The sequence below is a fragment of the Balaenoptera musculus genome, chromosome X, assembly GCF_009873245.2.
Source record: "Balaenoptera musculus isolate JJ_BM4_2016_0621 chromosome X, mBalMus1.pri.v3, whole genome shotgun sequence".
Classification (NCBI taxonomy): domain Eukaryota; kingdom Metazoa; phylum Chordata; class Mammalia; order Artiodactyla; family Balaenopteridae; genus Balaenoptera; species Balaenoptera musculus.
This window is the reverse complement of record NC_045806.1, coordinates 8,771,238-8,843,326: the sequence shown is the minus strand read 5'-3', so window position 1 is coordinate 8,843,326 and position 72,089 is coordinate 8,771,238. Positions and strand designations below refer to the sequence as shown.

Below are 72,089 nucleotides of genomic sequence, written 5' to 3'. Positions count from 1 at the left end.
TAGGAAATCTGGCCGAGAATTAGGACAAATGAGGACATGATGTGTGCATTCTGGCTTCCCCCAGAAGTTGACCTGTGGTCAAGAATGTAAGTACAAGTTGTTTATTTGGGAGGAGCTCCAGGAAGCAGTGGCAGGGAGTGATAAAATGAGACAGGGGAGGGAAAGAAGGCAACAGAAGGGGTGTTAACGAGCAAGTCAGCCCTGCAGCTCAATCCAGCTGGGCAACTGGGGGAGACAGAGGAGAACAGAGGTCAGCCAACCTTTCCTGTAAAGGGCAGAGAGTAAATATTTTAGGCTCTGGGAGCCATGGAGCATCTGTCGCAATGACTAAATTCTGCCATTGTAGAAAAAATGCAGCCAGGGACAATACATAAACGAGTGGGTATGGCTGTGTTCCAATACAACATTATTTACAAAACCGGGCAGCCAACCCTAGAGGCAGCTGTAGTTTGTCAACCCCTTGCTACAGGATAGTGTTTCTCAAACTCCTGTGGCGAAGGACTAATTTTTTAAAAATGTCCAATCCATTGCAAAACAAGACTTTTGTAAATGCCACAAAAATGAATCACTGAAAAAATGAAATTTAAAAAACAGGCATACAAAGTACAGTCTTTTTTAATTATTAGAATCAAAAGACACAGAATATCCTGGTCCAGTTGCTTTAAACGTTTCTAAATGCTCACTCTGAAGTTCTGCACCTAACTTATCACAGACAGGTCAGGCCCTTGATCTCAGCCAAGGCCATCACCACAGTTCACAGCACCGCTTGTCTCTCACCAGGTAAGGAGGCTGGGACTGTTATCCACTGACACTGCCCATCGTTATCAAGGGCTGATACCCGACACACTGACTCCTGGTCCTTCTGGCCTGTCTGGCAAATGAACCAAGCACATTTCTGCAGTCTAAGAAGGAGGGGAGGCACACGGGCTCCTGGTAAGAAGCTGAAGGCATGTATTGGAATGGTGAGAACCAAGAGGTCATGGGCAGACCACTGTCAGCGTCGCTTCAGTGTGATAGAATAGAAAGATCATGGGCTTGGAAGGCAAAGGAATTGAGATAAAAGTCCTGATTCTGCCACTTAACTTCTCTGTTTCTACATTTACTTGTCTGAAAAATGAGTATAATATGGTGAGGGTTGGGTTGAGCTTTGGGGTTTTTTTAAAAGACTTTATTTTTTTAGAGTAGTTTCAGGTTCACAGCAAAACTGAGAGTAAAGTACAAAGAATTCCCATATACTTCCTACCCCACACATGCATAGCCTTCCCGGTTATCAACATCCCTACAAGAGTGATACATTTGTTGCAATGGATGAACGGACATGGACACATCATAATTACCCAGAGTTCAGAGAGTTCACTCTTAGTGTTGTACATTCTGTGGGTTTTGACAAATGTATAATGATATGTATCTATCATTGTAGTATCATACAAAGTAATTTCACTGCCCGAAAAATCCTCTGTGCCCTGCCTGCTCATCCCTCCCTCCCCTCAACCCCTGGCAACCACTGCTTTTTTCACTGTCTCCATAGTTTTGCCTTTTCCAGAAGGTCGTATAGTTGTAATCATACATTATATAGCCTTTTCAGATTGGTTACTATCACTTAGTAATATGCATTTAAGGTGTCTCCATGGCTTTTCATGGCTTGATAGCTCACTTTTTTTTAGCACTGAATATTCTACCATCTGGATGCACCACTGTTTATTTACCCATTCACCTTCTGAAGGACATCTTGGTTGCTTCCAAGTTTTGGCAATTATGAATAAAGCTGCTATAAACATCTGTGTGCAGGTTTTTGTGTAGACGTAAGTTTTCAACTTCTTTGGATAAATACCAAGGAACGCAATTGCTGAACCGTATAGTAAGAGCGCATTTAGTTTTGTAAGAAACCACCAAACTGTCTTCCAAAGTGGCTGTACCTTTGCATTCCCACCAACAGTGAATGAGAGTTCCTGTTGCTCCACATCCTTGTCAGCATTTGGTATTTTGGCCATTCTAACAGGTATGTAGTGATATCTCATTTTTGTTTTAGTTTGTATGTCCCTGATGATATATGATATGGAGTACCTTTTCATATGCTTACTTGCCATCTGTACGTGTTCTTTGGTGAAGCGTCCGTTAAAGTCTTTGGCCCATTTTTTATTTTTATTTTTTAATTAAATAATTTATTTTATTTATTTTTGGCTGCGTTAGGTCTTCGTTGCTGTGCGCGGGCTTTCTCTGCGGTGCGCGGGCTTCTCACTGCGGTGGCTTCTCTCTGTGCAGAGCACAGGCTCTAGGGCACGAGGGCTTCAGTAGTTGTGGCACACGGGCTCAGTAGCTGTGGCTCGTGGGCTCTAGAGCTCAGGCTCAGTAGTTATGGCGCACGGGCTTAGTTGCTCCACGGCATGTGGGATCTTCCCGGACCAGGGCTCGAACCCATGTCTCCCACATTGGCAGGTGGATTCTTAACCACTGTGCCACCAGGGAAGCCGTGGCCCATTTTTTAAAGGGTTGTTTATTTTCTGATTGTTGAGTTTTAAGAGTTCTTTGTATATTTTAGATAACAGTCCTTTATCAGATGTGTCTTTTGCAAATATTTTCTCATTTTGAGTTGAGTTTTAAATGGCCTGATAAGAAGCCCTAGCATATACATTTGGAGCACATTAACAAGAACTCAGTAATAACTACCTCCCCATAAAATCTCAAAATTATATAAAAAGTTAGAGCTAGAAGAAATCTGACAGACTGTCTCCCATGAACCCTTATTTTTCTCCCTTGTCCTCCATTTTACATCATTCAATTGCACTCACCCACCTAGTTTAGGTGTAGTGAAGGTGGTGAATATGAGTCAGAAAGGAGATGGGGCTGCAGCAGGAGCCTTGGAGAATGAAAGGGATGTTAATAAGACAGGGAGAGGGAGGAGGAAATTGAAATAGTAAATGTTTATTAAGCACCTATTATATTCTAGGTTCCATGGGGTATACATGTAAGAATAGTAAACTGCCCTTATTCTTAAAGAATTTATGGTTTAATGAGGGTGGATAATAAAATCATGAGATGAATGTGATATTCATTGATTGTCTACTACATGCCAGGGATCTCGCTAGATTCTTTGTATACATTAGCTATAATCCAGTTAACAACCCGGCAAAGATGCTGTTAACCTCATTTTAAAGAGGAAACGGACACACAAGGAGGGTGTGTGACTCATTCCAAGCCACACAGCTAGTGAGTAACAGAGCTGAGATTCAAGCCCAGGGCTGTCTGATTCCAACGCTCACACTCTTCATACATCAAGCTGTTGAGAAGAGCTCCTAAGACAAATCACAGATAATTTCACTGTGAGAAGTGCAACCTGGACTGAGAAAAGAATACACAAAGACTCATAAAATGGAAAACGATCCATATGGAAGATACAAAAGAAATGGCTTCACTATAATTGAAGTTTGTGAAAAATGGAAATAGGAAAAGTAGGGTCACATGATTGAGGGCTTTGACTGTAAGTCTAAGTAAGCGTTTTGAAGGTGTTTGCCAAGGCAGTGGACACCAGATACTCAATGAGATTTTTCTAGGAGCTGGAAACAATAAATTAAGATTCATCTAAAGTGGATATATGTATACGTATAACTGATTCACTTTGCTGTACACCTGAAAGTAACACAACATTGTAAATCAACTATGTTCCAATAAAAAAAATTTTTTAACATAAAAATAAAAAGATTCATCTGAAAAAAATCAATTAAAAAATTAAACAAAAGTGCAATAAGGCCTGACACTAATATAATGTTATATGTCAATTATACCTCAATAAACAATTAAAATTTAAAAATAATTTTTAAAAGTATGTACTCTTTAAAAGAAGTGCAATAAGGGAGAAGAGTAGTCCTCACAGGAACTTATATGTTTTAAAAAGCAACAAGAATTCAAACAGTGTGAAACTGGCTCAAGAACAGACAAAAATCAATCAGTAGAAGACAATCAGAAAATGAGCGTTTTTATATAAAATTGAATATTTAACAAAGAAAGCATTATAAAACAACAGAAAAGAAAAAATCATTTAGCATTTGCTGTTGAAAAAACAAATTAGGAAAAAAAGGCACTCTTACCTTATGCCATATATCAAGTTAAATTTCAAGTGGATTTAAGAGTTTTTTTAAAAGTTAAATATAGAAAAGATTTAATTTCTGGTAGAATATGCTCCAAAAATAATAAAACTTAAAAAAGGAAAATGCAGAAAGCTCTTCTCACATCTAAAGTTCAAAAGAGGGTATGGTTAAGGAATGACAGTACTTCAGCTCCATGGAATGACAGATGGCCATTCAAATAATTATAAAACTAAGGCAACACTAAAAAAATATTTAGGCCTGATGTAACTGTGAAGAATATGGTGCATTACTTTTATATTTTTGCTGTAACAAATCACCACAAATTTAGCTGGTTAAAATAACACATATTTATTATCTTACAATTTGGGAGGTTAGAAGTTCGACATCGGTCTTACTGAGCTAAAATCAAGGAGTCCTCAAGGCGGCATTCTTTTCTAAAAACTGTACTGGAGAATCCATTTCCTTGCCTTTTGCAACCTCTAGAGGGCACCCACATTCCTTGGGCGGTGGCCCTTTCCTCCATCTTCAAAGTCAGCAGAGGCCAATTGAGTCCTCACGTCACCACACTGACTTGCTTCCAGAGTCACATTTCCCTCTGAGTCGTCTTCTTCCTCTCTCTTCCATTTTTAAGGACCCTTGTGATTACATTGGGCCCACCCAGATAATCCAGGATATTCTCCCAATTTAAGATCAGCAATAAGCAACATTTGTTCCACCTGCAATGTTAATTTCCAAGGTTTCATGTAACCTAACAAAGTACCAGGTTCAGGGGATTAGGACATGGACATCTTTGAGGGGCTATTATTCTGTCTATAACATATGGTTTTCAACAGATGGAGAAAATATATAAAAATATAACTATGTATTAGGCCGTCGGGATAGTAAGTGAATATTTTCTATGCTATTTTCCAAACGTTTTACATTGCTATATTACTTCTACAATCTTTTGCAGACAAAACCCTACACAGCACATGCACATCACCATCATCATTTTTCTGGGTATTAAAATACAATTCTGGAGCCTTCCTGTAACAGTGCCACGCAGAGAGGTCAGAGCTAGCCCAGGAAGGGAGTTGAGGGGAGTGAGTGGGTCACCACCGCCTTGAGAGAAGTGGGAAAGTGGGCAGATATTTAAGCATTCACCCTCTTTACGTTTTTGAAAACTAATATTCCAGAGCAGAGTCAAGTAGTATTTCCCTTCAGGGGCATAGAGGGGAGTATTCAAAGGAAGACAGCTCACATTGGGGCACGGGAGTGCAGGTCAGGGATGACAGGCATGATGCTGAATCAACCAGACAGTCAAAGGGGGCAGAGACAGATCTAAAGGCTGCCGTCACCTCCAACAAGTCTGGACCAGGAAAAACAACTTCTCGTGGCCATCTGACCCTCGCTACTCACAGTTCATGGTCTGCAGACCCACTGTGCGCTTATCACCTGGCATCATATTAAAATGCAGACTCTGAGATAGGAGGTCTGCAATGGGCCTGAGAATCTACAAGAGTCTGCATTTTTAGCAAACTCCCAGGTGATGCTGATACTGCTGGCCCGTAGAGTCATCCGGGAACTTGCAAGGAAAGCAAATATTCATGTCCCATCTCCGACCTACAGAATCAGGAACTCCGGGGGTGAGACCACCAATCTGCTCTTTTTCAAGCCCTCCAGGTGATTCAAGTTGGAGAATCACTGGTATCCAGGACCTTAAGGCTTCTCTAAAAATCCCACCCCAATCCCCATTCCCACAGCATCTAGAAAGGGGTCCTAGGACAGACCACTACTAGGTCACATGACCAAAGTGTGACCACAGAGCAAGAGGGGACAAATGAACCTCTTCCTCTCCTCCTGAGAGTCACTTGCGGGTCGGAGAAGCAGTTTCAGGCAGCAGCTGCCCTCTAAAGCACGCACACACACTGCTGTGTCACTGCAGTGTCGGTTAAAGCAGTTGCAAGAGAGCTCAAGTGGGAGAGGGTTGTGCCGTTGCCTACGCACTTCTGCAGAGCATGGGGCGTGTTCATGACACTGTGTCACTTGTGTGAAGCAATCAATCTTGGGTGTTTTAGCTGAAAAGGGCTTGGAGCCATTGATTGATAAGCAGTGGTCCTCCAGCAGGGCCTAATGCCCCAGGGCAGCTGCTCACACTTTAATGTGCATGAATCCTGGGGGAGCTTGTAGAATTGCAGATTCTGCTTCAGCAGGTCTGGGGTGGCGCCTGAGAGTCTGCGTTGCAAATATGCTCCCAGGTGATATTGATCCTGCTGGACCCTGGATCACATTTGAGTAGCAAGGCACTACGAAACCTCCGATTTCCAGTCTACCTGGCGTCCAGAAAGATACCTTGGTATAAGGTGACCAACAGTTCTGTTTTGCTTGGGATTGAGTGGGTTGCCAGGATGCAGGACTTTCAGGGCTAAAACCAGGAAAGTTCTACACAAACCAGGATGAACTGGTCATCCTATTTAGAAGCCTATGTCAGGACTGACATTTATTAGAAAAAAACAATGGAGGGACTTCCATGGCGGTCCAGTGGTTAAGACTCCGCGCTTCCGCTGCAGGGGGCAGGGGTTTGATCCCTGGTCAGGGAACTAAGATCCCCGCAGGCCGCACGGTGCGGCCAAAAAGAAAAAAAAAGAAAAAAGAAAAAACAATGGAAATCCTTGTCTACTCTACTCCCAACTAATCTCTAATTGATCACAACTTTTCTAACTGAGCCTAAACTTGGCCCCAGGATTCTTCTTTACACTGAATTCCAGCAATCACTACCAATCCATTGGCACTAGCAAAGGAAATGAAACCTATTTCCAACTGAAGTTGGAACTAAGAATCAAAAAAAAACCCAAAAAACATGCTGCATTGCTTCTTGCTCTCTCCACGGAAATGACAGGCACGATGATGACAATGAGGATGATGATTCCAACTCAGCAAAGATTGGTGTGTGTTAGGGAGGCCATTTTTCATGTTTGTGTAGCAGTAATTATAAGTGAGAATAACCCATTCAGATCCCAATGATTAATTATAAACACAGCTTGGTGTAATGGAAAAAACCGTTATCTAGGAAAGTTTAGGTTGGGGTCCAAACGAATGACATAACTGCCATGAGCCTGTGTCGCCCTGGGTGAAATGGGAGAACCACACTGACCTTACACTTATGACTAATGTTTGGGTCAAGTGCTGAGCACATGCTTACATTCAGCAAGCCTGTATTCCATTTCCTTCTTTCCCTTCTTCCTTTACCAGCAGATTCATTCCCCTAGTTACAGACGTATCAAAATGAGCATTCGTGCCAGGAGGAATGAAGCCTGACTGCTGGATGAAACACTGCAGACACCCTATGGAAGATCAGAGCACAGAGATCCTTGAAGTCAGCCTCTGCAGGGCTGAATCCTGCTTGAACTCAGCTGTTACCATTGCTTTCACTGAGCCCCAAGTCTCAAAAAAGAGCATGGCCTGAAACTTTCTCCAGCCATGTTCACCATCAGCACTGTATTAGTTATCTATTGCTCTCTAACAAATTACCCTAAAACTTAGTGTCTTGAAACACCACACATTCATTAGCCCATGGTTTCTGTTGGTGAGGGATCTGGGCACAGCTTAACTGAGTCCTCTGCTTCAGGGTCTCTCACAGGGCTGCGATCAAGGTGTAAGTCTCATCTGAAGGACTGATGAGGAAGAATCCACTTCCAAGCTCACTCAGGTGGTTGTTGGCAAGATTCACTTCCTCAAGCGTTGTTAGACTAAGAGCCTCAGGTCCTCACGGGCAGTTGACTAGAGGCTATCCTCAGTTCCTTACCATGCTGGCCTCTCCAGTTTGCTTCATCAAAGCCAGCCCATGAGTGTGGAAAAAAGGGAACCCTCTTACACTGTTGGGAATGTAAATTGGTGCAGCTACTATGGAAAACAGTATGGAGGTTCCTTAAAAAATTAAAAATAGAACTACCATATGATCCAGCAATCCCACTCCTGGGCATATATCCAGACAAAACTATAATTCAAAAAAATACCTGCAACCCTATGTTCACAGCAGCACTATTCACAATAGCCAAGACATGGAAACAACCTAAATGTCCATCGACAGATGAATGAATAAAGAAGATGTGGTATATATACACAATGGAATACTACTCAGCCATAAAAAAGAATGAAATAATGCCATCTGCAGCAACATGGATGGACCTAGAGATTATCATACCGAGTGAAGTAAATCAGACAGAGAAAGACAAATACCATATGATATCACTTAAATGTGGAATCTAAAATATGACACAAATGAACCTATCTATGAAACAGGCTCACAGACATAGAGAACAGACTTGTGGTTGCCAAGGGGGAGGGGGATGGGAGAGGGATGGAGTGGGAGTTTGGGGTTAGCAGATGCAAACTATTATATATAGGATGGATAAACAACAACGTCCTACTGTAGAGCACAGGGAACTATATTCAATATCCTGTGATAAACCATAATGGAAAAGAATATGAAAAAGAACGTATATACATATGTATAACTGAATCACTTTGTTGTACAGCAGAAATTAACAAAACATTGTAAATCAACTATACTTCAATACAATAAAATGTTTACAAAGCCAGCCCATGAGATGAGTCAGAGAGAGTGTGTGAATATTTTGTCTTTTATAACCAGAAGAGACATCCAATTACTTTTGCTGTATCCTATTGATTAGAAGCATATGACTAGGTCCAGCCTGCACTCAAGATGAGATTCCACAAGGGCATGAATACTGGAATCATTGGGGCTATCTTAGAGATCACCTCCCACAAGCAGCCCTTACTGAAATCACTGATTTCAAACCAGCACGAGGAATTTTGTGAAGCAACCACAGAATTGTTTCCATTCCTGCTTCTAGAAATGAAAGCACAACAACATTTCCTCCATCGCACTATTTAAGGAATAAAAATAAAAGATGATGTGTACTTTATTTGTTGCCATGGTGCAGTATCAAGACAATAAGGTTGTTAGGGGCACAACCATAAAAAAGTCACAGTCAATGTCTAGTTTTGGAAAAATTGAGTAAGTTGGCGTTTTGTTCATGGACCATCCATGAAAATTGGTGTCAGAAGAGCTACTCCTCTTAGTTGTTCCATAGTCCTCCCTGACTTCCCAAACTTTACTAAGAACTCAACTCCTCTGAAAATGTTCAAAGGTTAACCCTTTCCAGCTCCAAACCTTTTATTTATCGAATAACTTCAAATAACTCATGAATAATGCTCCATATATGTCAAGAGTCAACTATGTAGCTTGAGAATTCTTTCTCCCCATGAGTGTAAAATATTTTAATATTACGGATCATGTCAACCCAAATCACAGGCACTGAAAATAAAAATAGAGCTGGAAAGGATCTTAGCAGTGATCTGTTTAGTAGTTCTCAATCTTGACTGCATATTTGGAATCACCATGGTGGGGACTTCTTAAAATCCTTATGCCCAGAGCACACCCCAAAACAGTTGTATGAGAATCTCTGGGGATGAGACTCAGGAATCAGGAAGCTCCCCAGCGCCAGAGCCAAGGGTTAGAACCACTGCTCTATCCTATAATGGAAAATGGATGTCCAGAGAGGTAAAGTGACTCTCCTAAGATTACATGGCTAAATAGTAGCAGAACCACCAGCAGTGTGTTTTCTTTAGAGCTGGGAATGATAGACTGAATTCTATGCTGGGTATAATCCGAAGGAGTGGTCCCCAAACTTGGCTGCCTAATAGAGACATTGAAGTCTTTTAAAATATATAGACTCCTGTCCTCACCCCAACAGAGATACTGATTTAAATCTTTATGAAGTGCTCCAGGTGATTCTACCATGTAGTCAAGGTTGAGCACTTCTGATCTAAAATTTGAGCATATAGCATACAACATATCTGCTCATCTTTCTTAACCACAGACCACAAAGTAGGAGGATGAGACTCCTGCATGTCTAAGGTGCTTTATCAGAATGAAGTCATGACTATAAGCTCTTAATGCCTAGAAGGAGAATGTAGAATAGACATAATATATTTAAACTATCCAAAAATTATAGGAATTTTTCTGTGAAGAATGATAAAGATTTCCAACAACATGCTTCATTGTTTAAAGCTTCAATACCTGAAGAAAATATAACACTGATCATATAAAAATCAATCTCCAAGGCATGACATAAAGGAGTTTGTGATACAAATATTACTTCAAGTATGAGGTATTCAAAGGTGATGGAAAAAACCAGGTATGTTCTTAGGAGCCTTGAGTGAGTCAGTGTGAGAAGGAGTTATTTAGGAGTAAGTGAAGATGTGAAGATGCCCAGATAGGGGTTCAACCAAGGAAAATGTATTAGGTATCTACTGCTACATAACAAATTACCCGAAAAATTAGCAGTTTAAGACAACAAACATTTATTACCTTGCAGTTTCTGTGGGTAAAAACCTAGGGAGCAACTTAGGGGACTGGTTCTGGTTCAGAGTCTCTCATGAGACTGCAGTCATGGTATTGGCTGGGCTACAATCATCTGAAAGCTTGACTGGGGCTGAAGGATCTGCTTCCAAAATGGCTCATATGGTGGACAGGTTGATGCTGGCCATTGGCAGGAAGCCTCAGTTCCTTGCTACGTGGACCTGTTCATAGGTTGCTTGGATGCCCTTATGACATGACAGCTGGCTTTCTCCACAGTGAGTGATCCAAGTGTGAGCAAGGGGAAAGCCACAATGCCTTTTATGATGTAGTCTCAGAAGTCATGTATTATCACTTCCACCTTACATGATTTATTAGAAGCAAGACATTTAGTGAATGCCACACTTGAGGGGAGAGGAATTAGTCTCTACTTTCTGAAGAACGAGTCAAAGAATTTGTGGACATATTTTAAAACATCACATAAGGCAAGAGAGAATAGACAATGACCACAGCAGGCTTGCTGGTAGACCTAAGACAAACTTCATTTTCTGTATAAAGCTGATGACAAGCAATACAAACTATTCCCCTTTTGACAACTGCCAAGAGGTCCAGCTATAACCCTTTAGAACAGGCTAGAGCAGCCTCTGGCAGGAAATGAGGGATTATCTGAGATTTTTAGGAACACTTTCACTCTACAAATATCTATCCACCTGTTTCCTGAAGGCTGGAATTGTTTTAATATTGAGGCAAAAGCCACATTTGGAGAGAAGAGACAACAAAGAAAATGACAATTGAAATAAACACCAATACAGCTGAAGATGGAAATGTTTACTAACCAATTGGTGGGGAGTCTCAGATCACAGACTTAACCTTGCCATGTAGGGGGAGGATGACAGATTCCAAGAGAATTAGGAGAAAGGACTGTAAAATGTGAAATAAAATGGAGTCACCTATGTCAAGGGGTTTTAAAATGGAGCTGGGAGGCCATTAAGGAGGTGACCCTTATGCACGTCCTCACCAGCGGGAACCATGAACTTCTGAACTGGGCCAAACCACGAATACTCCAAGGACTCTGCATGAACACCTGCAACTTGTCACATTAACGAACTTTTACCTCCCTCTAGTAACAGCTTTAGTATTCAACCATGTTTAGCCAAGACTAGCTTCTGCCTCCAACTTGAAAATTACAAAATTCTTTGTAATGCAAACCTCTCTTCTTTGCCTTTAAAAGCCCCTGACTTTTACTCCCTAGCAGGACACTGTTTGGGAAGCTACCCAAATCTGTGTGCCCCAAATCGCATTCTTTGATCCAAATAAACATTTTTTGCTTGATTAAACTATAATTCAAAAAAATACCTGCAACCCTATGTTCATAGCAGCACTATTCACAATAGCCAAGACATGGAAACAACCTAAATGTCCATCGACAGATGAATGAATAAAGAAGATGTGGTATATATACACAATGGAATACTACTCAGCCATAAAAAAGAATGAAATAATGCCATTTGCAGCAACATGGATGGACCTAGAGATTACCATACTAAGTGAAGTAAGACAGACAGAGAAAGACAAATACCATATGATATCACTTATATGTGGAATCTAAAATATGACACAAATGAACCTGTCTATGAAACAGACTCACAGACATAGAGAACAGACTCATGTACTGAGTCCCCCTTGTACTTCTACTCTCTGACTTCCTCTTCTGCTGCTCTACTGTTTCTTGACTGTTCCTCCTTTGTTTCTTCACTGTTCCTCCTTTGTTTCTTCATTCCCTCCCTTCCCTGATTAGCAACTGTTCCAGTCTGCCCTTTGGAACTCAGGGAAGGTCAAGGAGGCTGAAGCCTCTTTCCTGCAAATAAGAAATGGGGGTGGGGAGGAGGACACGGAAAGAATCTGTACCAGGGAGGGCCCCACAGGGTCCTGCTCCATTTCAATATTGCTTATAAACTTCCTAAGATTTCAAGCTAAAATCACAAGTTTAAATCAATAATTCAAATACATATTTTGAATTGGTATCACAAAGCTGATTGGTCATTTTAATAGGATAAATTCTCTCAAATGTTAAAAACACCTTAAATAGCAAATAGGTATAGGTTATTCTTAACCACAAAAATAGTAATGCTATAGTTTTGATTCTCTTAAAATTTTTTTCTAAATTCTAACTTTTCTTTGGATTAAAGGATGTCTATCCACTAAGGAAACATAACTGTTTCCTTAAGCATTAAGCATCTTAATGTTTTCATTCAAGCAATTATGGCATCCTCCAAGAATGTTGGGTTACCTCTCTGGGTGATGTTTAGGCTTGTCTTCTAGTTCCCTGAAAAGAGGCCCATGCCTCAGACCCTATGAATAGATGCTCATACACAACCCTCAAGGGACACACTGAAGGCTCTTTATAGCTGACACATTAATGCTTTCCACATGGGGTGGTCTCACAGCTCAATTCCATGTAATCTGAATCTTCAGTTCACCAATGAAAGCCTGGAACCTCTTCCCCAAATCTAAATGATGAGGTTTTGAATATATTTGGCTCATGAAGATACTGAATACTTTCTCCTCCAGCTCCAGAGGCCTGAGTGAACTCTACAGTCTTTTCATATCCCGACTATCTAGTAAAGTCACAGTACTATAGTTATTAAAATAACTTGTAAATGGAAAATGGATTGTGAGGGCAAATTGAGAAGCAGGAGGAAGGGTTAGGAAAGTATCTCAGTGGCCCACAGGAGACATGATAGTGGCCAGGACCAGAGTGACGTAACCGAGCAGGAGGCTATGGGGCCTTCCCAGGACAGACCCTCCCCACATGTCCTCTGCCTGCCTCTTCTCTGTCGAAAAGCTGTAGTCTCCCAGGCCTCCCCCGACTCATACAAGCCTGGCTCAAAAATTAACGATTGTATTGCTTTTGGAAAATTGGGCTTTATTATAAAATATTTTTGTTCCAAATGACTTACTAGTCAAGAATCTGCTAAATATTATCGTGATGGTTAAATCTGATGTGTCAACTTATCTAGGCTATGGTTGGTTGGTTGATCAAATACTAGTCTAGTTAAGGTATTTTGTAGATGTGATTAACATCTATGATCAGCTGTCTTTAAGTAAAGGGAATTACTCTCCATAATGTGGGTGGGCCTTATCCAATCAGCTGAAGGCCTTAAAAGCAATAACTGAGGTTTCCCCGAGGAGGAGGAATTCTGCCTTAAGACTGCAACAGAGAAGTTTTGCCCGAGTTTCTAGCTTGCTGGCCTACCTTACACATCCAACTACCGTCTGAGTTGCCAGCCTGCCAGCCTGCCCCTACAGATTTCAGAGTTGGCAGCCCCACAATCACATGGGCCAATTCCTTAAAATAAATCTCTTCAATGTATGTTATATAGGTATGTATGTATAATGTACATACACACACATACATATACATACACATATATCCTATTGGTTCTGTTTCTCTAGAGTTAGAGAGACTGATACAGTTAATTATTCACATATTTCATGTAGATAAAAATTAATAAGAAAACTACATTTAATGATCAAGAAATGATCCTTGGGGCTCCTCTAATTATGTATACTACCTCAGGTAAATCAGAGGTGTTTCAAACTTTTGATGCATGGAAGAAGGAGGAAGGGAGGAAGGAATTTCTACTTGCAAACTGAACTGCTCTGGAGTTTCTGCTTGGAAATAGAGATGAAGGTTGTACCAGCTGGCCTTGCTGCTGATAAAGACCATCCTCAGTACCTCTTGGAGGGCTCACCATGTGCCACTTGTAAAAGAAAGGGGATGATGGGTTGTTCTGCACAGAAGCTGAGGAAAGAGATTTCTAGAGACAATATGGCATTGATAAGAAATTATTTCAAATTGCGAAATGCATCTGTGTAAAAGAAAAGTACGGAAAAACCTGCACATTCTTTTGTTAGCAAAACTGAATTCAGCTAGATAATCTTTCCCATATTATTACAAAGCGAGTTTACATTAATTAGCAAGCTCTCCCAATAGAATGAAAGGCAGCTGATTTTCTAAATCACTTGCTTACTAATACATGATTGCAATTTAATAGGCCGCTATGAATAACTTATTTTTAGGACATATGTTTTGCATGCCATTATTTTCACAAAGAGATGTTTTGCCATATAAGTTGTTTTTCATATCCCTGACAGATTTGTATATAAGTAGAAAATGATATAAATACCTTCATAGGATCATAGGCCTAAATGTGAAGGCAAAACCCATAATATTTCTTGAGGTAATCACAGGAAAATATCTTCTTGACCTTGAAGTAAGCAAAGATGTCTCTAAACAGGACCCAAAAGGCACTAACCATAAAATAAAAAGTGATAAACCACACTTCATCAAAATTAAAAATTTCTGCTCACCAAAATACACCATCAAGAAAACTCACAGACTATGATCAGATTTGCAATAATCCATGACAAAGTACACAAATCCAGATGCTAAAGAGAACTGCTACAAATCAATAATAAAAAGACAACTAAAATTTTTAAACGGGACTTGAAAATACACTTTGCAAAAGAAGATTATAGATGACCAATAAGCACCTGAAAAGATACTCAGCATCACCAGTCATCAGGAAATGCAAATTACAACCACAGTGAGATACTACGATACATACTATAAACCTAGTAAGATAGTTTAAATGAAAAGATTAGCATGAACAAGTGGTAGCTAGGGTATGGAGCAACAGTAATTCTCAGACATTGTTGGCGGGGGTATAAAATGGTATGATATAGTTTGAAAAGAGTTTGACACTTTCTTATATAGTTTCCGTACTCTTAATTCTGGTATTACACTCCTAGGTAGTCACCCAGGGGAAATGAAAACATATGTCTACAGAAAGACTTGTATGTAAATGTTCATAGGAACTTGATTCATAGTAGACAAGAACTGGAAACACCCAAATTTCCATCAACAAGTGAGTGGATAATCAAATTGTGATGTTATATTACTCAGCAACAAAAAGGAAGAAGTACTGATACATGCAACATGAACGACTCTCAAAATCAGCATGTTGCGTGAATGAAGTCAGATGGAGAAAGAGTACATATTGCATGGTTCTTTTTATATCCATTTCTAGAACAATCAAAACATCTATAGTGAAAAATTCAAATAGTAGTGGCTTGGGGTTGGGAGTGGAAGAGGTAGAGGGAGTTTTGACTGGAAGGGGACATGAGGGAACCTTCTGGGGAGACAGAAATGTTCCATATCTTGACTGAGGCGATGGGTACATGGATGTATTCCTCTGTTAAAACTCCCTGAACTGCGCACTTAAGATCTTTGCATTTTACTGCCTATACGTTATGCCTCAACAGAATTTTCTTCTTCGTGGGTAATATACATTGCTGTTTCCATGCTTTCCCCATTCATAAGAAATTTTCCAGATCTCTACAGGACAGTCAAAATTTTAGAAAGTAAGTTAGATTGTTTTCAAAAGCTCCAAAGAGAGCAATAGCCTAAGAAATTACAGCAATTACTCTAACATGGTTTTTACTAATGTTTAGCTTCTATAAAAGAGGCAGAATGAAATGATAATAACTGACTCCTTTGCTCTACGCTTCTGTGGGCCATAACATCATGGACAGTATGCAGGCACGAGGTCACATAAGGAAGAGCAAATAGCATCCCTCCTTTGCAGCCCACCTGTCCTCATCAATGTGCCACTGGCTCCGTACGTCATGGCATCTTATGTCTGTGTTCTATTGTGACAGCTGTGTGGATCTCAGGAGTCTGCTGTGGGGCTCTGTGTCCAGGTGGCCGTGGTCCCCTCTGAAAATGTTGTTGGCTCTGTGGCCACCTAAGCCTCCTCAGTGACCCCCTCAGGCAATCCGAGCAAGCCCTCTAGTCTTCCAGCAGCACATGGGTGCTCTCCATGACTTAAAAAAGACTCATATTTTCAGTCCCCTCTCCTTGCCACTATGGTGTATGTCTATGAAATGGGACTGGAGGACAATTCGAGAGCATGCAAGGGGCTGTTTTCACAATGGTTTCTCCATTCTGCCTTGTCCCAAACCTCTGATTTTATCCCTACTGGGCTCTGAACTGTGAAGTCTTGACCTCTGCCTAGTTCACCTCTAAGCCTTTGGTCCTGCTGTTTGAGGGGAACTTCAAGGAGTCTGGCTCTTAGCTGCTTCCCTATTGGCTTGGACCTTAATAGACCACCTGGCTCTCAGCATCCCATGTTCCTGCAGATTCCAAATCCTGGTCCAGGTACAGGGCCAACCACAGATCCAGGTACGGGGTCATCACTTCACTATCATTGGTCACTGCGACGGTCCAGCCACCGCAGGGGTCTTCCAGGTCCCCACGGAGAGGGGTAAGGGACTGAATAGCACCGTGAGTATGGGGTCAGAAGGACCAAGACAACTGATGGTTGCAAGGCACTTTATTTAGAATCTACTGAATCTTATATAGACAGAAGAGGAGCTCATTATTAGACAATGAACCCATAGAATTGCTTATCGTCTCAGTTCAGTCACTATCATGGACGTCAACAAGTTTACAACAACTATCCTTGAACATTATCTTCCCTTAACCAGGCTCACACACAGCCCCCAGCCATAAGGAACAACCAGGACTCTCAGGTCCCTGAGGTCTCCTGGCTTGAGATAGCTTTGCTGATCTCTTTTACATTCCTCAGGCCTGGAACAAAGAGTGCATTCCAAGGTAAGGGCTTTGCTTTTTGTGAGAGACATACTGTCTCCTCCAGGAGTTACCTCCGGCTAAGATTGCATGCTTCCCACAGGTCACTCTGAATGGAGGTTGAGAAATGGTTGCAAGTGGTAATCTGTTGATGAGGAAGCTTCTATGCGAGAACAGTTTAAAGAACTCAAAGGTTAGCAGGTTTACATTATCCCAAATTTACCAATCAGTTTTCCCTATTTTGTAAATGTAGTTGAAAAAATTCCTACCTTATGTAAAACTTTGGGCAAGCAGTTCAAATTGGAATTTTGACATACTGAAATCTTTTTCTCAGTTTGGTGTTTTGAGGTGTACATCTGAATGGGAATTTTCTTTAAAATGCTGTAATGATGCATACACATATCCAAATTTATGGGATACTAATACATTTTCATACATAAAGGACTGGATTGAGAAAATGACGAGTTTTTCTGTTATCTGAGAAAAGTATTTTCTTTCAGATCCATGTATTGACCCTGAGCGAACTTACTGTCTAAAAGAGGCTTTGTTTTGGTCTTCCTCCCAGCTATCTGAGTGTAGGAACTAACTTTAGTTTATAGCAAAACCCAAGTAGCACATCTTTATAGACTGAAATGAAGAGTTTCTGCAAAATTAAGTATGCATCACACTTGAAAACACTGAGGTCAAAGAGAAACTTAGACCCTCTAAGGAAACTCTTTTGTCCTAGGCTGAAATGCAACAGACTGAAGTTCAATTTAGAAGGCTGGAACTATCATCTATTATTTTTTACCCTGGCCACTGCACTGTTAAAATGGAAGATGCGGCTAATCAATTACAGCAGCTGAGGTGGAATATTGCATAGCTTGTAATCTTTGAAGCTTAAAAGAAAATCCGTTTACAAAAATTCGGAGATACATCAAAATGACAAGGGGAATAAAAGTGCCTTCATTTTCAATTAACACCAGCCAGAGTTTTAGAAAGCTATAACATCCTCATTCCCCTTTTTCTTTACCTCTTCTAACATCTTCCAATTTGATCATCACCACGTCGTGGAAACAGAATTGATGGGATGCTTACAAAACAGATGTTTTCAAGGGATGCTAATAATATATTTAAACTGAAGATCTACCTTTCCAAGAGGACATAAATTACAAGTGACAGAATACAGGGTACACAAGGATGCATTAAAATGTATACCACAGAGCAGACAAAATCACAGCAGATATTGTCTAGTCGGTATTTATTGAACACTCACTATATGATAGAAAGTTCCCAAATTTCTCCTGAAGAATTAATAATCTTTCACTCTGTCAAAGTATGGACTATCTGTTTAGAAGATGACTCAAAAAGAAAAGTATAATAATTCACCGTACTCAGAACCAACAGGGGAAGAAGCAATAATATTCAGGATACTATCGTCTTATGACTAAATGAAGGAAGAATCATACATGTGAGTGTGTATATATGTATATATATACTCGTACACAAACATCATAATGATGAAGTGCTTTTCCTTAACTTCATTACAACTGAACTAGGCTTGTGCCTTCTGATGGCGAGTGTTTTCAAAAGGGAACTCTATTAGTGGTACGGAGGTCCGATTGTTGTTGATACTTTGTTCTTCCCGTTTCTTTCTTTCTTTGCTTCTCTGCCTGAATGTAACTTTCTCATACCAAATACAGATTTTTTTACCTCTAACTTCACCCAGCACAGAGCAGTGAGACTATTCTGGTAGTGCATCCTCAGTTTCTCTATCACCACTCTCTAAGTCAGTGGTTCTCCACCAGGGGTGACTCTGCACCCCTAGGGTCTTGGGCAACGTCTGGACATATTTTGGATTGACACAACTGGGGAAGGGATGCTACAATGCATAAGCCAGCACCCCCACGACAAAGAACGATCCAATCCAAAATGTCACTCGTGCTGAGACTGAGAAATCCTGCTCCAGAGTTAGGTATAACCAGGCCTACTATGTGACTGGCTCACTGCTAAGCAATTTTATTGTAGGGTTTCAGATGCAGAAGGTTAAATTAATCAAACTCCCTGGTTTGTGGCACATTTTCATCATTGGACTCTACAAGGCCTGATTTTCTTTTATTTATTCTCTATCCCCATTCCCCCACTCTACCACTCTAGTGTATTTGACGTGTATCTTTTATTTGTGTATGACCTTGTATATTGCATGTAGGGGTGTGTTTGTGTATATGTGTTTGACGTTACATGCATGGCATTGGGCTCTAAACCCACAGCATTCTCTTTCTGACTTTTTTTTCACACAGCGCTGTTTTCGAGATCTACCCACGTTGCTGTGTGCAAATCCAGTACGTATGCTCCTTCTCATTGCTAAGAGCTATTCCAGAGTATGCTTTCCCCACAGTTGACTAATAACCTCCCACACTCCCACCACTATAAATGTCATGATGAACACCTTCATAAATGTTCCTTCTGTATCTGTGTGAGAATTTCCCTGAGATATATATCCAGGAGAGAGGCTACTCAGTGCTATTTCAGATATTATCACAAATGGTCTTCAAAGCAATGCTGTGAGATAATAGGCATCATTGTTTTCTACTGTAGAGAAGGAACAACAGAAATGTCCAGGGATTACATAAATTGCCCAAGGTTACTCAGCAGAGCTAGGATTTGAACCTCTATTTTCTGAAGCTCACACCTCACTTTCTCCTTAGAAGCCTCCAGATGTAGAAGAGAATGAAGTCCAGAGCAGAAGCGGCACTGACAGAAGGGTGACATGGAGGGACAAGCATGAGTCTGTACTCACAAAATACTCTAGAATCTTCTACCCTTCCCCAGATGAGGTATCTTCCTCTCCAGCCTCTTATTATTCCCAGGATCTTCAGGAGCAAACCTCACAGGGACAGCTGAACCCATCACAGGGAGGATGAGGAGGACCTGATGGCCTGAGTTTCAAGCCAAAGGACGCCTCGCAAAAAAACCCCCAAACCTCTCCTGGTGTTGCAATGTCTTCCCCATTCATTCTTTCATTCATTTTCAATATTAATCAATCATCATTTCCACTTATCTTCCAGTTGAATCATGTTTCGAGAAGTCAAAACTGGATTTGGCTGTGACTCTTTGGACCAGGTAAGCATAACGAAAGGAGGAGGAGGCTAGTGAAACAGGCCAGGCTCGGGATCCAGATTCCCAGGCCTGGGTCCAAGTGTTATTGAACCACTGAGCAACTGTGAGCAGCTCAGCTTCTCTGAGTCTCACTGAACTGCCCTGGGAAAGAGGTGAGGTTTAAGATTTTGTTCCAATGCACCTTCAGGGTCAGTGAGGGTCCCTCAAGAGCCCTTCGGAATGGCAGAGTGTTTGGGAATCAGAGCTCCAGCACTCGCCCACTTCGACCAATTTTACATACAGTCGTCCCTCGGTATCCACAGGGGATTGGTTCCAAGATCCTCCTTGGATACCAAAATCCGAGGATGCTCAAGTCCCTTATATAAAATGGTATGGTATCTGCCTATAACCTACACACATACTCCTGTATACCTACTTAAAATCAGCTCTAGATTACTTATAATACCTAACGCAATGTAAATGCTATGTAAATAGGTATAAATACAATGTAATGTAATAGCTGTCAGTGCGTGGCAAATTCAAGTTTTCCTTTTGGGAACTTTTTGGACGTTATTTTTCCGAATATTTTCAACCCATGGTTGGTTGAATTCGCTGACGCAGAACCAAGGATGTGGAGGGCCAGCTGTACTGACGTTGCATATAATAACGCATCTTTTTACCACAAAGGGTTCCAGCACTAATAAAAGATTTTGAAAAACGACTGATCACAGTGACTTTCAAACTCTGCTCAGTGCCAGATACTCTCTGCTTCTATAACAAATCCCCCTTCTCTTGACCCCAAAGCTCTGGCTTCCCTTAACTTCCCCTTCTCCTAGAAAACGAAGAAACTAAAGGAAGAATCGTGTTAGAAGGGCCAGGCAACATTCTCCATTCGACACAATAAGCCTGGGATCCAGGGCCCACAGTATGTCTAGAGGCCCACACAAATTATTTGCATTTTCATTTCTTTTAAAATCACAAGGGGGGACTTCCCTGTTGGCACAGTGGATAAGACTCTACACTCCCAAGGCAGGGGGCCCAGATTCGATCCCTGGTCAGGGAACTAGATCCTACAATGCATGCTGCAACTAAGAGTTCATATGCCACAACTAAAAGGAGCCCGCACGTCACAACTAAGGAGCCCCCATGCTGCAATTAAGACCCAGTGCAACCAAATAAATAAATAAATATTTTTTAAAAAAATCAGAAGAAAAAAAGAGTATAATAATAACGTATATATAAAAATGACTCCAGCCTGGATTAGATTTGCCTTTACGCCAAAACAGTAGTAAATAGTAGTAGTAATAAATAGTAGTAAAAGATAATTTTTAATACTTTTTGGTGGAAGATGGGGCCCACGAAGGCATCATGGGCCCTGGCAGTGGGAGATACATGACCTCTGGGAGGCAGATCTGGGTTCAGATCCCTGCCTTTCCCTTCTTGGCTGCCTGTTATTTATCTGTGTGTCTCAGGCTTTTGTCAGCTCAACGGGGACCCAGATCCCCCCGAGCTGTTGTTGGGAGGCGTGAGTGAGGACGTGCGCAGGAGTTACATCCGCGCCCGTCCTCCTCCTCACGCATCCTCTTGGCACAAGCCTCTAGCCAGATCACACAGGCACACGTTTTAGGAAGCACTTAGCCAAGATTCGCTCCTTGACCTCGCCTCTAAATTTCTAAAATCTCCTGCCAGATAATTCAGCCCTGCTTTGTTCTCTCTGTGAGGGATTAAACAGAAATCATAGAATGGTCTTAGAATTACCCCCTGCTTCTCCGTGGAAAAAAATCCCAGTTTTGACAGAAATAAGCTGATGTAAACGCAGGAGCCACGGCCTGGACCTCACCCTTTCTCATTTTTATCCCCCAGAGCTGAGAAGTAGCCAGACCTGACAATAGAAATAGAAATGAACAGAATGCATGGCTTGATTGACATGAAAGATCTGTCCCTGGAAAGGTGCGCCTTTCAGAAACACACGAAAACTTTTAAACTTCGAGGTGAGTATTTGCTGTTTTAATTTAAAAATAAAATAACGTTAGCAAAACCACTCCAAATTAAGAGCACACTAAAAATCAAGTGGAACTGATGGGATGCTTTAAAGCCATGGAGGTAGAATGAAGAACTCTGTGCCTGAAAGTGAACTAGAATTCATTTTGGAAACTGTGCACAATATATATGTGTGTGTGTGTGTGTGTGTGTGTAGAGAGAGACAATAGTCATGCACACACACACACACACACACACACACAAAACTAGTTAAAAGGAAATTAGGGGACAAGAGTGACCCAGGAGCCCACCTCCAAACCCCAGCTGGATCACCTGGACTGAAACCGGGCTGGGGTCACGCGTCATGTGAGAAAGATGCTTCCAGCCCTTCCCCAGTGAAAGGGGCCTCACCTGAACACACCTTGCCCTAGGCCCATTGCTCCCTTTCTGAGACAGAAGGGGCCATAAGTTCCCATGGACTCCAAAGGCCTTGGGTCTTGGGTAGCTGGCATTTATGGACAAGTCTGGCAAACATCTGGCACCCAAATCTAGACTTCTGAGTGCCAACCTTTGGATTATCCCACCTCTGACATGGTTGCTCTCATGCTCTCTTATAAGAATGAAAACTCACGAGGGGCAAGGTGATTTTACTAGGACGTAGACCTCTGATGCATATACAGCAGAAAGTCTGACTCCTTTCTGTTGGGAGGATGGGGTGCCAGTGTCTCTTGTCTCTTGCCAACCCTGGCTTGATAAATCTGCCCTTTCCCTATAGGACGTACTCATTATCCCATACTATGTGACATCCAGTTAATCCCAAATCCTGACAAATGACCCGTTGGCAGCCAAAGGAACCACCCACATGACAGATGTAGGCTGAAATATTGGTGCTGATCTTGTCTGAGTGGTGGGGCCATAGGCAATGGACATTTTCGTCTTTCTACTTTTCTGACTTGTCAATTTTCTACCTTACCCTTAGAATGGAGGAGGGGAGAGCTACTATCTAAAATGAACATTAAATCAGGCACATGGCAGCCCCTCAAAAGAAACAAAGTTACTTGGTGATGTGGTCTGGAATTAACCACTGGTTCCTTTAATGGTGTAATCTATGAGATACTGATATTCAAGGAAATCTAAACTTTCCTCTCATTTTCTCACCCTAAATGTTGCTGAAAGAGAAACTAGTCTGTGTCTCTTTAGCTTAGAGGATAACAGTCTGTTACAAAAGATTCTTTCTTAGAAAATATCTTGTTGCATCTTTACAAGGTTGCTTTCCCTCCAGGACACTCAGGAAAAGCTATTCTTGCAAGAAATAATAAATCAAGCTAAATAAAATATGGCCTAAAAAAGGATTTACAGTTCCATTCATGAGAATGGAACATGGCAGTAGATGAATCAGTTACCTCATTTAATTCATTGTCCTAACAAGGGTGGTTATCTGGCTTCACAGCCTACAGGAAAGAAAAGTAGCGAAATAGGAAAGGGATGGAGAGAGAAGGGTCAGAGATGTAAGTTGGTAAGGCTGACGGTGGTGAGCAGACACAAATAAATGCCTGCCTGACTCAAAGGGTAAAAAAGAAGAGGTGTCAAAAGATATTTTCAAAGCAGATATAAAAAATTTCACACAAAATTTGTGAGGTGCTATTGAATCAAAATTAAGAAATTGAGTTTTTTTTGTTTTATGAACAGTGCCTGGCACATGGCAGGCATTTGTTTTATGGATACTGAATGGGTAAATAACACAGATCCCTGACAGGAATGCAGTGAAATGGCCTCACAGATTTTGCTGGTGCCAGTAGAAATTCTATTTTCTTTTTGGCGAGTCATTTAGAAAAATGTACCAGGTCTTAAAAATGCTATAACTTGGGATTCGGCAATTATATTTTTAGGAATCTGACCTAACAAAATAATCTTAAAGTCGTAAAGAGCCTTATTCAAGAGTATTTCTAATTGATAGGCTATTGGCAGTAACACTGGAAACAAGTCAAATTTCCAACAAAGTGGAATGGCTAAATAAACTCAGTGGAATATTACAGAACCAGTATCGCAGGATGTTCAGGACAACCTGTAAAAATATAAGAAAATGTTCTAAATTCTTTAAATTTATCTATCAATCAATCAATTTATCTATCTACGAATATATGTATACATATGTGTGCCTTTATATATATGTGTGTGTGTACAAAGTCATATATATGGTATGATTATACTTCTGAGTTAAAAGAATAACTATTATTTCCTATACCAACAGTATCACAGAGTAATCAAATAGTTGTTGAAGGAAAGTTTCACTTTATGGAAGTATTCCAGCTAATAAATGAAGACTGAATGAAAGGATTAGAATAACACTGAATTAGTTACCTTTGCTGAGTAATGAATTACCCCAGGACATAGAGGCCGAAAACAACACGGTTTCTATGGGTCAAGAATTCAGGCTGAGCTAGGGATTCTGGCTCAGGATCTTTCAGGAGCTGCCATCAAGATGCCATCTGAAGACTTGACTTCCAAGCTCACTCATGGGGCTATTGTCAGTTCATTTCCACATGGTCCTCCTGACATGACTGCTGGGGCAGAAGCTACACTGCCTTTTATGACCTCAACTTGCAAGTAACATACCATCACTTCTCTCATATTCTATGGGTCATGTCCACCAACTGTGATACAGTCCAGAGGGACATCACACAAGGGCGTGCATACAAGGAGGCAGGGAGCACTGGGGGCCGTCTTAGAGGCTGCCTACCATGAACACCATCTTTCAACCCCAATGAATTAATGGATCTATGCTATAATCATCAACGGCTGCTGACATCACAAGAGAGACAAGACCGGATACGAAAGACTACTTAAGTAACAACAGCAGCTAGGAAGTAGTCTGCTCCAAAAATTTGAACTTGAATCTGATTAAGCCTCTGGTCCCATCTACTAATGTACAGAAACTAGAGGGGCCAAAGGAACATGTTAAACAATACCACGTAAATGCAATTAGCAAAATCCAGACTGTGAGAAATTTTACAAGACAAAGAACTAATATCTTCAAAAAATAAATGTTTTGAGGATTAAAAAAAAAAGATAGGGAGGGAGGGAGAAAACCTACAGAAAGAGACTAAAGGACATATCAACAATCACAATGTTTGAACATTATCTCAATCCTGATCTGAACAAATAAATTATGAAAAAGAAGACTAAGCATATAAATATAAGTAAAGGAGAAACTTTTAAGTAGACAAATACAAAATACAACATCCTGAAATCATTCATTTTAAAGGGAAAGATCATTCTACACACCCAATATGTGTTTTCTTAAAAAAAAACATTATAAACTTATGGTTACCAAAGGGGAAAGATGGGGGGAGGGATAAATTAGGAGTTTGGGATTAACATATACACACTACTGTATATAAAATAGATAATCAACAAGGACCTACTGTATAGCACAGGGAACTCTACTCAGTATTCTGTAATAACTTATATGGGAAAAGAATCTGAAAAAGAATGAATATATGTATACATATAACTGAACCACTTTGCTGTACACCTGAAACTAGCTCAACATTGTAAATCAACTATACCCCAATATAAAATAAAAATTAAATTAAAAAAAAGAAAACATTATAGTAAGAACCTTTATTTATCCAATCAGGTAACAAATGCTTATGAAGTACCTAATATGACCAAGGCAGTAACTATCCTGGACCAAAATAGAAAAGGTCATTATTATGCTTGATACCTGGTGGAGAAGGCAGCAAAATGCAAGCAGCATTTCTGAAAATTGTTGTAAAAAGGATTGAGCCGAATACTCTGAAATTTGACTTGGGTAGAAGACATCAAATAAATTCTCTTATCTTCTTTGCTTTGTTTAACTTTATAACAGATGTTGTTAAAACACATCACCATTTTACCTTAATGATTAATATGCCTGCCCTAACTCAAGCTTTTAGTGTCAAAGTAGATCTATTTACTTTCTTTTGGTGTGATTAGATATTCTTATTTCCATAGCATTATTTAGATTGAGATATGATTCACATATCATAAAATTCACCTGTCTAAACTGTACAATTCTGCAGTTTTTAGTATATTCACAAAGTTATACAACTATGACCACTATCTAATTCTAGAACAATTCCATCACCCCCATAAAGAAATCCCATACCCATTAGCATTCCCTTGCCAGAGCCCAACCCTCTTACCTGTGGCCCCCTCCTCACCCTAGGCAACTATTAATCTATTTTCTGTCTCTATGGGTTTACCTATTCTGTATATTTCATATAAATGAAATCACATAATCTATGTGTTCTTTTGTGACTGGCTTCTTTCACATAGTATAATGCTTTCAAGGTTCATCATGTTGTAGCATGTATCAGCACTTTGTTCCTTTTTATGGCCAAATAATACTCCATTGTCTGGATAGACCACATCTGTTCATCTCTTTTTGATGGACATTTGCATTGTTTCGACTTTGGGGCTATTATGAATAATGCTGCTATGAACATTTGTGCACAAGTTTTTTGTGTGGACATATGTTTTTAATTCTCTTGGGTAGATTCTTAGAAGTAGATTTGCTGGGTCATGTGGTAACTCTACGTTTAACTTTTTGAGTAATTGCCCACACTTATATCTTCCCCGTGTCTAATACACTCAAGGTCTTATTGGACTGGCTTGCCTTGTTCACATGTTCCTCCTCAACCAATCACCACGGTGGCCAAGGGTCTGTGAGGAGCTGACTGGCCAGTCTATGTCCTGCGCCCAACTTTGGAGCTGGAAAGGAAGCCACCCACCTCATATACAAGCCACGGGGACTGGGAGTGAGGAAGGGGGGTGGCCCCCACAGGAAATGTGAGGAAGGGGGAACAAAGAAGGGAGCAAGAAGCAAAAATGCGTGCCATGCTGGCTTTCTGTGTGTACAGATTTAGCCGACCCAAACTAATCATGAATTGAGAACAAGACATAATCTACTATGATCTTTCTGCCTCTATCTGGCACTTTGTACAATAGCTCGCATGTAGTCAAAATCATTTTTAATACTTTCAAAATCATTCCTGAAGCAATAAATCTCATTCTGAGAAATCTGTAAAACAAGAAATACAGAAATACAAAAAAGCAAATAAAAGTCTCACTACTCTGAGCAACCAGGGTTAAAATTTCAGCGATTTAAAAATTTTTTCTATACATATGCAAATATACAAATATGTGTACAGACAAAATATTTATTGACCAACTAGAACATTTCAATTTGACTGGCTCTCAAGTTATACCTAACTTATTATTTTGGAAAAGTCTGGTTTTCTGCCATAAGGTTGACATTTAAATGCCAGACCTCACTCCATTTCTTGAATTATGTTGACATAATAGCTGTTATTACTTATTACCTGTTTATACTTTATTTTGTCCAACATTTTAAAATGCTTCCATTTGTCAAGGTATTTTTACATGATGTGATATCTGGAATTTACTTCAAAAAAGTTTGAGAGCATTACCAGAAGTGGGTAAAAGTATGGATAAAACAGACTGGCTATGAATCGATAATGGTTGAAGCTGATGATCATACCTGGGGGCTCAATATTCTACTGGGTCAACTTTTGTATATGTTCAACATTTCTCAAATAAAACATTTAAAAATGAACATGTTTTATACATTACTTTCATAGATCTAAGCCAAATTCTTTAAAAGTACTGAATTTGTAATTTTCATTTGAGCTGAAAAATCGTTACACTATCCTTTTCTGTTATAAAACATAAAATATATATTATTGGACAAATTTTCTCTTCTTTCTTTGTTCAAGAAGTACCGTGAATGAAAATAAAAACAAAAATAAACAAATGGGACCTAATTGAACTTAAAAGCTTTTACACAGCAAAGGAAACCATACACAAGACGAAAAGACAACCCTCAGAATGGGAGAAAATATTTGCAAACGAAGCAACTGACAAAGGATTAATCTCCAAAAATATATAAACAGCTCCTGCAGCTCAATATCAAAAACAAACAGGGGTTCCCTGGTGGCGCAGTGGTTGAGAATCTGCCTGCCAATGCAGGGGACACGGGTTCGAGCCCTGGTCTGGGAGGATCCCACATGCCGCGGAGCAACTGGGCCCGTGAGCCACAGTTACTGAGCCTGCGCGTCTGGAGCCTGTGCTCCGCAACAGGAGAGGCCGCGATAATGAGAGGCCCGCGCACCGCGATGAGGAGTGGTCCCCGCTTGCCGCAACTAGAGAAAGCCCTCGCACAGAAACGAAGACTCAACACAGTCATAAATAAATAAATAAAAGAACGTGAATTTCTAAAAACAAAAAAACAAAAAAACAAAAACCAAAACCAAACAAACAACCCAATCAAAAAATGGGCAGAAATAGGCATTTCTCCAAAGAAGACATATAGATGGCCAAAAAGTACATGAAAAGATGCTCAACATCACTAATCATTAGAGAAAGGCAAATCAAAACTACAATGAGGTATCAGCTCACACGGGTCAGAATAGCCATCAACAAAAAATCTAGAAACAGTAAATGCTGGAGAGGGTGTGGAGAAAAGGGAACCCTCCTGCACTCTTGGTGGGAATGTAAATTGATACAGCCACTATGGAGAACAGTATGAAGGTTCCTTAAAAAACTAAAAATAGAACTACCATATGACCTAGCAATCCCACTCCTGGGCATGTACACCTGGAGAAAACCATAATTCAAAAAGATACGTGCACCCCAATGTTCACTGCAGCACTATTTACAATAGCCAGGACCTGGAAGCAACCTAAATAGCTACCAACAGAGGAATGGATAAAGAAGATGTGGCACATATATATAATGGAATATTACTCAGACATAAAAAGGAACGAAATTGGGTCATTTGTAGAGACGTGGATGGACCTAGAGACTGTCATACATAGAGACTGTCATATAGAGTGAAGTAAGTCAGAAAGAGGAAAACAAATATCATATATTAACGCATATATGTGGACTCTAGAAAAATGGTACAGATGAACTTATTTGCAAAGCAGAAAAAGAGACACAGATGTAGAAAACAAATGTATGGACACCAAGGCGGGGGTGGTGGTAGGACGGATTGGGAGATTGGGATGGACATATATACACTACTATGTATAAAATAGATAACTAATGAGAACCTGCTGTATAGCACAGGGAACTCTACTCAGTGCTCTGTGATGACCTAATGGGAAGGAAATCCAAAAAAGAGGGGATATATGTATACGTATAGCTGATTCACTTTGCTGTACAGCAGAAACTAACACAACATTGTAAAGCAACTATACTCCAAAAAAAAAAAGAGGTACCATGAAAACATACACATATATACATATATACATATATACATATATACATATATATATATATATACACACACACACATATATATATATATATATATATATATATATATATATGTTGGAGTCCATGTGGAAAGAATGTCCTTGTTATACCAATGCAAAATGAGTATTACAGAATCATGTAGCAATGAATGCCCTAGTTAAACCACTTAATTTAATGCAATGTAGTGCAGACTCCATGTTGACAAATTAGCTACATAACAGTCAATTATGAAAAATGGTGCCACAGTCAGAGGGGCCCAGGCATGGGTTCTTTGTCAACCTGGCCATCGTGAAGCCCAGTAGGAGCCATGGGCCCCGAAAGCATGTGACATTACTCAAGCTGACTGGAGGCCAAGCCACGATTCTAGCAAGTCTCCAGCAGAAAGCATGTGACTGCCACTAATTACTAGGTATTATTTGTGTAATGCTGCCTTAAATAACGCCATTTTTTTTTTACTGTTGCATGTTTTGTTTTGTTTTTTTAAAATAACTCCATATTTTAAGGTGACTAAAATATGCTCAGATGCTCTTTGGCTGACTTGATCGAAATACACAACTCAGTCATCAACACTGAAAACAATTTGCATTATATCACTCTTTTTACACATCCTGATAGCAAGCTAATTTTGTGGTGTGTTCCTGCAAAAGATTAGATTTGGTTCATTTAGATACAGGAAATGTGGGAAATAGGATACTATCCTTGGGAAAAGAATATCCTTCTTAAGATTACTGTTTACAATGAGACGTTAAAGATAAAATAATCAGTTTGGTAGTACTGAACAGTCTATTGGAAGAATAATTTCTCAACAATACATGCTGTGAGGTATCCACGGAATGCATCCAGATGTTTCTATGCAGGCAATTAGGCTGAAAAGTAAAGTGTTCATTTTCCACCTGCCAAGGCCCCCATCCTTATGTGGTGGCAATTTCCACAGTAATCGAGGAAATCGAAATGAAATAACTGTCATTTCTAAGTCTTCAAAAAAGTCATTACTGGCACTTTCAAACTATTCTGTGCCTTTTAGAAAATATAGGAAAAGGGCTTTTCTGTTTCATAGTGGATCCTTGACTCCCCTCTCAAGCCCTCAATCACCAACATCAGCCATCAGCCTCACAAGCATATTTCATGTCTCAATTTCAGTATCTCTAAAGAAGATACATCAACAGATGGTTTAAAAGGAAATAGGACAAGAATCAAAGGAGATGGTTTCGAAAGGAAGCTTAGAGAAGCTAACCCAATGCACGGTAACTTCATATGTCTAAAAAAAGTGCCAGTCAGCTGGCTGGTGGATGAAATAGAATAAGGTCTGTGCATCGCCATGCACTGATTTTCCTCAAGGAAGCAGAAAAGAGAAACAGCCCCTCCCAGAGACTCAGGCTCTGTGCCGGGTTCTAGAAGCCTGATCTCATCCAGTCGGAGGGGTGGAGCCAGCCTTCAGGCTGAGTGCTCTGGAGTTGAAGGAAAAAAAATCATGAAATGAAAAGGTAGTACAAAGGAAGCATCAATCTGAAAGGGCCAGAGAAGAAGGCAAAATCCACTTCCAAACAAAGGTGTGAGGAATGGATTCTATTTATTTTATTTATTTATTTTTGGCTGCGTTGGGTCTTCGTTGCTGCGCGCGGGCTTTCTCTAGTTGCAGTGAGCGGGGGGGCTACCCTTTGTTGCGGTGCGCGGGCTTCTCATTGCAGTGGCTTCTCTTGTTGTGGAGCACGGGCTCTAGAGCGCAGGCTCAGTAGTTGTGGCATGCAGGCTCAGTAGTTGTGGTTCACGGGCTCTAGAGCGCAGGTTCAGTAGTTGTGGTGCACGGGCTTAGTTACTCCGCGGCATGTGGGATCTTCCCGGACCAGGGCTCGAACCCGTATCCCCTGCATTGGCAGGCGGATTCTTAACCACTGCGCCACCAGGGAAGCCCGGATTCTATTTATTTTTATTTCATTTCTGAGACAGTTCCTGGAGAGATTCATGGTGGGTGCAGGAGCTGAGAAGGAACTTTCTGTGGCAGGAGGAGGAGGAGCTCAGGCAACAACTGCTATTCTAGTGATGTTGAAATTTTCAACCTAAAATGTGTTGTCTGCATGAAGCCACCCAATGCCCAATGCTATTTTAATCAAACACGAGCAATACAGACAAGGGATCCACGGGAGAAGCTAAAGGAATCTCTTCACACTTACAAAACAAACACTTAGTCAAAGCCACTCTCCAGGGAGGTGAGGGTTTTCTCAAGCCCCTCCGGGCATACAATAGGCACACACCTCTGGGGCTGGGGGTGTGACAGCCTGACCCAGGTGGCGAGCTGGAAAACATGAGGACAGCACAACAAAAAGCAGCGTTTCCACCTGAGCTCTTACAGACTGAGAAAACGAAGCCCAGAGGGCAGCACGAGCTTTTCTGTTCTGGTGTCTCACTTGCAGGTAGAAAATAAACTATGTAACTAGGAATGAAACAGCAGAGTAATATCTGAGAGTTGTAAAGGTCAATACTAGGACTATAAGTTTGAAAAACATTTAAAATATTTACTTTTTCATAGATCACATATTGTTTAGTGTCCCTATTTTAATTTCAAAAGGAAATACTCTCTTTGGATTTAATGTAAGTCATATTGTAGCAGTGAGAGGAATGGCATATCTGAATTATATAATGCTCACACAAAAAATATTTAGATGAAAAGAAGTATCTTTGGTGCTGAGGATGGAAATTAATTTCCCTGGGATATCTTGTACTTTTAAATGGTGTGCAAAACAAACAAAACAAGCAAACAAAAAAATGGTGTGCATACTAATGAAAAACTCTCCACAATTTCCACCCACATATGGGCATGTGTGGATGTGAAAAAAAAACCCAACTACGACCTCATAAAGCACTGCTGACTTTGAAAAAGTGCACAACGTGAGAGTTGTGAGTTAAGTTTTATTTGGGGCAAAATGAGGACTGCATCCCAGGAGACAGCGTTTCAGATAGCTCTGAGAAACTGCTCCGAGGAGGTGAGGGGGGAGGCAGGATATATAGGAGTTTTGTAACAAAGGGCAGGTAGTTCTGAACATCAGAAGATTATTGTTAATTAAAGAAAACCAGATATCTCAAGTTAAGGAATTTAGCGCTTTTCTATGTATGGGAAGATGCAAGAGTCTGGGCTCACTGAAATCCTTCCTTTGATATGCACCTCAGCTAGGTGGGGCCAGGATCCTGTGTTTTCACATCCTGAGTTTCCTCAGGGCTCACCGCGGGGAGTGGCTGCAGTCTGATGGCTGCTAGATGGCAGGTATTCTTCCCTTCCTGAGTTCCCTCAGGGCTCACCCGCTCACCTGGCTGCAATCACTGATGACTGTGGCATCCTTTGTTTGCTGATATGGCAGGCAATATTCCATTTATCAGTACTAATGTACCATGAATGAAATATGAGATGTTGAGAGTTTACAGAAAAGTGCAGAGGTCAAAAAAAAATCATTTACTACAAAAAAGTGGTCAAGAGGGTTTTGAAATCATGACTTTCCTTTAGCTTCATTATTAAGAGCCCAAGAACTCAAATATTTGGAGTCACGGCAACATAAAGCTAGTAAATGTATTTTGAAAATAGCAACTATCCCACTGTTTGCCTTCTGCTTACCAAATAGGATTTCACATTATCAAATATCCTTTCTCTGAGGACATTAAGTGATTTTATAGAATCTAAAAGGCAATGGTAATCAAGTAAGGAAAAAGGATTACCACCATGCATCACTCTCAAGTCATAAACAGATTCTACAAATGGTGCTTGATGCTATTAGCATGGGGTGATGCTAATGGAACAAAAATAACAAGTACAAGCTCACTACTTGTTCATTATTATATTAACTTTAGTTAGTTTCAGACAGTTTATGTGGGTATTATTAGAATCTGAAACCTCCTTCCTTGGTAATTAAAAATCCCTTTAGAAAGCAGGAAAAGCACTACAGGATTTCTCTAGACCAGGGGCGGCAAAACACAGCCTGCAGGACAAATCCTGACCACCACCTGCTTTTAGTAAAAACAGTTCTACTGGAACCCAGCCCTATCTATTCATGTCTATATTTTCTGTGGTGCTTTCGCACTCTAATGGCAGAGGTTGAGTGGTTGCAGTGGAAACTGTATGGCCCAGAAAGTCTAAATTATTTACTACCTGGCCCTTTACTGACCGATGCACTAGACATTTAATTATTTATCCACACTGTCCCATGGCACAATGAATACCAGATATGTAAAATTTCAGCATCTAGGGGATTATTTTCCTGAATGTAATTCATGGGATTTACATTAAGGTTTTTTTTTTTTTCCTTATTTATTTATTTATTTATTTTTGGCTGTGTTGGGTCTTCGTTGCTGTGCGCGGGCTACTCTTCGTTGCGGTGCGCAGGCTTCTCATTGCGGTGGCTTCTCTTGTTGCGGAGCACGGGCTCTAGGCGCATGGGCTTCAGTAGTTGTGGCTCACGGGCTCTAGAGCGCAGGCTCAGTAGTTGTGGCGCACGGGCTTAGTTGCTCCGCGGCATGTGGGAACTTCCTGGACCAGGGATCAAACCCGTGTCCCCTGCATTGGCAGGCAGATTCTTAACCACTGCGCCACCAGGGAAGGCCCTACATTAAGTTTTGATAGATTGTCTGCAAATATGGCTGCCAAGGAGTCCTCCCCTGGCTGTGGTGCATTCTGCTCTCTCCGTCAAGGCATGGAGTTTATTTTCTCTCCCTCTGAATCTGGAGCGGCCCTGTGACTTGCTTTGACAGCAGAATATGGTGGAAGATGCCTGGTGGCTTCTGCTTTGCTTTTGGCACCATGAGTCACCATGTGAAAGTCTGTCTCCCCTGCTGGACAGTCCCCACCAGTCCCCAGACATAGCAGGCACCCCAGGTGCGGGGCCAGTCTTGAGTGAAGCCGTCCGGGATGTTTCAGCCCCAGCTGAGCTCTCAGCTCAATACAGTCGCAGGAGTGGCCACAGCCAACACTGCGGGGAACTACGTGACAGTCTAGGTAACCGACAGGGCAGTGAGAAGAAATACTGTCGTTTTAAACCACCAAGCTTCGTCATTACGCAGCAATAAATGCACTCAACTTAAGGTTCTGATGTCCCATTTAGTATTTCAAAACTTTAAGATACTTTAAAAGAATTTTAAAACAAGCCAACTCCATCATCTTTTTTTATAGCTTCAAAGCAAAAAACATCATTCTGTTCAGATGGCAGTGTGAGCAGGTTGGATGAAAAATGCCTCTCCTAAACTACAAGTAAGACATGGAGAATCATCTAAGAAAGAGTGAAATCATCTGGCAACAGCAACAAGACACAAAATATAATCATACTCTAACCTCTGGAAAGATTTTTTTTTTTTTTAAATCCACCGTCTCAGTGTCAGGGGTTTCAGAATCCCATCTTTGAAGAAAGCATTTTTTTCCCATTCTATCAATACTTGTCTTATTAAACAGAAAACAGGTCAGGAGAAACAAAGACTTCATGGAAACCAAAAACCATAGTTGTTGAATTTAAGTCTGCTGATGAGAAGCAACTTGTAATTGACTAGCGATAAAAGGATCAAAGTTGATAACTCCTCCCAGAAAAAAAAAAAAAAAAGAGAGGGACTTCCCTTGTGGTACAGTGGTTAACAATCCACCTGCCAATGTGGGGGACACGGGTTCCAGCCCTGGTCTGGGAAGATCCCACATGTCGCGGAGCAACTAAGCCTGTGTGCCACAACTACTGAGCCTGCACTCTAGAGCCCACGAGCCACAACTACTGAGCCCCCATGCCACAACTACTGAAGCCCGTGTGCCTAGAGCCCGTGCTCCGCAACAAGAGAAGCCACCGCAATGAGAAGCCTGCGCACCGCAACAAAGAGTAGTCCCCGCTTGCCACAACTAGAGAAAGCTGGGGCGCAGCAGCGAAGACTCAATGCAGCCAAAACTAAATTAATTTAAAAAAAAAGAGAGAGAGAAAATGGTTGAGGAGAGGAAGGCTATGGAGAAGAAACTGATACAGACGTGAGAAAAGTCCCGTTGGAGTCACAGAAACGTGGACCAGGGGATGAGATTTCCCAGAGAGTGTGGAAAAGGGCACTTAGGCAAATTTAATTTAAATATCAGAGAACAGAAGGACTTCAGCTAACCTTTGAAACACACGTGCCTCAAAGAGGAGACAAGAAAAAACTCCAAAATGATTAAGGCACCTGCTATGGTGGTGGGAGGATGGATGATTTTTCCCCCTTCTTTTTAATTGTGCTTCGATGTGTCTGTGCCTTTTAGTTTTAACTTGGAAAGCTTTGGGGAGGCTGAAAATGTTCGTATGGTGATTTTTTAAAAGAAATGGGGGTTGGTTGGTTTAATAATAATAAAAATAATACCTTAACATTTTCAGAAAATGATTTTTTAAGTCTAAGCAGAATGAAGAAAATAATTAAAGCATAAAAAGAAATATATTAGAAAACAAAAACATAGCCTTATTGATAAATCCAACTGCAAATTTCTTGGGGAAAGAAACCATAAAAGTTGTCACTTTGACAAATAAAATCAATTAAACAGGAGGAAAATGCCTCAGTAATGAGGTTTAAAATGGGCCTAACAACAGCTACTGAAAAATAACTCTGAAAATATAAAAAATAGGCAGGCACAATTGTAATATATTTGAAAACCTGGATCAGGTTTGGCAAACTTTATCTATAAAGCACCAGATAATACATATTTTAGGCTTTGCGGGTAAAAGACAATGATGAGTTAATTAAGAACAACCAATGCATGGGAGTGGGCCTTCTAGAAGCATTTTCACACATAACCAGTGAGAGTGTAAATCACAATAATTCGTCTGGAAAGCGATTTGGCAAATGTATCAAGAACTTTCCAAATGTGTAAAACGTGTTGATACCTGTGGAGGAGAGAGCGCTGCTACCCGGCTGCCGCTGGGACCAGGGGTTTAGAGAAGGGGCTCCTGAGGAAGGGGGCACCTTCCAGTAGGCTGCTTCTGGAAGTGCTGAAAGAAGGTGCAAGCTGCAACCAGCTGCGACCGCCAGGGCGAGGTGCCCTCCTCGCTTCCGGGACAGGAAAAGCGAGCCCGTCAGGATGAAACCCCGCCTCCCTTCCTCCGTCTTCCCTCTCCAGTGCCCTCTACCGGCAGAAACGGGAAGCAAGCCAGCACAGGAAAAAAGGTGGTTTGCAGAGCCCCATTTTCCCGCAAAACACAGCAGAGCAGAGACCGGAGGATTTGGAACTGCCAGATAATCACTGAAAAACTGGCAACACCTGAAACCTCTTTATAACATTTCCCTTAAGGGTACAAAATATGCTGGATATTTCCAAAACCAAAGCCTTGATTCCAAACAGCGAGAACAGAACAAAAAACCCAGTATCAGGTGTTCCCTTTAGAGTGACTTCTGGGAGCAAGCAGGAGTTTACTTCATTGATATTATTTTAATCATGATTTTGTGATCGGTCTGGCTTGGAAGTTTTGAAGACAAAGATGTAGTTTTCCAATAGTTTATTTCTCCTTGTTTTCCTGTACGAAAAGCATGATAGAGTATTACTTCTACAAATCAGCAATTTTATACTAAGAGCAGCTGCATTACGGAGCATCTATAATGTAACCTGACATAACTCAAAAAACCTCAGGTGGCTCTCAGATATGGTTACACATTGAAAGCAATACAGTTATGTTGACATCATCCTATCATGATCTACCAGTCTGGACTAAACCCAAAGGACAAAGGGTACATGCAATTTGTTGAGAAGAACATTTATGGGGAGGATAGGCTCATTCACTTTTGACATAGGATGTGTAAAATCTAAGAACATTTAGCTACTTACTCCTTAAGCAACAAGAGTGATTTTCTCCTGTTTACAGAGAGAATGTTGTTTGACCTAACCTTGATTGTACCATAGTATGTTTACCATATCATGTCTTGGCATGGTAAAATGCAGGTTTTTACATTTGAGCTCTCAGTTGAGAAAACCAAAGGAACTGGTTTGCCTTATGGACTAATGAACCCGTGACCCCTCAGAAATTATCTAATGGGGTGCATTTGCCCCATTCAACACAATATTTGAAATATTCCTTGGGTGACCATTCAACTCCTTTCCATAATGTCATTTATAGTTGCCCTGGAAACCAATTAGTCAGCAAAGTAGCAGACCATCACCTCCTACCCTGCTTTTTTACCACTGTGAAGTTAAGTTTTTATTTCTAATTTCTATGAGCCCATCAAAGAACAATCCCCAATACCGCCTAAAAACACTCTTGTTGGGGAAGGGTCGATGTGAGTTGAGGTAATGTGGAGAACGTTACAAAGAGATTTCAAGTTTTCATCCAGTTTTTCTTTTCTTTTAGCTCCCTGTATTATAAATGTCTTGCAAGACAACTGCCCTGAAACTTAACACCCGGGAACTCTTGTAAAGCCATTTCTAATGGGTAACTTTAGACTCTAGAAAATGTGGGAAAAAAACCCCCACATGTCTGACCATCCAACAATTCTGGGTGTATGACCTAGAGAAAGACTGGCATTTGAATACAAGGAACTATGTACAAGTACTAGTTCTTTGCAGCACTGTTAGTAAAAGGGGGACTTGGAAACAATCTGTATGTCCAACAATGGTAAAGGAATTAATACAGGGTAGTATATCCATGTGATAGACTTTTATACAGCAGTTAGAACTAAATGTGTGCCTATGTGAAAACACAAACTGATGTAGTTTTGTATATGTACACATGTATATTTATACATGTATGTACATATGTATATTTATACATGTATGTATATATGTATATGTAAGTATATGTAAATATGCATCTATATATGTTAAAATATGATGAAGAGTATAAGAGCAAGAAGTTTCATGTGCACAATATTTGTCCACACTACACCAAACTCAGGATAGTACTGCCTCTGGGAGAAGGGCAAAGGATTGAGATCCACGTAATGGTAAAAAGAATTTTCGCCAAATCCAAGATGTTTTATTTCTTTTTCAAACAGTGTCTGGAAACAAATCTTACAAAATAAAAACAGTTATTAATTTTATGGCAAAAACATATTTTATATTCTCCTTTCTGGTTTTCTGCAAACTTTTATTTCTTACAAAATAAAACCCAGGTCATGCTAGCTACAAGATCCCAAAGATGTGCTGCTGCCTCTATCCGTTCTCTCCCTTGGTACCTGAGTAGGAGCAAGAGCTGGTACACGTTCCCTTGGTTAGCTGATGGCTTCTGAACATGCCAGAGTTTCAGCAATTTCACTCAAGGCAATGAAGTTTGAGCTGTTCCATAGACAGTGTGCAAAACATATACACCACAAAGGCACATTGTGATGTTAGCTATTGCTGCATAACAAACCACCCCAAAACAGTGGCTTAAAACAATTAGCATTTATTTTCAATAAATAATATATGGATCAACTGGATGATTCTGCTAACCTAGGATAGGCTTGGCAGATTTTGGCTGGCTTGTTTATGCATCTATGGTGGGCTGGTAGGTGGGCTGGGGGTTCATCAGTCTAAAATGGTTTCACTGACATGTTGGGCAGTTGGCTGGCTGTTGGCTGGGTGATGAGAATAACTAGGCAACATGTCTCTTATCATCTAGCAGGTTAGCCCAGGCTTGTCCACATCTCAGCAAGGTTCTAAGGAAGAGAAGGGAAGTGAATCAATCCTGGCACATTTTCTTGGCCAAAGCAAGTCCTAAAGCCAAACTAGTTGGGGTTTTGTATGTAGCAAAGCAGCTCTCTTGCTGAGATCTACTGAAAGTCAGTCTTATACACACACACACACCGCAGACCAAGTTCAAGGGGAAAGGAAAATCTTTTTTAAAATTGAAGTAGAGTTGAGTTACAATATTATATAAGTTAGATCCTACCTCTTGATAAGAGAAACTGCAAATTTACATTTCAGGGGTTAGGGACAGGGAGATGGTGTGTGTGTAAAGATTTAGAAACACTTTTCAATCTATCTACCACACCATGGCTTCTTATGGACCACCAAATTAAAAAAGGGTTTTAATGCTATGACTGGTTAAGTTTTACGTGCTGAAGAATATAAAAGATAAGATGGATTATCATATATCAAAAGAAAATCTTACTAGGTTTTCCCTCTAATAGGGCGTTTTGGTTTTCAGACTTCGTTTTATGTACTACCCAAACACATTTAAACAGCCTTCATCCTCTGACTCTAATAGGTGTGTTTCTATACAGTTCACAAATCATCTCACCCAGAATTATTTTCTGGATAATAATGGGCAACTAATAGAGGCTGATGACCTGAAATTGTCTCAAAAGTCACCTTTACAATAGTGAAGATTGAACAGTAAATAGAACCTGCAGGCTGGTGTAATTTACCTTGTGCCAAAGCAGATCTCCAAAATGACTTATTAGATCATTCCACTGAAAGTTGTAAATCTGAATGAGAAAAGTACAAATCAATAGAAAAACACAGTTGAGCACTTTACCTCCTATGATTTTTTTATGACCTTCTGGAAGGATGAAGATTGATGTTGCAAAGAAACTCCAAAACAGGAAGACTTGTAAAGATGAACTGGCTATGGTTTGCATTATTCTTAATTCACATTACTTTTGCTGTCACTAACCTCTCTGTTTGTTAACCTTTTTTGGCTTATATCAGAATATCAGTATGTAGTTATTCCTCATGCCCTGGCATGCAGAAGAATTTGGGAGTCAAAGAAGTTTGAAATCTGCCAACTCCCTATTTGCCTAAGAAGGACATTGTATGAAGGCACAGCCCTGGATCTTCTGACCTTCAGGTGAAGTGTGAAGTCAGTGGAGTGAGAAAAGGAGCCTTGCCTGCCTTGGACAATGAAGCATGAAAGAAGGCATGCCGGAGTATTAGATCAAACAGCCTTTCAGCTCTCAAAAATGGATTTCCGTGGTGTATTTTTCTTGAGTTTTAGGCATAGCCAATCCCTAGATCTCCCTGTTTTAACTGAGATATAATTCACATGCCATAACATTCACCTTTTAAGAGTATAAAATTCAGTGTTTTTTAGTAAATTCATAGAGTGGGAGAACGATCATGACTAATTCCAGAAATTTCCATCACCCTGAAGAGACCTCAGACCTATTAGCAGTCAGTTCCAATTCCCTCCTCTCCCCATCCTCTGACACCACTGATCTACTCTCTGTTCCTATAGTTTGCCTCTTCTGGACACTTCACATAAATGGAATCATACAATATGTGGCCATTTGTGTCTGTCTCCTCCTGGACCCCTTTTGGTGAGTGAAAGAACACAGGAACCTGACGTTACCAACTCTTGGGGTATCCTTGCTCTCTCCCCACCTGACTGGAGGCAAGTCTCAGCCTGGCAATCCATCTCCACAGAAGGTCAAAAGCACAAATCCATCTCCTCAAGCATGAAGTGAATGGTTGATATTTTGGCCGCGGTCTCCTACGGAGATGAAGGGAAGGCTTACACCGCAAGTCACCCAGCAAACATGCCCTAATCCTCTTTTTCTGAAGCAGATCCTTCATTGCTTTTCCTTTTGTCCTCAGAAATCCCCACCAACCCCTTGAGTCCACAACCCGACTGTTCAATAACACATGAACTCTTGCTTATTCACTCATTTATAGTAACTGTATTCCTTGCTGTCTGAGGACAGATGTATTATGTATGCTTTCAATGCCAGAGGTACATTGGCAACATGTATAATCTCAGCAAGATGATCTGGGCCGGCCTCCTATTTGATGCACCAGTCAATGTACAGAGGGAGTGGAGCTGGGTAAGCACATCATCCCAGGCCTTGAAAACATTCACTGGGGACTTATATTCTGCTTACTGGTCCCGCTATTTACACCAATCAGAGGGAAAGTTGAAGCAAAGAAATGGCCATTTACAAATTCACTTTTGAGTTTATAAGATGTATTCCAAGAAAGAGACACAGAGAATAGCATCCTGTTTTTACTGAAACTCGGTAAAACCAACATAATTCAATCAGCTTAAAAATGCACTATCTAAGGGTTTGTCCCAAATGAACATCTGGAAGAATCTGGCTCAAGCATAAGACAAGCAGAAGCTAGAAAAAAAGTGTCTCTCCAATTCCTAAAAAAGAAAAAAAAAAAGATTTAACTGGTGTATTGGGGAGTCTTATCTCATTGGGGTATAAACACGATTTCCCCAAGTTACTGCTTTTAATTTTAATCTGTTGAAACTTCTTTTCCCAATGGATACCAAGTCCCTTAACACCATCTTGCCAGACTTTATAACTAGTGAAAACTTAGTAATCAAACCCACCTAAACTGATATCCACACACCAGTTAAAAGAGTAGAGTTACCCATTCTTTCTTGGACGAGCTTAATTTGGGGAAATGTTGCCATTTATGGTTACATTATACTTTTTAAAATTAAGAACTGGTTAAAGTAACACACTTCCTAACTTAACTTGATTAGTAAAAATAACAGTGGTATGGCTGTATAGATTCTCTTAACTATATCCCCCCACCAATGACTTACTCATCCTCATCTTTCAATACCTAGCAGTTTTTGGTAAGACAGTTAGGTGGTTGTCAATAAACATTCAGATAAACTTACCTTTGGCTAAATGTTAAAGGGCAGGGGCCACTGAGTTATTAAGAAAATAATGGCAAAACAGGGTAACTGCACTTGCTCAAATATTTATAGAGTTGATAAAATAATCTAATGACAGACGTCAACTTTTGTAAAATGGTAAATTTTTCTTTTTTTGTATACACTGTACTATGAAATGCTTTACAATCTACTTCTGTTCGGAAATGTTTTTTTCCTTCTCATGCGTTTTTTTCAAAGTCCTAGTACACTGATATGACACACAAGTTATAGAAATATTTTTAATACATCTTTAAACAACTTAAAAGGAAGACATTAATTCAATGATGTGATACTTAACCGCAAGATTTGGCAGTTTAGGAAAGTAACAATATAAAAATTGACAAAAAAAGGATAATGTATAATTTTTATAAGGATGGTCTAGACATTTAAATTCATTTACTTTAATTTTTTTAAATTTATTTTAATTTTTAAAAATTTATTCATTTTTGGCTGCGTTGGGTCTTTGTTGCTGCGCGCGGGCTTTCTCTAGTTGCGGCGAGCGGGGGGCTGCTCTTCGTTGCGGTGCGCGGGCTTCTCATTGCAGTGGCTTCTCTTGTTGCGGAGCACGGGCTCTAGGCACACGGGCTTCAGTAGTTGTGGCACACGGGCTCAGTAGCTGTGGTGCGTGGGCCTAGTTGCTCCGCGGCATGTGGGATCTTCCCGGAACAGGGCTTGAACCCGTGTCCCCTGCATTGGCAGGCGGATTCTTAACCACTGCACCACCAGGGAAGTCCAGTCTAGCCATTTAAATCATTTTTTTAACTGATGAATTAATTGAAAAATTATTAGCAATATACAATAAAGGGATAATACTTTGAACAGTTATTTAAATCAACCTAAGGTACAAATCAGCTTAAGGGAAGTTGTGATTAAGAACCTGGCAGTCCAGTGGTTAGGACTCCACACTTCCACTGCAGGGGGCACACGTTTGATCCCTGGTCGGGGAACTAATATCCCGCATGCGCACGGCCACAAAAAAAAAAAAAAAAAAAAAAAGCCTTTAGGGGAAGAAAATAATTGTTCGTTATTAGAAAATGCATTAATTGTAAACTCAAGGTATATAACTATATAAATGTTCCAAGAGACAGTCTGTGTTCATTTCATTGGGGACATTTAACAAGTAGATTCTTATAACAGAAAAATTTTTTCTTTTCCAGGCCATGAATAATTACTGATTTAACTTTTTCAACAATTCAGAGCATACTGCAGGTGCATCAGATTTAAACAAGCATTGCATAAACCAAATGGAGATGAAACCTGGCATGAACCCAAATGCTACTCCAGGTTAGAAGCCAAAACCTGACTTTTACTTAGCAACTATGTGCACTAAGATGACATTACTCGACTTCGAGGTTCTGATTCTCATGGGTCAGCGTATACAGAAGTCTCTTTGATGGAACCATTTAGAGAGCTTTTGAAACTCCCTGTGGCTCTTGTCGTTCATGTCCAGTGATCTTTGGAAATTAAGGTCAACTAAACTGAGCTGCGAGAAAATGCAGATGCTATGTTCAAGGCTTGTATGGTACTGGCATCCCTCAAACAGAGCTGGAACTTTCTAAAATATCCTGGGGAAAAGGGCAGGCATGTGAGAGACTAAGATGAGGATTAGAAAGATGACTTCAGAGACCATCAGCTGGTAATGATGGAAGAGGGTAAATATGTTGGCCCCAAGCCAGCCCAGAGTGGGGCAATAAGACAGCGAGGTGCTGCCCCAACTTCCAGTAACCACCTTCCAGTCGGGCAAAATCAAAGAAGGAAAGGAAAACAAAAGTCCTTAATAAAAAAGTCACAAAGGGAAAACAAAATAAAACACAAAAAAGTTATGAATCAAAGTTACCTTACTGTTTTTCTACAATGAAGAAAGAGGACAAGACCAGAGTGAAAATTCTCTCTTGGTTCTTTCCAACAAGACGGGCAATGATTTATTTGAGATCACCCAAAATACCATCTTACAGAAAGGGAACTATAACATTACACAACCAAGTGTAGCTATAAAATCTCAAACATTCAGGCAATGCTTTATTTAAATCACCAAAAATAAGGTTTTATAGGAAAGGAACTGCAACAAGCAAATGTATAGCTGCAAATTTTCTTTTGCCATCAATATCAACTCTCTCTAAAATATTCTGGGACTACTTTTCGGTTTCCAAGCAAAACTAATGTCTTGTTGCTCAGCCTCATCACAAGAATGAAAACGGTTTGCAAAACAATTTTGTTTAATGCTAACAAATAACTAAAAAATGTGGTTATTGCTAACAAGTAACTCCATCTACTGAAACAGCCCAACCTACGCACACTTTTGTGAACATTTCACTGTGAACACAGCTGCTCTTTTCCCGCCATCACAGACGACATGTACCGTGGCAAGGGTCACATGTTGGAGGCCGTTCAGGTACCTAGGAAGTAATCCTTCACAGAAATAACTACGGTAGGTAAGCAACTCAAACAAATGGGCCCGCCTCTGCCACACACCCCCAAGGCAGGTGTCGCATTCGCTCTGCCTGTAAGGAAGGCCCACCAACTCCCTAGTTCCTTATTGGGAACCGAGAGTGCAAAGCTAGATAGAGAAGCTGTTCTTCCAGAACCATCAAAACCTTAATAAATCGCCCTGGGGTTCTTCGTGCTGTAGTGCGCCTCACAGGCAGCAACATAGGCAGACTCTGGGAAAAAGTCATCATGGTATTCTGCTAAAAACCTGGAAAAAGAAAACAAATAGCCCCTATGGTCACAACAAAGGCCAAATACCAAGAAGCAAAATTTTAACTTCCAACCACTCTAACATTTCACTCTTTTCTGTATGAGATAGAAAAAAAATAATGAATATAATCTTGATGTCTATATACTGATTACTTTCATTGCACATATCCGGCTTCGACGTTAATGACCATTTCATTGGAATCCTTTCACTATCAAGTGTACAAATAGAAATAGAACCTAAACTCCACTAGGTGGCAGTCTTGATTATATAATCACTTCTGTGCAAAAAGGCCTCGTGACTATTTCTACATTTTCCTCATTTCTTTATTTACTTATTTATATTTGGCTGCGCCAGGTCTTAGTTGAGGCTCGCAGGATCTTTAGTTGTGGCATGCGGTTCCCTGACCAGGGATCGAACCCGGGCCCCCTGCATTGGGAGCATGGAGTCTTAGCCACTTGACCACAGAAGTCCCACATTTTCCTCTTTTAAAAACAAACTATAAAAAATAAATTATAAACTCAGTAAATGTCACCTGAGAAATTCACAATACTTACATGGCCTAAGTTAAATCAAAACTGAATGGTTTAATTAGCGAAGAGCATTTTGTGTCCCAATTTGCCATGCCAAAAGGCGCCGCAGTTCCACCAAAATAGGTAAGCAAGACTGACTTATGCCTGACTATGGATGGATGTTAAACTGTAGCCACTCAAGAATCTGCAACACAGAGATACTACCTTGACTCTGAAGTATCAAATATTTCACCATGAATGGCTAAAACATTCTCACATGGGCCACATTAGCTAGTAAGCTAAGCAATTAGCTTCGTGTTTGTTTCCCCTGCCTCTTCCCACCTGTCCAAATTCCTAAAAAGATAAGGATAGGGCTTCCCTGGTGGCGCAGTGGTTGAGAGTCTGCCTGCCAATGCAGGGGACACGGGTTCGAGCTCTGGTCTGGGAAGATCCCACATGCCGCGAAGCGACTAGGCCCGTGAGCCACAACTACTGAGCCTGCGCGTCTGGAGCCTGTGCTCCGCAACGGGAGGGGCCGCGATAGTGAGAGGCCCGCGCACCGCGATGAAGAGTGGCCCCCGCTCGCCGCAACTAGAGAAAGCCCTCGCACAGAAACAAAGACCCAACACAGCCAAATAAATAAATAAATAAAAATTAAAAAAAAAAAAAAAGATAAGGATAAACCTCTGCAATACCTTCTTCAGTAAAAACCAAATCAAAATTCATTTGAGAGATAACTCTTTCTTCTTTGATTGTACCCTTCCTACAGCAATTACTGATCCATTGATTCTCTAGTTGACATCTTTGGATACATTTTCAAAACCCATTACAGCTGACCCTTGAACAATGTGTGGGTTAGGGGCGCCGACCCTCTACGCAGTTGAAAATCCTTGTATAACTTACAGTTGGGCCCTCCATATCCACTGTTCTTCCAAATTCCTAGACTCAACCAACCACATGGATCATGTAGTACTATAGTATTTACTATTTTTAAAAATCCGCATATAAGTCGATCTGTGCAGTTCAAACCCGTGTTGTTCAAGGGTCAACCGTACTATATTTATCTGTAAATCTTTCTAAGTTACCTCCTAAAACCCTAATTTCTATTTCGTATTGGGCATACCTCAAAATTAGCAGGCTCTCCTATACTAACTTGCAGGTGTCTCATTTTGGCATTATTTGATTTCAGCTTAACGAAATGTTGATGCCAAACAGTTGTGGGTTTTTTTGAGGGGGAGGCTGGAGGGGAAGACAGCGTTTTTGAAAGTTGTTTCTAATAAAATGTTATAAAGTCTAATTCCACTCATTGGATACTTTATTCAAAATACCCACACAAATATCTTTTAAAAACTCCAAGACCCATTTCTCTGGCTGGAGTGGTCTCCACTCTGGTAAATCCTACTTGATTAGCTCTTGCAGGTTGGGGACTAAATACAAGGAAAAGGTACCCCCTTAAAGAGAATCAAGAAACAGGTCAGGGAGATATGACAAGCTGGGTGAGGCAGAGTGACAACCAGCCTTGAACGCCAAGAGGAACTGGTCAATAGACATCTGGGTGGGAGAGTTGGGCCACAGGCATAACGGAGGCTGGGGTCCACAGCCCCAGATGCGGGGGAGGGGAGAGAGCCTCGGGGCAAATGATCTGACATTAATAAAATGACTGGCTCTGTCAGGTGAAGGAAACAATACCTTTCTCCGAACTCACAAACTATCAGCACATTTATCTTAACTCCAAAACAGACACCAAAATCAGACCTGTAAATTTGTTAGTTTATATACATGCAACAAAGAAAAGTCACATACTTAGGATACTCCTGAATAAAATACATAGAATTAAATTATTATCAATCTCAATCACTTCTTTAGAAAATTAATTTTCTATTCACATGGCTATCCAACTGGATTCTTCTAGTGACACCAAAAAATTTTACCTCCGTACAATGAATACCCTTCACTTAGAAACCAGATAAACTATGAAAAAAATAGCCCAAAACCCCCATGTTACAATTACTGTTAGAACCAACCATACTTGGGTAATACTGTTACCATTTAAAATACCACAGAGCTAGCTTTCACATCTGCTGAAGACAAGTTCAGAAAAGTTCATATATAAGGTGGCAGAGTAAGTTTTGACAAGCTAATAACAATACCTCAGAAAGAGATCAAAGTGCTTCAGTAAAGCCTTCAGATTCTTCTCAGAAAAGGACATCTTTCCAAGGATTTCTGGAAGTTTCACTGCATTAAAAATAAAAGCAAAACCATTTACAATCAATCGGCAGAATCTGGCGATGAGCAGGACACACTCAGGGATCCTCTGGGTCCCCATGTGTCTTTATTCGAATTGAAATTAACATCTATGTTGCCAAACAACACCAAAACTCTTACTGAACACAAAAACAGAGTAGTAGTACAAACATTACAAACACAATTTTTATGAAATTTAAGATTCATTCGGTGTTTTTTTTTGAGATCAACATTTAATGATTTTTCTTAGACCCCAAAATTACCACAAGATGTACATAAGCCTATAAGTGTTAAAATCAAAAAAGATAATAAAAAGGGAAAGAAGAAAGCAGGGACCAGGATTTCTTACCGAACAATCGCAGCAAGTGTTGCGCCCCATAAATGTAAGAGGGTGGAGGTGGCTGGTCACCTGGGGGGTAACTGTCGGGTACAAGTTTCCAGGAGAGGACCTGGGAAAAGCAGATTGAATGTTTTGTTGTTATATCTTAACACTCCATTACCAACAGATCTGAACATTTGGAATCCCGGCAGAAATACATACACATCGACATTCTCAGGCCAGCAGAAAGACATCACCCATCAAGTGTCACATTTCTACACCCAAGCTTCCCATCCCTCTGGCACCTCTGGAGCTGCCTCACAGCTGGACCAGAAAATGGGAGGAAACCAAATGTGGAAAAAAACAATGACAAGAAACCAATGTGGAGGTTCTAAAGCCATCCCACCTTCCTTGGCAACATGGAGACACTTCTAATCACCTAAAAATTATGACAAATTGTATGACGATGAAAAAAATATGCCACTCGGGCTTCCCTGGTGGTGCAGTGGTTAAGAATCTGCCTGCCAATGCAGGGGACATGGGTTCGAGCCCTGGTCCAGGAAGATCCCACATGCCGCGGAGCAACTAAGCCCGTGTGCCACAACTACTGAGCCTGCGCTCTAGAGCCCACGAGCCACAACTACTGAGCCCACGTGCCACAAATACTGAAGCCCACGTGCCTAGAGTCCATGCTCTGCAACAAGAGAAGCCACCACAATGAGAAGCCCATGCACCGCAACGAAGAGTAGCCCGCGCTCGCTGCAACTACAGAAAGCCCGCGTGCAGCAACGAAGACCCAACGCAGCCAAAAATAAATAAATAAAATAAATTTAAAAAAATATGCCAGGGGCTTCCCTGGTGGCGCAGTGGTTGAGAGTCTGCCTGCCAATGCAGGGGACACGGGTTCGAGCCCTGGTATGGGAGGATCCCACATGCCGCGGAGTGGCTAGGCCCGTGAGCCACAGCTGCTGAGCCTGCGCGTCTGGAGCCTGTGCTCCGCAACAGGAGAGGCCGCGATAGTGAGAGGCCCGCGCACCACGATGAAGAGTGGCCCCCACTTGCCGCAACTAGAGAAAGCCCTCGCACAGAAACAAAGACCCAACACAGCCATAAATAAATAAATTAATTAATTAATTTTTAAAAATGCCACTATATCAAATAAACACAAACTTATAAAAATAAATAAAATGAGGAAGGAAGACTTAAAATTAGATTAGGGAAATATTTGATTTTCTAATTTTCTATAGCTACTACCTGTAAAATAGCTGTAACTGTTTTGGTCATTTTGCCCCTTTTCCTTTACTGAAAATCCTGCTGTATTAGACAGTGAAGCAATAAAAAGTGACCCAAAGATGTTTTGAGTAATGTTACCATTGTTTCAAGATTCTCTAATCTTCTGCTATGTTAGATTCACTTTGGAACCTAATTTCATCCATTGAATCAAGTGAAAACAGACTTCAACCCTGGTAACTGATTTTCCTTCACTTTGAATTTCAGAACTGTGGGTGGATTTGGGGCTTCTGTTAAAGTAAGAGTTGAATTTCAAAACTCTCTGATGAGCTTCCATAGAAATAGTTCAGCAAATTATAGAACGCTTCTCCTGAGTTGCTGTTTTGCTTTTTGAGATGTCAAGTTTAATCTGGAAATAGTAGCGTCAAAGAAACCCTCTACAAGACAAAGCAGAAGGATGCCAAAACGAGAAAGCCGAGAAAGGCTGATGTAGTCAATTTAATCAAATGAAATTGTGGAAGTTAACAAGTACCACCACGGTTCCATATGACTCCATGCAGAATGTCTGGGCTTCAGCCCTTGCCTCACCGACCCCACCCTTCTGTGCTGTACAAGGCTCAGGGTAGGAGTAAGTTTCAGCACCTTTATACTATCCCCAGCACCTAACCTCGTGGTGCACACAGCTGAAGCTCGGGAACTGTTTTCCACAATGATACTCAAAGTGAACATACGGGAGTCTGAGATCCCTGGAGGCATGAAGTGCATGTGTGCAAAAGCAGTTCATTTGGTTAGTTAGCAAGCCAGTCTACCTCACTCAATTTTGCATCTCAATGCAGTGAATCATCTCCTATTTATCAAAGACGCATTATGGGGGAAAATAACAGGTTTCTAGTGGAGGATTCTTAACTGGGGTGTGCACGGGAACCACCTGTGATCTCAAGCAGGAATGTGAGTCCAGACCCTCCCCATGTGGTGGGGCAGCGAACGTCACTGGGAGAGTGTCTCAGGTGGTCAGGATGCAGAGCCCTGGGGAAAACATACTGCAATATAGGCACTTATGGAGGGGGAATGCACTAAGGTCTCACGAATCATTGAGAGTCTGCCCAACTCCAACCACTGACTAGAAATCCTACTTTTTCACTAGAGCTTGCAGCTCTACCTATAACCACTAGATGGTGGCCTTGCACCAGTGACCAGATTGGGAATGGCCGTGCGTCAATATTCAGCTGTCTTCTAGAAGAAACATGATTCCCCTTAAATAATAACACTTGCAGGGCCCTCTTGTCTGAAAAATGGAAAATCAGGGACGGCTTGCACTAGGAATTTCCTAAATCTTCCCTCGACATCACTGTAACACACATTGGGTTTTCTAGCAGGGGTCAGCCAACTTACAGCCCTTGGGCCAAATCCAACCCCCTTGTGCTAAGAACGGTTATGTTTTTAATGGTTTTTTAAAAATCAAATGAATAATACTTCACGACATATGAAAGTCATATGAAATTCAATTACTAGCGTGCGTGAATGAATTTTGGAGGCACACAGCACACTCATTCATTTGTGAACTATCCACACCGCTTTCACGCTGGTGCACAACCCTGAAGATATTTACAGTCTGACCCTTTGTAAGAAAAGTTTGCCGACCCCTGTCATCAAATATTCTTTCTAGTAAAGCCATCCTTCCCTATGCACAGAAACAAGAAAAATCCCACTTCCCAGGTGAGATTCACAGAATATCCCAGTGGACTAAGACATCTCCTGAACTCCTGAAACACTCACTACCTACCTCAGTTAACTGGCCTTAAAAATAGTTTTAAATTGAAGTTTTCCCATCCGTAAAATGGAACTCTGGTGGTGAGGCTATTCTCGAGAACGTGAGGTAATTTAGGCCAAGCGCCTGGCACAATGCTGGCATGTAGCATGCCTTCAAAGGGATGATGATAATACTGCTGTTGAGGATGGTTTTAAACAAATACTTATTTATTTACTTATTTTTGGCTGCGTTGGGTCTTCGTTGCTGCGCACGGGTTTTCTCTAGTTGCGGCGAGCGGGGGCTGCTCTTCTGTTGTGGTGTGCGGGCTTCTCATTGTGGTGGCTTCTCTTGTTGCAGAGCATGGGCTCTAGGCACGCAGGCTTCAGTAGTTGCAGCACAGAGGCTCAGTAGTTGTGGCTCACGGTCTCTAGAGCGCAGGCTCAGTAGTTGTGGCGCACGGGCTTAGTTGCTCCGCGGCAGGTGGGATCTTCCCGGACCAGGGCTCGAACCCGTGTCCCCTGCATTGGCAGGCGGATTCTTAACCACTGCACCACCAGGGAAGTCCCGAGGATGGGTTTCATATTTTTAAATGATTGAGAAAATGCCAAAAGTGGAATAATATTTCATAACGTACAAAAATTATCTGATATTCAAATTTCAGCATCCATAAATAAAGTTTCATTGGACCACAGCACACTCATTCATTTACAGAGTGCCTATGGTTGCTTTGGAGCTGGGTAGTCTCAACAGCAACTGTGTGGCCCGCAAGGTTTAAAATATTTACTCTGGCCTTTTGCAGAAAAAATGTGCTGATAACTGTTCCATAAAATGAAAATACTCACACTTCAATACTTGTACTTATTTGAAATGAAAGATGAATGTTAAGTGTAGGGCTGGAATCCTAACCATTGTCTCATTTAAGAAACCACAAATACAATGTTACAATCATATGAACAATTCTGTTACTATTGCAGCAAGAGTAACAATGTTTCTTCTAAGAAAACCCAAGTTCCTCTTGCAGGATTTAAGAAACCACGAAAGGAAGGACTCACTGGGGATGAACAGCAGGCACTAACTCTTTACCTCATTTATTTCATTAGTTCTTCTGCCTTCAAAGCCAGCAAACACCGCACTCCCTTCCTTGCTAGGGGTCAGAGGAACAGGTGAAGATGATCTGCTATGAACGGGTGTCTCTTCAAAAGGAAAAGATGTTAATTATTCACTTGTAAATCACACAGCTACGGAATTAAAGATTGCTGGAAGACCTTTACAAGCAGCAGAGACGTTATTAATCTTTAACAATAAGACTTCCCTATTAAAGACAATAGCTGGAATATTATTTGGCAGAAAAACGCAAAGCAAAGGAATCAAGTACTGAGATATGCTGCGTGATGAACCTTGAAAACATTATGTTAAGTGAAAGAAGCCATAGACAGAAGGCCACATATAGTATGATTCTACTGATATGAATACACGCCCAGAAGAGGCAAATGCACAGGGACAGGACGTAACTAGTGAAGGCGTGGGGGGCTCCCTTCTCTTAGCTATAGCTGACGCTAGGTTAGGGAAAACGCCTCAGGAGCCTCAGGCGGCCGAACTCCGGAGTCAAATTCCCAGAGGCGAGCAGGCGAACCTGGATGTGACCCTGTGCTCATCCTGTTCTCCCCCAGCCCCTCCTGCCGGCTGGACTCCTTGCAGGAGCACGAAGTGAACATCGGCTGCCCCCCGCACAGCCTTCCTGCACGGGGAGTGGACCTACTCTTTTCCAGGTGCAGGAACAGCTTGGGCATGCTGGCAGACGCGTCCTGCTGCCGGCGCTTGGGCTGAGGCGAGGCGCTGCTCTCAGACAGCCGGTCGCAATTGGCGGAGTGGCGCGTGGACCGCCTCAGAGACTGCAAGGCTTCCGGCTCGGCTTTGCGCCTTTTGGGGGTGGCTGGCTCGCCTGTGGTTGTCTGACTCTCCGTGGACTGTGGTGTGGATGGATTCAACAAAGGTGGGCTTGGAGAGAGCTCCTCCTGGCTCCTACGGAAGAAAGGGGAGGACGTCACACATGCCTGGCCCACAGAATCCCTGTAAAACCTGGAGGGGCTCTTCAATGTCTTCTTTCAGACAGTAAACACACCCTCCACTCCACTCCAGGAGGCTCAGAAACTTTCACTTCCAGATGTGCCAAAACAAATATTTTCTTAAAAAGTAACCAAACATATTAAATCATTTTAACCCTTTAATTCCTCAAGGCACACTGGCATTAAAGACTGTGATGCCCGTTTCTACTTGTCTTAGATCAGTGGTTCTCAACTGGGAGTGATTCCACTCTGCCAGGGGACACTGACACCTTCTGGAGACAGTTTTGATTGTCACAACTGGGAAAGTGCCATTGGGGTCTAATGGGTAGAGCCCAGGGACGCTGCTCAGCACCCTACAATGCACAGGACGGCCCCCCACAAAAGATGATACAGTTCAAAACATCAGGAGATGCAAGGTTGAGAAACCCTGGTGGAGAGAATAAGAATACTACATTATCTCATCACAGTGTAACTACTGGTAAGACTAGAACCACCACAAACAACGGCCAGATTTTGTGGAAACACAGAGGCCACCCCAGACACTGGGAGCCTCGAGGTTTGGAGGAGGGCATGGGGACATCAACACAGGTCCCCAGTGAGTCACAGTCACACAGGCCTCTCAAATGGGGTGGAACCAATGGGGAAGGAAGGCAGGCTGAGAAGAGACGGTCATGAGGCAGACAACCAGGAGACAGGACCCGGGAAGGAAAGGGACGGGGTGGGGGGAAAGGGTGGCCGACACATGGCACAGCAAGTGGGCAGCTATCAGTGCCCTTGCGGAGCAGAGGGAGGTGGGAGACAAAGGCAGATGGTAAACAGGCAAGAAGAGATGGATGAGTGGAAATCGTGAGAACAGACCACTGTCTCTCTCAGGAAGACAGGCCTCGGGGAGAGAGGGAAGTAGCTTACACAGATGTAGGCACAGACTCAGGTTGGGGGACTTTCATCCCCCCCAAAGAATAGATATTTGGAAATGCTTGGTCACTGAGGGAAGAAAGCGGTGACACAGCGGAGCGGGAAGGAAACTAACCTTACCTGAAGGGCAAAGGTGGCCAGCTCTTCATGAACTTCCTCATTTAATAACTACCTACAGAAGCAAATGTTCTTTCTATCGTACAGAGGCAAAAGCAAGAGGCTCAAAAGACACCTCCCCAAGTCACACAACCTATACGTGAGGGAGCCAAATTCAAACCCACATCTACCTTTCTCAGGCCGTGCTCTCTTCACCCCACTGTCTTTGGAAAGCACGGGATGGCTACACGAGAGCCAACTTCTCTACACTGAAATCTTCACTTGGTAAAACCTTTTAGAGCCATCTGCAAGTGAATGATGACTTAGCTTACCCAGGAAAAAAGAAAACCACCAGTATGGGCGCTTTGCAATTTACTCCCTCCTCCAAATGTGTTGGCCCCATAGCATCCAATGGAAATCTTCAAAAACAGATTTAGCGGGGCTTCCCTGGTGGCGCGGTGGTTGAGAGTCCGCCTGCCAGTGCAGGGGACACGGGTTCGAGCCCTGGTCTGGGAGGATCCCACATGCCGCGGAGTGACTGGGCCCGTGAGCCACAACTACTGAGCCTGCACGTCTGGAGCCTGTGCTCCGCAACAAGAGAGGCCGCGATAGTGAGAGGCCCGCGCACCGCGATGAAGAGGGGCCCCCACTTGCCGCAACTGGAGAAAGCCCTCGCACAGAAGCGAAGACCCAACACAGCCAAAAATAAAATAATTAATTAATTAATTTTAAAAAATATGTACTTAAAAAAAAAAATTAAAAAAAAAAACAGATTTAGCTATTTGATTGCTGATATCTGATGGTTGAACTGCAAGTTAACTTACCTATTAGCGTTTGTGGTACTTTCCTTAATCGGAAGAAAAAATTTGGACGAAGTCACCTTTTTATACTGAACTTGTTCATATGGATAGAGCAAAACCAATGGGAGAGTGTAATCAAAGGTTATTCTTAATCCATCCACCATCTCCTTACAAAGGTCAACGCTGGAAGGATTAAAGAGATTAGAGATGCAATAAAATAATAGAACTTTCCAAAATGTCACAATGAAATTGCACATTTTAAGAAGGAAGAGTTTTAAATGCTATACACTACACCTATGTGTGTAAAAAATAAAGTCAGTCTGTAGATGCTAATAATAAAGAATTAAATGGGAACACAGATCTATAATATAAAGTGCAATAAGTAATTTTACCTTACCACACTAAACACAAATGAATATGCCCAGTGCCACACAAGGAGCCCAAGCAGTCTGTGCTGCAGAAGGTGGACAGACCCCAATCACTGGGAGCTGAAGGGGGCGGTTCTGATGAACTAACACACCTGTTTAAACTTGAACAATCTACTTGTCTGATTCTACTCCTGCGGGGTCATGTGCGCAAGGCAAGCTATGAGGACAATTTCTCAGACTAGGATAAAGACCTGTTTGTAAACAAGCCTTGAGAAAATTCTCATCCCCCATTCTGGTACTTCTCAAGGAAAAAAAAGAGTTATCTCCCTAAGTTACATCACTGAAAAAAACTTCTCCAGGTGTTGAGGCAGTGCATATACTCAATGGATCCACACCACATACCTAAGGAGTTACTGAACATTCTGAAAAAGGGAGAATATTTTGAAATTAAACTGGTTATTACGTGAATCATCAAGTGCTATAGTAAATGAATTCATAATAACTGAAACAGACATGTTACTTGTTCTAAATGTAAGTCACTTCTCTAATACCCAAAGCGAACCATGAAACGCCAACTATCCCTCCCCTACTTACTTCTTTTCTGCTGGGATGTAATGCACATTCATGTTGGCATGTGGCATAGCGTGATGGTGACGAGGCCTCTCATTGGCTGAAAAGGCTGCATTGATAGCAAAATGCTTCACGTATGATTCCAAAATAGTTATGATGTTGGTTTGGCATGGAAGTTTCACTAACTGTTAACAAAAATATAAACATCTGATGTATACATCCCATTGTATAAACCATATATTCCAAGAAACAGTGGACTTGTCTACATCATTTTTGAAGCTCAAAAATAAAGCCAGTTGTGTTTGAAGATAATTTTTTAAGTAAATGTGCTTTGCAGCTCTTTGACTTTTTTCTTCTACTGATCATATCCCCATGTAGATTACAGTAATAATTTTAAAAATAAATGCAAGCAGTGATTCTCAGCTTAGTGATCCATTAGAACCACCTGCGGAGCCTCTAAGATATCCACAGCTGCCGCCCCCAACACCAAGAATCAATTTCACCTTGACCTCTTGGTTGAAGCCCAGGCATCAGGACTTTGCAAAGCTCCCTAGAAGATTCTAATAGGCAGCCAGAGCTGGAAAAGACTGCACACTTTCATCAGCAGAACAGTACTGTCAGAGAAGTTTAAAACCCGACTCAGTACAAAACTTAAAATATGAATTTCATTCCTCCAAGGTTCTCAACTTTTTAAGATTGCAAAGTACAGCTAAATGAAAGCTCTATTACAGATCCATGTTTTGTATGTTATCCCTGTATACCCGTTTCCTCCTGTTGATGTAGTAACAATCGTCCTCAAGCTTCTTTTTCAGAACTTCAGGGATTTCTATAGTTATTGTTCTTTCTTCCATTTCCTTTTTTGCATGCAGCTCTGGTTCTTCCTTCTGCAATATCACAATTCCATTTTTAGCTACCTAAAGCAGACAGTCTATATCCAAAGAAGGACTAACGTAAGGACAGCCTACAACGAAACAAACCCAGTTAATCTTCGACATTTACACCAGTAATGATGCCAAGTGTTCTAATGAAAAGTATATTAAAAGCCAAAAGTTAACTTGTTTTAGGCCACTAACCACATTGCAAATGATTATTTTGCTTTTTCCCAACTTAACTTTACCAGTGGGATTTATGTTAACTTTGTAGACAGGCAGAGAGAAGATGCCAAACTCAGATACTTAATCGGCATTATAAAAAGTTAACACTTTCACTGGAAAGAAAGAGGTAACTATGATTTGTGAAAACACTTTATGGGTACGAAGAGCCATGGAGAGGTTCTTACCGTAACTATAACTAAGGGTTGAGGGTTATTTTCCCTTATATATGAAGTACAATTTTACAATATTTGGTTAAAAAAAAAATTTCACAACTAGAAATTTACCACTAAAATATATGCCAAAGACAAAGAGTTTTTACAATAAAAACTTTATACCACTTCAGTCTTTTCTTCAATATCACTTTCTTCACTTATTTCTTCATCCTTTTCTTCACTACTGTCATCAGAGGAACTGCTTATTGCTAGGTAAAACAAAAAATACCAGGCAAACCTGCATTATACACTTCCCTAACCCTTATGTTTACAATTCTTTAAGGTGGCATGCATGTCCTACTGCTGGTAATAATAAACTACTATCCTGCATAAATTTTAAATGCTGAACACTTACAGCATTAAGTTACTGTTACTTAAGCACTTAAAGTTACAGTTATTATTTACAGTTACTATTTACAGTTACACTTACTGTTACTATTAAGCACTTAAAGTTACAGTTAATTACTGTAACTTTCAGAATAGAAATTTATTTTGAAAAAATATAACACCAATTTCAAGGGATGCAAAAACCACACAGGTAAATGATGTGCAAGTGTTTAGTCACCTAGGAGCCTATGGTTCCCTGCCGCATTCCTAAGTGGAGCAAGGTACCAAGAAGAAAACATGAGAATGCACCTCTGAGGGGTCCGTATAAAGACACTGGCTGAGAAGGCAGTGGTCATGTGCAAGACTGATGAGGTCTAATTAGAAACTTATTGACTGCTACTTTTTTTTTTTTTTGACTGCTACTTTAATTGTCAAAAACAAAAGGGGCAAATGTTTTACGTGATGAGCTTAAAATGTTTCCCTGTCTATAATTCGAATGAATCTTCCCCCTCAATCCTGCGGTATAAAAGAACTAGGTAAAACTCCTTTTAACCAGAGAAAATGAGTCAAGCCACTCACAGTTTTCAACATTTTCATCTTTTTCTTCAGCAGGGAGGCTTTTTAAGACAGAGTCCACACCAGGCAACCTGCAGCGCTTCCTCTTTCTTCCTGTGCTTCTCCTGAAACAAACACAACTGAAATGCTGATGATGACTGATATTGGTCTTGAGGAAAAAAACAAAACACAATAACAGTAATTCTTAAGTACCTAAGATATAATTAAACTTTAAAACATAACTGGTAATCTCCACTTCAGAATACTACACAATAACCTCTCTGAAAGCACAGCAGTTATTTTGAATACAATAGAAACACTATTCGCTAACACACTTTAAGAATGTAAAATTACTTAAGAAACCATGTTTACCAGATTTTAAAACTTTTATACCATAACAATTCTAAACACTAAAAGAAAACACACTGAGTAACATTTATATGCTTTTTGTATTCTTACAGGCGAGCTACAGCTTTCCTTGCCAATTTACGCTGTAATCTCCGATTTTCATCGGTGTCACGAAGGACATGATCTTCAGCTGCCCATCTATCCCAGCTAATCAAACAAAAAAGGAAAAGAATGTAAAATTCATTATTTTAGTTTGATATGAAACAAATGTTAAAAGCACCTCACAGGAACAGATGTGTCAGAATTACTTACATTTTAGAAAACTACTTAAATATTTTAAAATCACAAAAAAGATGTAAATAAACTGAAAATGGAACTCATTCAGACACAGAAGCAACTGGGGTTTCCAAAATTACCCATAGAGAATCCAAATATAATCGACTTAGAAATAATCATTCTTCAGAGTAGGCAAGGTTTGATTAAAAAAAAAAAAAGCAAAAACAGGAAATGAAACTTTCCTAGGAGTGTTTCTAGAACTTAACAAAGAAGTTTGCAATGTTCCTGTGCAGAGGTGATCAATTTTCAGTCCGGTTTAACAAGTACACTCACCTTCTGTTCCAACCATTAAAATGGATCAGATATTCTGGGATCTTTCTGCCTTTTTCGTCTTTCCCAACAATAACATCGACAATCTGAAACCAGGAAATATCGTCCACAAACGATAAAGCATAGAGAATATTAGAAGCTGGATCAGGAAAACTAGATCATAGACCTTTTCGTAAAAGAAAAGAAAGCATTCTCTCCTTTTTTAGACAGAGAGCTGGACTGAAACATTTTTCCTTTCAATTCCATTTTTTTTCCTGAGTGGATGCCTCAAAATAGGAAGCATCCCTCCAACCACCCCGATTGGTCTCTGAGTGTGAGAACGGGTGCAGCTTCCGAAACCACTGGCCGGCCGAACTGTCACTAACTAAAAAGGGTCCAGGCTAGACAAGCGAGCTGCAGCCGAGAGACCTTTGGGAGTTGTAGTCTCCTGGGCTCCGCTGCGTCCAGGTCCAGTTCGGCTCGCAGTTTACGCCATCCCTCCCAGCGGTGTCCCCTGTTAAACGTCTGGGGCAAATGATGGGGCGTGTCACCCTTGGGGAGACTCAAGGCGGGGAGGGAGGAAGCACAGCAAACAGAAAACTGAGACGGGGGCAAAGTCCGAAAGTAAAATGTAGAGCCCGGAAGGCTTGGGCAATCCCCCAAAGCGCAGCACCTCCCAGACACACCTGGGGCCCGGGGCTAGCCCCCAACTCCCGGAGTGCGAGGCCAACTCCCTCTGGCCGTTCAGACCTTAGTTGCTGCAGATGTGGCTCAACGTCCCCCGAGCCCCGGAGACTTAGGTGGACAGGCACGGGGCGCGACACGGAGATTGAAAACCTAAACGTTGCAAGGCCCTGAAGGACTATGACAGCCGGGCAACCTTGCCCTCGGGGTGGGGGTCGCGGCCTACGGGAGGGAGCGAGCCTAGACACGACTGGGGCCCCAGGGCAACGACGTCGCCAGTCCACGGCCAGCACTGCGGCGCTATGGATTAGGATCTGGCCCTGGTCGATCAGGGCGTTGCGAGGGAGCCCACGCGGCACTAGACCGCACAGGGTGAGGGGCGGTTTAACCGGAAGGCAGAAGCTGTGTGCCAGCGACCTCCTGGACACGCGGCCCCCGCTGCCAGCTCCCCGGCCTAACGACGTCGCACACCAGGTTCCAAGTGCGCCAGTGCACTCCAGGGACCGGGCGGAAGCGGAAGCGCCCGGGCCCCGACTCCCCATCGCGGTGCCCCGCGTGCGCCCCCTGTCGCCCGTGTGGCGCCGCGCAGGCCGAGGAGCCGCGATCAGGGAGCACCCGGGCCCCGCCACTTCCCCCGATCCGCGGCGCCGTCCACACCCGCATCCGCATTCGCCTCCCGTCCCGGGGTCCCCGGCCCGCGCCTCCTCCCTGTCCCTCCGCGGCGGCACCTTGGCATCGTACAGCACTCGCGCCTTGGTGGGGTCAGGCTCGAAGCACAGCACTTTCTCCCCTGAGTGGAATTTAAATTTCATGCCCTCGCTCGCGCTCATTTGCTCATCGTGGCGGAGGGCGAGGCTCCGGGGCGGGCGGAGCGCGCGCGGTGGGGGAGGGGAGTGGGGGCGGGGAGGTGGCGCGCTTCTGCTGGGGTGGTGGAGCGGGGACTGGCGGAGGCTGCGACCGGCCCGCCCTCGGCTCCGCCTCTGCCCGCCTCGCGCCACTGCCGGACCTCGGAGCAGCCGGGCGCGCGCGCTCCCGACCGAGCGCGCCCCTGCGAGTCCCCGCCGGGCTGCGAGTGGGGACCCCGCGGCCGAGGTCTGCCCGCAGAGCGGCCCCCCGCGCCCTCCTGGGAAAGGCGGCCGAAGCGGGGCCCACGGGGTCTTCGCGCCGGACACCCGCTGTCCGGTCCGGGGATGGGAGACGCGAGGAGAGAGCCCGTCTGGGGTGGGCACTGGCTGTGGGGAAGCCGGCCGGCGGCTGCCTTCCGGGAGCTGCCTGGCCGCGCCGCATCCTCCACCTCAGCGGAGCGCGGTGGCCACGCGGGGAGGACGTCGGGCTGGGGTCGGGTCTAGATGGGCAGTGGCCTTGGGCGGGGGGCGAAGGGTGGTGGAAGAGTGAATAAAGCACTGGGACATATCGGGGCCAGGACAAGCAGGTGGCAGGCCTGGAGGCTCCCAGTGACAGCGGGTGAGCCGTGGGCGGCGAGGCTGATGGGTCCTTACCAGGTCGTTCCATGGTTTTCCAACCCCCAGAACTCGCAGAGATGCTCCCTCAAGGTCTGTCTTCTCCAATACTGTACACCGAAAACTCCCTACAGGTGAGAGGTGTTGTACTAGCAGGTACCTGAGGGGATGCTCAGGACGAATGACAAATGCTGGGAGACGCTTCTTGAAGGGCAAACCTCTACAGACAGGAAAGATGGTGCTGGGTTTGTTTTCTTTTGAGGAATGGAAAGTCTTTAGGCAGTGTAGTTGCTGAATTAAGACCCAACTGGAGACCAGCTTTGAGGCTCTAGGGTGGTAGTGAATTGCCAGTCCTCCACACTCTGGGCTCTGTTCTTGACTCCAGAAATTTGCACTTGCCTCCGCCTTCACTGGGTTCCTGGTACACATACATCCTTCAGACTTCACTTTGGACACAGCCAAGAGAAAACCCCTCAGGCTTCCCTAGATGATGATACACCCCTCCGGGATTTCCCCCCACCCCCAGCCCTCTATTTATCCATTTCTTGCATTTACTACTCTGCAGTAGGAGGGCTGTTCATTTGCAAAATGCCCTCTTTAAGATGCTCAGCTCCTTGAAGCTTGGGAAGGCAGGGCTGGAGGGAATCTCATCCAGTTCATCATTGCACACTCTTAGCACACAATGAAGATTGATTGATTGATTGGATAGATTATGGATTTATGAAATAGAATCCACAAAACTCAGAGATCAATTGAATGTGAAGGTGGAAAGTGAAGGAGGAATCTTGGAAGACTTCCAGATTTTCTGGCATAACGAGTTGGGTGAGTGCTAGGTCCATTGGCCAGAATAAGGGCTATCAGAGGAGGGACAGGTTGGGGGAAGCCACGGAAGACCTGTGTCTGGGATAATACAGTGGAGAAGCCAGAACTGGAGTCATGATTCCTCTTCAGGTTGTGGTTTATCAGGGACGAGATTTTGATGATGGTGTTCCCTGTAAATGGCAGGGGGAGCTCTGGGGCACAAGCAATTGCATGTCATGGTTAGGCCATAATTCAAGTATTAATGTTTTTATTTTTCTTGCTGGTGAATGGAGATTTCCTCTCCAGACTCTAGTCTTTCACAGCAAAACTTTGGCTGCTTTCTTTTGTTTCTCTCCATTTCTACCCCTTATGTCCTTGAGCAATGTCTTTTTCCCCGTCCCCCTAAAAAGTCCAAGAATGCAAAAGCCTTCAGTATCCTAAAAGCTACGAATCCCACCAATGGGAACACCCCTTGCAGCCCTCATCCAGATTAGGACCCACCAGAGAGGTCTCCGTGTCTAGTGTGGGTGGAGCATCTTTTCCTCTTGCGGGTAAAGGTAAAGAACATGGTGGGCTCTGGGATCCAGTCCCACACTTGTCAATTCCTAGTTCATGTGTAACCTTGGACAAGTGATTAGTCTCTGTGATGCAATTTTTTTGTTTTGTTTTTTTTTAAATTTATTTATTTATTTTTGGCTGTGTTGGGTCTTCGTTTCTGTGCCAGGGCCTTCTCTAGTTGCGGCGAGCGGGTGCCACTCTTCATCGCGGTGCGCGCGCCGCACCTCTCACTATCGCGGCCTCTCGTTGCGGAGCACAGGCTCCAGACGCGCAGGCTCAGTAATTGTGGCTCACGGGCCCAGTTGCTCTGCGGCATGTGGGATCTTCCCAGACCAGGGCTCGAACCCGTGTCCCCTGCATTGGCAGGCGGATTCTCAACCACTGCACCACCAGGGAAGCCCCTGTGATGCAGTTTTCTTACATTTAAAGTGAAGATAATAGTGGCTTCTACCTCAGTGTTGTTTTAGGAATAAATCAGTCTATTCAGTGTATATGCCTTTGTGTAGTACTTGGCATGAGTGCTGGGTAAGGGCTTGCTATTAACATTAGGCATTTCTTGACCATTTCTCCTTGTCCCCGATTCATTCAACAAATATTTATTGAGCCTCCTGTGTGCTGGATGCTAGACACATAAAGTAGGATACAGATATTACCCCTGGCCTCAAAGAGGACACATTTCAGGAGGGGCAGAGCATGCAAGCAAGTGCAAGCCTCATGAGTGCTCTGATAAAGCTGGCCCGGAAGAGAACAGACACAAGTGCTTACATCTCCCTAGGAGGAGGGAGAGTGTCAGAAAAAGCTCCAGAGTGGAAGTGCTCTTGTTAAACAATAAACTGAAGATATTAAACATTTTAAGAGTTTATTTGAGCAAAAATCTATTGGAATCTGGCAGCACCAAACCAGAGGTGGTTAGGAGTGCCACACTGTCAGGAGCTCAGGGAGAGGCTTTCACAGAGAAAAGGCAGATGTAAGGAAAGTGTTGATTGGCTATAGCATGAAGACCAGTTGGCTGTTTGTGATTGGTTGTCCTTAGCATTTTGATTTCATAACCTTGAGGAACTTACAGGCTTAGATTTTGGTTTGCTTACCTAGGCTGCCAAGGCATTAGAGCCACCTCAGTCTAATGGCCTCTTTGTTTAATTAATTAGACTCTTCTCCCCTTTTGGTCATCCTCTCATATGGGAGAGATTGAACAAAAATTTGGTATTAGCGCCACTCTCGGTCACCAACAGAGTTAAATTGTTCTTGTCTCATTGTGAAACTCACATAGGTTTTGATGTCAGATCCGTGGAAGAATTGTTTTTGCTGTTCATCTCGTTTTTCATCTTGTTTCTGTTTCTCTAAGTGCAGTGAGACCATCTGATATACTGCTGATGGCTGTGACCATGCATTTAAGACCTTTGAGAGAACATAGCACACCAGGGGCTCTACAGTGATGACTATTAGGAGGATAATACAAAGAGACTGAAGTATACTCCTTAACCAGGGCCCCCATGAATCAAACCAATTGGTTTCAAATAAATCAAAGAATGTACCTGAAGGGACATCAACCTGTTTTAGCCAAGTGGCTTATTTGCTAATTTCCTGTATTTGCTCCAGTACCAGAGATATTGATCCGGGCACAGCAGGAGGTATTTGCTATGGCACAGACTCCTCCTTGTTCAGCCAACAAGTACTTTAAAGCGACTGTATTATCTAAACCACCTTAGCAAGAAAGTCTCGGGACTTCTGTTGCATAGCTATGGCCTTAGCAGCAGATGCAGCGATAGTGGTCAGAGTTAAGGAGCATTGTCTTTCCATGCGTTAACAGAGAGAAAATGCAAGTAGCAAGAAGGCAAAAGGAATAAAGATTTCATAATGGAGATGAAGATCTTGATCTGTGATCTTGGCAGAGTTGTTTACTTCAAGATGCCAACTGCTTCTGGGGAGGAACCTCCCTAGTTACTTTTAATTTTACATCTCCAGCTGGCGTGCAGTTCCAAGATTCTGGAGAACCCCTTTTTAATTGGGGGATGTGTACCCAGGTTCAATTCCCTGAAATTTGGCTGTGATCTGGGTAGTGAGGAGGACCTGGTATCGTCCCTTCCAAGGAGGTTCAAGGATAGTCGTTGTTCTTAGTGATTCCAAATCAGAAGAGTGGGAGAAAATTGGAAACATTACTTTGGAGAGTTGTAGCCAGATATCTGAGGAAACTAGAGTTCAGGATCCAGTTCAGTTTACAGATACACAGTTGTTTCCTCTCACCTTAATTATTTCTAAGTAGCTTTAATTACATATATTTATTAGAATTCTTGACCCTTTAGAATCCTTTGTTCCTAGTGAAAACTAAGAAGTAATCAGTGTGGACTGTCTGTTACACTAGCATTCTGTGGATTGGCAAATTTATAAATACTTTTCACAGTTTCTAGAAGTATATTCTTCCTCTTAGTAATTTTTCAATGTGGCACAAAATATGCTTACTGATAGAACCAAATATCTTTAGTTCCTCTGCCAAAGAAAGCCAAAAGTGGATAAATCTATGTTCAGTAATTAATGTTGCAGTATTTTATCTTACTTGGAAATGATCTAGATGTTCAATGACTAGCCTTCATTTAACTTATCTCATCCAACTTTAAGGTTTTAAGTTACCAAAAAGAGTTTGGAAACTATTCTTAAGCAAATATACCATAAGGCATGATTATTGTTGAAAAGTACATTTATAATTTTTTATCTTACATCTCCTTAATTTACTTGTTCTTAACAATTGTTTAGATTACTCATGAAAATTTCATGAGACATTGAACAGCCAGCCATCATCTTAAGTTACCATTCTTGCTGACAAATTATGTAACAGAGATTGCAAAAGCATATTTCACTTTAGTTAACCTTGGTAGAATAAAAATATTCTACTTAATACTGATCACTCTAAAGACATGCCTGTTTCAATTAAACCAACAGACTTAAACTAGCTTTCATTCACCAAAGATTATGCTAGATCACGTGAACTTGAAAAACACTTGGGTTGGTTTCTACAGTTCTTAGCATACACTTGATTTATATAAATGTTTGTTTTTTCAGCCTATTAAATAGAGCTCTTTACAAATTAATTTTGGCTATACCATCCGAAGGTAGAAGAATATCACATATTTATCACCTACATACATAAACATACAGACTGATGCAGAGGTCATATAGCTTTTGTTTAAAATTTTTAGCCATGAGATACATACAATAATACAAAATTCACTAGTTTATAAAAGAATGGTTGGGTCCAAATTGTGTTTCTGGCAGATAGAATAAGTTAAGTTTACCTGCTCAGATGGTTAAAGATTTTACTAATACTAGTGGAAAAAAGTTTTAAGATTTTTCATTCACTCAATTTCCAAATAGCTGTTGCTGCCACTTCTTTTTTCCTGATAAGAATGACTTCCCTGGAGTTTGTATTTCATGAGATGCCTCTGGGCATCCTAGAGAAGACCAGGTAAAACATTTGTATCTCACAGCTCTCCCTGGGAGGGAAAGGATCGATAACCAATGTGTTTTCCAGCCAATGTGAATTTGGAAAGGAAGGGACAACGTGAAATTTTCCCTTCCTCTCTCCACCAGGCTCCACAGGTTTTGGAGAGCTGACCTTGGTAAGAATTCTTACCCTTTTGCCAGGCTTCTGCCAGTTTTCCCAGGATGCCGTCTGCAGGATTCGGAGTGAGTGGGGTGTTCCAGTGGGTCCCATCCTGGTCACTAGAAACTGTAGAGGAGGAAAAATAACTTTCCCTCTGCCCTTCACAGTGCGTGCCTGGCTGAGACCCCTTTTCTCTAGGGCACCTCGTAAGGGGATAAGGTTATCGCAGGTGGTTACAAGTTCTCCACTGTAATTCAAGACTCTCTTTGGTGAGGTTAACCTTAAAACAAAATTTTATTCACCTGAGGCCTCATACTGGACCCAGTCCGGTTTCTAGGTCAAACCCAGTCTGTTCTGGACCGGGTCTGGTTTCTAAGTTGGACCCAGTCCGTCCCCAGACCCATTTCGGTTTCTAAGTCGGAACCACTTTGTTCTGCACCGGGTCCAGTTTCAAAGTCGGACCCAGTTTGTCAACGGACCTCATTTGGACCCGGTCTGTCCTGGTAATTTTTACATTGGATACAGTTTGTCCCTGGACTCGGTTCGGTTTCTAAGTCGGAACAAGTCTGAGTCTGGCCAGTTTCTGGACCCAGTCCGGAAAAAGAAAGGCTCGAAGTCTGAAAGCTCATAACGCAAAAGCCGGAGCTGAGACCCAGACTCCGAGAGGGACTCGCCCACCTCCAGAGGCAGCGAGCAGGCAGCCGGTCAAGGGGCTTCCCAGGTACCTCTGCTTGTTTGCTCAGGGCTCCTGGGGGCTCTCAGAGGGCTCCTCTGGCTCCCTGTTCCGGCACCAGAACTGTTAAAGCATAAACTGAGGCATATTAAAAATTCTTAGAGTTCTTCTGAGCAAAAGTCAGTTTGAAGCGGGCAGCGCCAAACCGGAAGTGGTTAGGGGTGGGCTGCTGACCGGAACTGGGTAGGGGGGGAACTTTTATAGAGAAAAGGCATAACCAAGGTAAGGAAATTATTGATGGGATGTAGCTTCAAGCCTAGTTGGCTGCTTGGGATTGGTTGTCCTTAGGTTTCAATTTGGTAACCTTGAGGCATTTACAGGATTAGATTTTGATTTCGGTTTGCTTATATAGGCCTCCAAGGCATTAGAGCCACCTCCATCTAATGAGCTCCTTGTTTAATTAATTCAACACTCGAGCTGAAGTTTATAAGGTCTTTTCCTCCTCCACTTTTTTTTTTTTTTTTGGAGCGGATTGGCGGATTAAGATAGCTATCAAATCTCTTATAACAGAAATCTTTTTTTATTTCTCGTAATAGGTCCTCTAGTGGGTGACTGACCTGCAGAGATCCCTTCTCTTGGCTATAGCAAGGTATGTCCATGTGGCAAATTTATTAATTGTTCACACGTGGCCTTTGGCTGTTCCAGGTCCGTGGCTGCTAGCAGAACCCCAGTTTTGTACAGGTGTTTGCCTTCCCAAGTCCTCGGAGTTAGACCTCCCACCAGAGATCGTAGGCCTGGCTTCTGAGTATACGTTTGGAATAGCTGGGGAACTTTTAAAACTTACTGTTGCCTAGCGTTAACATTGTTTCCAAAGCTCCCAGGGGATTCCAATGTGCAGATAGGCCTGAGAACCATTCCTCTTGCTGTGATTGGTTTCGGGCATGGACATGTGATATAGTCCCGGCCACTGAGAGAAGTTTTCATGGTGAGGGGAAAGAGCGGGGGCGAGCACATCTGGAAGGAAAGATTCCCCTCTCTCCCCCCAGAAAGGGGTGGATGTGATATAAGCGCTCCTCTTTCTTACCGGTGTTTATTGTCTGCGTGGGAATGTCGGTTAAGTGCTGCAGCCAGCCATCCTCGGTGCTCTGAGGATGAGTGTAAAATGCTAGGGCGGGATCGCTTGCCTGGGTCTTTGATACGTTGTTGCGTCCGTGGCTCACTGAAATTAACCAACCGTGCTGCCTAACTCCAGGCTTTCTGTTATGCGGTATAATAAATCCTGGTGCAGCCCAAACTGCCCTGATCACACCTCTTCTGCAGTTGTAGAGAGTTGTTACTGGCACCTAGCGTGATCTTTACTGCTCATTTTGGTGTTATTGGTGAAATGGCCCTCCCACTGAGAATGTATTTTAATTTTTCACTGAGAATGCATTTTCTTTTTTTTTTTAAACTTTTTTTTAAAAAATTTATTTATTTATATATATTTTTTATTTTTGGCTGTGTTGGGTCTTCGTTTCTGTGCGAGGACTTTCTCCAGTTGCGGTGAGCGGGGGCCACTCTTCATCGCGGTGCGCGGGCCTCTCACGGTCGCGGCCTCTCCCGTTGCGGAGCACAGGCTCCAGACGCGCAGGCTCAGTAGTTGTGGCTCACGGGCTTAGTCGCTCCGGGGCATGTGGGATCTTCCCAGACCAGGGCTCGAACCCGTGTCCCCTGCATTGGCAGGCAGATTCCCAACCACTGCGCCACCAGGGAAGCCCTGCATTTTCTTTTTTAACCTGGACATAAAGACGTTAAGTGCTGGTGAATTTGCAGAAGTGCTTCACATGTATTCAGGGTTCAACAGGCTTTGTGAATGAAGGGTAAACCTAATGACCATATATGATACAATTTCAATTGGAATCGCTCTTTTATGTTAGAAAAAAACTTTAAATGAATTTCTGGAACAGCCCATTTATGAATTGTAACAGCCTATGGCCTTACAATTTTGACCTTGCAACTAGATACTTTTTTGTTATTTTTCTCTTGGGTGATATGCAGACCTACATTCTAAGAATGTGTTTTGTGGTTAAGGAATATTCTGATACAAAGGTGTAGTTACTCTTTTACGAAAGTTGCAATGCTTTTTTTTTTTTAAACATCTTTATTGGAGTATAATTGCTTTACAATGGTGTGTTAGTTTCTGCTTTATAACAAAGTGAATCAGCTATACATATACATATATCCCCATATCTCTTCCCTCTTGCATCTCCCTCCCTCCCACCCTCCCTATCCCACCTCTCTAGCCGGTCACAAAGCACCGAGCTGATCTCCCTGAGCTATGCGGCTGCTTCCCACTAGCTATCGGTTTTACATTTGGTAGTGTATATATGTCCATGACACTCTCTCACTTCCTCCCAGTTTACCCTTCCCCCCTCGCGGGGGCCACTCTTCACTGCGGTGTGCGGGCTTCTCATTACAGTGGCTTCTCTTGTTGTGGAGCACGGGCTCTAGGCGCACGGGCTTCAATAGTTGTGGTGCGTGAGCTCAGTAGTTGTGGCTTGCGGGCTCTAGGGCACAGGCTCAGTAGTTGTGGCGCACGGGCTTAGTTGCTCTGTGGCATGTGGGATCTTCCCGGACCAGGGCTCGAACCCATGTCCCCTGCATTGGCAGGGGGATTCTTTTTTTTTTTTTTAATATATATTTACTATTTTTTTAAATTTTTAAATTTTTTATTTATTTATGTTATTTTTGGCTGTGTTGGGTCTTCGTTTCTGTGCGAGGGCTTTCTCTAGTTGCGGCAAGCGGGGACCACTCTTCATCGTGGTGTGCGGGCCTCTCACTGTGGCGGCCTCTCTTGTTGCGGAGCACAAGCTCCAGACCCGCAGGTTCAGCAGTTGTGGCTCACGGGCCTAGTTGCTCCGTGGCATGTGGGATCTTCCCAGACCAGGGCTCGAACCCGTGTCCCCTGCATTGGCAGGCAGATTCTCAACCACTGCGCCACCAGGGAAGCCCTGGCAGGCGGATTCTTAACCACTGCGCCACCAGGGTAGTCCAAGATCTATATTATTATTATTATTATTATTATTTTACCATCTTTATTGGAGTATAATTGCTTTACAATGGTGTGTTAGTTTCTGCTTTATAACAAAGTGAATCAGTTATACATAGACATATGTTCCCACATCTCTTCCCTCTTGCGTCTCCCTACCTCCCACCCTCCCTATCCCACCCCTCTAGATGGACACAAAGCACCGAGCTGATCTCCCTGTGCTATGCGGTTGCTTCCCACTAGCTATCTATTTTACGTGTGGTAGTGTATATATGTCCATGCCACTCTTTCACTTTGTCACAGCTTACCCTTCCCCCTCCCTATATCCTCAAGTCCATGCTCTAGTAGGTCTGTGTCTTTATTCCCGTCTTACCCCTAGGTTCTTCATGACCTTTTTTTTTAATTTTTATTTTTCTTAGATTCCATATATATGTGTTAGCATACAGTATTTGTTTTTCTCTTTCTGACTTACTTCACTCTGTATGACAGACTCTAGGTCCATCCACCTCACTACAAATAACTCAGTTTCGTTTCTTTTTATGGCTGAGTAATATTCCATTGTGTATATGTGCCACATCTTCTTTATCCATTCATCTGTCGATGGACACTTAGGTTGCTTCCATGTCCTGGCTATTGTAAATAGAGCTGCAGTGAACATTTTGGTACATGACTCTTTTTGAATTATGGTTTTCTCAGGGTATATGCCCAGTAGTGGGATTGCTGGGTCGTATGGTAGTTCTATTTTTAGTTTTTTAAGCAAGATCTATATTATTTTAAATAATGCAATAATAATAATGTCCTTATGGTGATGTTTCCTGAATTCTCAGATTCTGCAGTTTTTTTCTATGATAGCTGGGTAGCTCACTGAATCTAAGGCAAGAAATTCTCTTTTCTTTGAGTTGTTTTCAGATGGGTTTCTGTTACTTGCAACCAAGGGTCCTAATGAATATAACTGTCAACATACTGAGTACTTGCTGATGTGACCACTATTTTGTATGTGGCAAAGGCGGGAAAGTGAGCCAAGTTATTTAAGACACATTTTTAACAGGGTTTGAAATAATATAAAGGGTTTATTCCACAAGCCTTGCACCAAATTTAATTTTTCATTTTATTGGCATCCAATTAAGGTTTTAATAATGAAAAATAAATATTAGCTGTAATGAGTATTCTAATTCCATCCTTGGTTTGCAAATGGTTTTCTGAGTGTGGTAACACAATCGTGACTTGCATACTGTTACGTAATTGTTGGTATGTTGCAGTAGGAGGCTAGAAAGGATGGTGAAAGACAGGTTCTCATGTAGGAACAGAAAGATGCAAAAGGGGCTCAAATGTGAAAATAATTCTTCTGCTTTTCTTTACTCAGTACTTGGTTTCCATTGCAGAAAAACAGTAACTAGTGAATCTGATTCTCAGTCACTATGCACCCACCCAGGAAGGGCTGTAACCACACCTGGGGAAGTTGCACAGACAAGATATGAATTATTTTGTGGCTATATAAACATGTGACTGAAAAGAGGTTGGACTCTAATTAATGCAATAGATGGTCAGACCTGCAACCCTAGTTCTTAATGGTGGTATATCCCCAGAGGGCCACCTCAGCCCCACTGATGGCGCCGACTGTGACCTGCAAAATCATAACTCCAGACACTCTACTCCCAAGTGTCAGACTCCTGTCTCTAAACTGCCTGCTTGCCCCGTATCTGTGGAGTACCCAAAGTATCTCAAATGCAACAAGTTCAAGTGGAACTCGTCACCTTTCTTCCTAAACTTCTGCTGTGTCTCAGTGAATCCCAGTGGCTAAGTCATCATCCACCCTCTTACTCAAATCAGATATCTTAATACCACCTATTAACTTTTCTTTCTCACCCAATCATTCAACCAATTCTACTTCCTAAGTAACTTCAAATTTGGAGTCATTCTTGACACCCCCCTTTCTCTCAGCCCTCTCAGTAATCCTGCACCAAGTCCTAGCACCTAAATAGCTGCCCAATGCATTTATCTTTTATTCCATCTGAGCTGCTGCCACCTTGTCTGAGCCACTCTCATCTCTTCCTGTGCAGTGGGACCTCCTTGAGAACTCCTCTGTATCTCCAGGGCCTTGCACAGTTCCAGGTACACCATAATTTCTCCAAAAACGCTTGTTAAGTGAACTAATCAGTCAATTAATTAATTAGTGAATATTCAGCCTTCAAAGTTCTCAGAGCCTAGCATCGTTCTTGGTACAGCACAATTGCTCCAGAATTGCTTGTTAAATGAAAGAAAAAAAAAGAATCTTTAGCCTTCAAAAGTCATCTTGGGCTTCCCTGGTGGCGCAGTGGTTGAGAATCCGCCTGCCAATGCAGGGGATATGGGTTCGAGCCCTGGTCCGGGAAGATCCCACATGCCGCGGAGCAACTGGGCCCGTGAGCCACACCTACTGAGCCTGCGCGTCTGGAGCCTGTGCTCCGCAACAAGAGAGGCCGCGATAGTGAGAGGCCCGCGCACCGCGATGAAGAGTGGCCCCCGCTTGCCACAACTAGAGAAAGCCCCCACACAGAAACGAAGACCCAACACAGCCATAAATAAATA

The 72,089-nt window shown here is 42.1% G+C and overlaps 1 protein-coding gene across 1 annotated transcript; it reads right to left on the bottom strand.

The window, feature by feature from the left end:
- Nucleotides 1-42,744: 42,744 nt before the first annotated feature.
- Nucleotides 42,745-60,274, bottom strand: MSL3 (MSL complex subunit 3). The gene is made up of 13 exons (XM_036840411.1): nucleotides 60,132-60,274; nucleotides 58,744-58,826; nucleotides 58,246-58,341; nucleotides 57,811-57,911; nucleotides 57,028-57,113; nucleotides 56,360-56,482; nucleotides 55,623-55,783; nucleotides 54,685-54,843; nucleotides 52,543-52,805; nucleotides 51,867-51,976; nucleotides 47,834-47,933; nucleotides 47,391-47,475; nucleotides 42,745-44,728 (listed from the first exon to the last, which is right to left on the bottom strand). Exons 1-13 carry the CDS (start codon nucleotides 60,231-60,233, stop codon nucleotides 44,629-44,631), a joined length of 1,569 nt encoding a protein of 522 aa, XP_036696306.1. The 5' UTR covers nucleotides 60,234-60,274; the 3' UTR covers nucleotides 42,745-44,628.
- Between the last annotated feature and the right edge of the window lie 11,815 nt (nucleotides 60,275-72,089).

Bases quoted from the DNA above. Each gene is read 5' to 3' on its own strand.
- MSL3 (XM_036840411.1), bottom strand. From the start codon at position 60,233: ATGAGCGCGAGCGAGGGCATGAAATTTAAATTCCACTCAGGGGAGAAA. The intron at 58,827-60,131 runs GTGCCGCCGCGG...TCCTGGTTTCAG, and splicing joins GAGTGCTGTACGATGCCAAG to ATTGTCGATGTTATTGTTGG. The intron at 47,934-51,866 runs GTAAAGAGTTAG...TGCTTTTCCCAG, and splicing joins GAACTAATGAAATAAATGAG to GTCCTCTCCTGGAAACTTGT.